Raw genomic sequence first — 72,089 nt, forward strand, 5'->3', positions numbered from 1 at the left:
ATGGTTCCCAAGGTTAGATGGGGAAAATTGGCTTGGAATCCCACTCCTTACTGCTGTTCAGCAACACCTACTGGAATTAGTGCTGTCAGAATTCAGCTCAGTTACAAAAACCCTCAGCTGTGATGCCACTGTAGTTGACTAGCCTGCTGGCACTGACATCAGTCTAAAATAGATAGCTGTAGTAAATGAAGTGCAGACCCTCTTTCAATTTTCACGCTCTTTTCACCAGCAGGATTTGGATCTATTGGTGAAATGTAAGATACATCTCTCAAGCAGACAAGAGACAGACAAAACTGGGAATGATCTTTGAGCCCACTTCGAACACCAGTTTGTTCAACTGGATATGGGCACTGGGCTGGTAATGTCACCGGAGTCAGAAAGACTTCTTTGCTGAGCGAGGTTTTGCGTATAATATGTGTTGCTTCAGGTGGATAATCTGCTTGCGGAATGGGAAAAAGGACAGAGGATCCAAAAGCTAAGGAATTTGGCAAAGGTGCTTAAAAACCACGGGTGTCTGACTTTGAGTATCTGTGTCAAGCCACACTAAGCCATCATTCACATAGCAGCTGCTTCACTTGGTCCATGCGGTGTAAGTACACCCACAGTGCTGTTCGGAAGGGAGTTCCAGGATTTTGACCCAGCGACAGTGAAGGAACGGCGATATAGTTCCAAGTCAGGATGGTGAGTGACTTGGAGAGGAACTTCCAAGTGGTATTGTTCCCATGTATCTGCTGCCCTTGCCCTTCTAGATGGTAGCAGTCGTGGGTTTGGAGAGCGCTGTCTAAGAAGCCTACCAGGATGTTGATGGTGGAGGATTCATCGATGCTAATGTGATTGAATGTCAAGGGCGATTGTTAGGTTCTTTCTTGTTGGAGATGGTCATTGCCTGACACTTGTGTGGCACGAATTACTTGCCTTTGTCAGCCCAAACCTGGATATTGTCCAGGTCTTGCTGCATTTGGACATGGACTGCTTCAGTATCTGAGGAATCGCGAATGGTGCTGAACATTGTGCAATCATCAGTGAACATCCCCACTTGTGGCCTTATGATGGAAGGAAGGTCATTGATGAAGCTTCTGAAGATGGTTGGGCCTAGGGCATGTACATCACTTCTGTATTATATACATTCTGCAAACAGGTTAAATTTCAATACTCCTTATCATACAGCAGCCAGTTGGTGATATAGTTTGTAACTCAAGTAGATACAAGAGTTCTTTAATTACCATAGATCTTGTGTGCAAATGATGGATGGCTAGTTTGCATATTATATCAAACACTTAGAAAACATTGGTGTCCTTTTCACCTGGGGTTGAGATTAAAATCACGCATGCTGTCCGTCACCAACACCACCAATTGAATCTTTAAAACATTGTGATCCTGTTCTGTGGTTCCCTTGGCTCAGTGTCTCTGGATCAGAAGGTTGGGGGTCATGTTCCAATCCAGAGTCTTGAGTACAAGTTTGAAGCTGACACTCAAGTGCAATACTGATGGAGTGATACACCGTGGGAGGTGTCATCTTTCAGATGAGACATTAAAGGGAGGCCCAATCTGCCCTCTCAGTGGACATTAAAAGATCCCATTGTAATATCTGAAGAAGAGCAAGCGAGTTCCTCCTGGTATCCCAGCTAAAATTTATCCCTCAGTCCACAACCCTAAAAAACTGATTATGCTGTTCAGGGGAGCTTGCTGTGTGCACATTGGCTGCTGTATTTCCTACATTATAACAATGACCACACATTAAAAGTGCTTCATTGGCTGTTTTTTGATGTTCTGAGGTTATGGAAGGCTCTATATAAATGTAAGTCCTTTCTTCTACCTCACCCCCAACAAGGGCTCAAATCCTCATCCACACTTTCTTCATCAAACTCTCCAGCTGTCTCCCAACCTCCACAATAGATAAACGACCACATCCAAAACCCCACTTTAGCCACATCATGCTGCTCACTATGGGCGGGATTTTCTGGCCCCATCCACTGTCAGGGTCACCCGGTCCCGCCGAAAGTCAATGGACTTTTGGCGGGGCCACCGAATCCCCTCCAGCCGGTCCCACCATGACAGGGCCGGAAAGTCCCGGCCTACGTCTTACTCACCCACTGCTCGACATCCTGACTGATCTCCATTGTGTCCCCGTTCTGCGTCACATTGAGTTCAAAACCTCAACCCTCATTTAGAAACGGTCTCACCCCACCCAACCTGCAAAATCGCTTCCATCTCTCTAGCTTTTGCACCACTCCCCGACCTTCTAATTCCTGCCTCCTCTGTACACTCCACTCCGATCTATCCAGTTCACTAGCAGAGCATTTGAAACAATCCGACTCCCACTCAGTAACCCCCTCCTTCAATCACTCCATCTTTCTACCACTCTCCCCAGCTTTAAACACTTCCGTAGGCCAGATTTCTGGCTAGGGTATCCTGTTAGACCTCATAAATCTTGCTGCATGTCCATTTTTGTCAGCTTTTATTGCATTAAAGATATTCAATCAGTGCAAAACTTTGTTGAGTGATGCATATTTTACGATCTCTGCGCATGTTGAGTGCTATAGGCTATGCTAGCTTAAATATTCAATGCATGGTACATGGACGAGAACCCTCAGCCAGAGATTGAAGATCTGATTTACATTTTGGCTAATAGATTTCCTAAGCAATCAGCAGACTGGCTAATAAAATAGGATTTTTTGATCGAATGCAAAGCCTCTGCTCCCGGGGTCCATTTGTACAAATCCTGTTGATTTGGCAGGTTATAGAAATCCCTCTCGCACTTTTGAAAGAGAACACTCAGGGCTGGGAGGAACATGTTGATTTCAAAAGTATTCGCTGAGGAAGATCTGTGAGTGACTCTCAGATTTAGATAATGTTTAAAGAATTGCTGAGATTTTCATGAACTGTCTCTTATTGTGAAATATTATATTCTATACGTGTTTGAGATATATATAATGTATATATTATATATATATAATATATATAATGCAACAGAGGTGCAATTGAAATGAAAGACTGCCAAAAATGGCAGGAATAGTTTTCTACAGGGCACCATCGCTCTAGATGGATGAAAGCACTGAATTGTATATTTAACATGGCTCTGTCAATTGGAACCTTTAATTATAAGTCTTCAATATCAGTTACAGCAGGCTAGCACAGATGCTAAAATCTTCCAAAGCTTGGCTAGTCTACCTTACTTAATCTCAAAAGAGTAATGCACAAGTCATGTATCAAGAAACATCAATGAAATTGGTTGCTCCAAGAACAGAGACCGGTCATTGGCTGATAAAACGTCACGTGACCCAACCATTTCTTTCGTATTCCCCCCACAACCCCCACCCCCCCCTCCTCCGCCCCCAACACACATATTTATTTTTTATTTAGTAGGTTTATTTTTCAGGATCTAGTTCAGCATATACATGAGACTGAGAGTGCTATAAAATTGCTGGGGTATAAAATCGAGAGTACTCAAACTGTCCATATAGAAATATCTCACTAGCAGGGCTGCAGTGTAGCGATCACACTTCAATCCACCTAGTAAATCAGCTTGTGTTTAACTTGTTTGTTTGCAGCTTCAGGCCTCTGCACTGTGTATGTGTGCGAGAGACTTTTGATGCAAGCTACTGTAAGGGACCATAAAACTGAGGGAAATAATGGCAGCCTCCTCCTGTCTCTTTACCATCGTCAGGTAATGATTACTAGCTCATACCTAGATGACACAGTGGTAGGAACCCTGTATATTATAAACACGGCAAGAAGCATCAGCCATCAAAATGGTTTCCAGCAATTCAATTAAACTTACTCGATTCTTTTGGAACCATTTCCGCAAAATGAAAAAACAAAACACAAGGATGCCTTTTTCTCCCCCCACCCACAATCCCTTTAATTTTAAACTCCAATTTCGGCACCCAGCTTATTTCCTTGGATTTATGAACTGCTTAAATGCAGAATTTATGCGCCAGCTGTGAAAATAGATCATTTTAAAGCTATTTCATCTCTTTGTAGAAGCTGTGATACTGCGAGTCAGGTCAATAAATGAATAATCAATCAGCTAGTTACTTATATTTAAGGAGGCTTATAAATGGACTGATCAGTAACTAGAATCAGTAACATTTAATCAAATTATCCACCGCACGTGCTATTCTGCTGTAAAACAAGGACCTGGTTGCGTTGTTCCGGTCGGTGTAACCAAATGCTTGCAGAATTTTAAGTGCAAACAGTCTTCAGTCCTTGTGCTGGTTTTAAAAACATCTAGGACAGAAATTTCCCGTTGGTGTGGGATGGGGTGTGGGCCCCGCATGTCTGCGTGTAAAATGAGGTGCGATGATGTCCGCCATTAATTAACGGGCCACTTAAGGCCCTTGGGTCTTCAATCAGCGCTGATTTTTCAGCACCCGTGCAATCCTCAGGTTGCCACACAGGCACAATGGGCAGGCGGGTAGGAGACATTTGTATTAAGCTCATCCACGGGCAGGATGTTTGGGGTCACTGGGGTCACAAGTGTGCACAATCAAGCATTTACTTATGAAAGTGTTTGAAACGTGTTTGCGTGATCTACAGTACTTCAAAACGCATCCCAGCTGCTTTTTTCTGGTCTCTTAACATTCAGGTCAGCACACTGCAGTGAGGAATATTTTCTGGGCCTGCAGGTTTCAGGAAGCTTTCCCTTAGCCTGGGAATGGGAGCTGAACTGTCCACCGGAGGCTCCTCCTCTGAGGAGGAAATGTCCCTTTAACGCCTTGTGTCCTTACAACCAAGAACAAATAATGGGCCAGATTCTGCCTCCAAATTAACAGCAAGGTTTATTGCATCAACTGTTATTTATGTGCAAATGTTACAGCAACTTCAGGTGATGCGTGGTCGAATGTCAATGTCAAAACGTTCCTGCCCAAGTTGCACCATTTTGCTATTAGCTTAAGAGAAATGGCAATGGCCACCATCAGGGTCACACAAGGGCATAAGAAATAGGAGCAGGAAATTAGCATGTGGCCCTCGAATCTGCTCTATCATTCAATACCACTATGGCTGATCTTGGGCTTCAGCTCCACTCTCCTCCTGCCTCCCAAATCCCTTGATTCCTTGACAGACCAAAAATCTGCATCAAACGCATTTCATGAGGAAATGATGGTGTTGGGTAACTGGTTGTCTGGAGGCCCAGGCCAATGCTCTGGGGACATGGGTTCAAAACCCATCTCGGCCGCTGGTGGAATTTCAATTCAGTTAATAAAATCTGGAACATAAAGCTGGCCTCAGTAACAGTGACCATAAGTTTCATCAATTGTCATAATAGCCCATCTCGCTCGCTAATGTCCTTTAGAGAAGGAAATCTGCCATCCTTAACTGGTCTGGCCTACATGTGACTCCAGACCCACAGCAATGTGCCTCTTAACTGCCCCTCTGAAATGGCCCAGCAAGTCACTCAGTTCAAGGGCAATTGGGGATGGGCAGCAAATGCAACGTTCACATCCCATGTGAAAGATGATGGAGCATCTACAATCCCCTGGGTTAGAGAATACCCAAAATTCACAATCCTTTGAGTGGAGTAATATCTCCTCCTCTCAATCCTAAATGATTGGCCCCTTATTGTGAGACTGTGCCCAATGCTTTAGACTCCCCAAACAGTGGAAAGAATCTCTCAGCATCTCTACTGTCAAGCTGCTTCAGAACCTTCTATGTCCCCATGAGATCACCTCTCATTCTTCTAAACTCCGGAGAATATAGGCCCAGTTTACCCAGCCTCTCGTCATAGGACATCCCTCTCATCCAGGGGCCAATCTAGTGAAGGTTCGCTGTACTGCTCTCAATGCAAGTATATCTTCCTTGTTCCAGAAAAGAGGAGGCGGCAAAACTGAACTCCTTTATTGTTTTGCTGCCTGTCCATGAGCAGATGTGCTTTCATTTTTGAAATAGACTTTGGCGTGTTTCCCCAAACCCTCTGTGATGTCATGTTTTAGTTACTTGCGGCAAACTCTCTTTAGGGTTAAATCAGAAGTATAGTTTATTCACACATTCAAACCCGGGGAACGGTCACAACCTGACATACACACACGTTAGCACACCATAAGATAGGAAAGAGAAGTTTTTACAACAATGAATAACTTAAAGAGAAAGCATCACTGATCTGGATATCAGCTCACGTGATGGCCAGAGTCCAGAAAGCCAGTGTCCAGTGAGGGTTCCATCACGGAGGAGCTACGGTTCAGCGAGCTGAAGCAGGATTTTGCAGAATTCCTTTAAAGTTGATCGTGATGCAGTGAGATGAGGTTGGCAGACAGAGACTTGGTCTGCTTGACAAATGATGGCAAGAATATTCCAGAGAAACAGGGTTTGAGGAGGCTTAACTTGATGCAGACTGTTGGTCAGCCTGGAGTCCTGCTTTGACGTTTGCAGGCTAGGGTTTAAACAGCAGACTGAATTGCGATTCTGGAAATGTAATGTTAAACCTTTCCAAAGGCCAGGAGCTTCAGTCATGTGATGTTACCCATTAGTCAGTTGCAGGCTAACAAGTAGTTTCTATGCCTCTAGTCAAAATCCATTGTTCATCTTAGGAGATAAATGGTCTCACCTGCTGATTCTCCAAAGCCTGTCCACCATCTGTAAGGCGCAAGTCAGGAACGTGATGAAATGCTCTCTGTTTGCCTGGATGAGTGCAGCTCCAACAACACTCAATAAGCTTGACACCATCCAGGCCAAAGCAACCCACTTGATTGATACCACATCTACAAACATTCATTCCTCCACCAAAGCACAGTGACAGCAATATTTACTATCTACAAGATACACTGCAGGGACTCACCAAGGCTCCTTAGACAGCACATTCCAAACCAACGACCATTACCATCTAGAAAGACAAGGGCAGCAGTGACATGGGAACACGATCACCTGGAATCTCTCCTCCAAGCCACACACCATCCTTACTTGGAAATATATCACCGTTCCTTCACTGTTGCTGGGTCATATTCCTGGAATTTCCTCCCTAACAGCACTGTGGGTGTACCTACACCACATGGACCACAGCGGTTCAAGAAGACAGCTCACCACCACCTTCTCAAGAGCAATTAGAGATGGACAATAAATGCCGGTCTCGCCAGCAAATTGCACATCCCATAAAAAGAAAATTAACCCATTGGAGTGAGAATACATTAGAGTGAGCATTATCAGCTCTGAGTTCTGAAGACCACTTAACATCAAAGAGTCATAGAGTCATTATGGCATAGAATGAGTCCATTCAGCCCATCATGTTAATGTCAGCAACCTGTGGAGGAATCCGATCAGTCCCATTCCCCTGCTGTATGCCCTTAGCCCTGCACGGTTATTTCCCTCATGTGCTCATCCAAGTTTCTTTTGAAATCTTTCATTATCTCTGCTGCTACTACCATTACAGTAACAAGGTCCAAGCCAGCTGGTGAAGCCGAAACTAAGACCCTCTTTATTAAGAGGGTTTATTGGCTTGTTCAATCTCACAGGTCTGACACGAACATGCAAACATACGCCCAGTGTCCCAGCTGTCCCCTTTTGGTATGTGTTCAAAGACAGTTAATATCTATCACCTGTTTCCCTTAACCTAACAATGTAATTGGCACGACATTAACAAACTTTAACAATGTAATTTACAGGAACAAATTTTAACAATATAACTGATAAGACATTGACACATCGAAGGCAGGGCATTCCAGGTCATGACAACTTGCTGCAGAGAAACGTCTTCCTCCCATGGCCCTGTATCTCTTACCCAAAACCTTCAAATCTGTGTATCCTCATCCATGTACCATCAGCTAAAGGGAACAACTTTTCTTTGCCTGCCTTATCTAAACCTATGATAATCTTGTACACCTTGATCAAAGCTCTCACTCTCCTTTGCCCCAAGAGGAACAGCCCCAGCTTCTCTAACTATAGCTAAAATCCCTCATCCCTGAAGCTTGCTTTGTTAGTTTCACATTCCTTCAATGTGATTGGTTAAGGATTGAGTTACACGTTGTTTTCTCACAGCCCAAATGCCTAGTTTCCCCTCTCGCTGCTCCATTATCAGCCCAGATGTTTTGAGATGAATAGTGCAGGGGACAGTCTAACTGACACCAGATCCTGTTAGATGCTCTGCTCCAGCATACTCCAGCCCAAGGTTTTGAGCTATTCTCCTCATGTGATGTGTGTATACACAGTTAAGAGAAAACCAGAGCTGATGCCTGAACTTAGACACAAGTAGTAACCATCTGACTCCAAGGTGGACGGAGAATGTGGGGATAGTAAAACAACAGGAACTTATATTTCTATAGTGCCTTTAAAGGTAGAGGAACATCCTCAAGGCACTTCACAAGAGTATTATAAAACTAAGTCTGACACTGGGCCACATATGGAGATAATAGGTCAGCTAACCGATGAACGGCCTGACACTGGGAAGTTCTGAGGAACAAAGGGACCTTGGTGTGTGTCCATAGATCCCTGAAGGCGGAGGGGCATGTTAGTGTGGTTAGTGAAAAAGGCATATAGGACACTTGCTTTTACCAATCGAGGCATAGATTACAAAAGTAAGGAGGTCATGTTGGAGTTGCATAGAACCTTGGTGAGGCCACAGCTGGAGTACTGTGTGCAGTTCTGGTCGCCACATTATCGGAAGGATGTTATTACACTGGAGGGGGTGCAGAGGAGATTCACCAGGATGTTGCCTGGGATGAAAGATTTAAGTTATGAAGAGAGGTTGGATAGACTTGGGTTATTTTTGTTGGAGCAGAGAAGACTGAGGGGCGACCTGATCGAGGTGTACAAGGTTATGAGGGGCATGGACAGGGTGGATAGGGAGCAGCTGCTCCCCTTAGTTGAAGGGTCAGTCACGAGGGGGCATAAGTTCAAGATGAGGGGCAGGAGGTTTAGGGGGGATGTGAGGAAAAGCTTTTTTACCCAGAGGGTGGTGACGGTCTGGAATGCACTGCCTGGGAGGGTGGTGGAGGCGGGTTGCCTCACATCCTTTAAAAAATACCTGGATGAGCACTTGGCACATCATAATATTCAAGGCTATGGGCCAAGTGCTGGTAAATGGGATTAGGTAGGTAGGTCAGGTATTTCTCACATGTCCGTGCAGACTCGATGGGCCGAAGGGCCTCTTCTGCTCTGTGATTCTGAAAACTTGGATAATGGGGTAGTTTTAAGGAGCATCTTAAAGATTGAAAGTGGTGTAGAGAGGCAGAGAGGTGTTGGGGGGAAATTCCAGAGCTTACAGCCTAAGCAACTGAAAGCATGTCCACCAATGGAGGAACCATTATAGTTGAGAAAGCACAAGAAGTCAAAATTAGAGGAGCGCAGATATCTCAGATGATTGATTACAGAGATACGGAGGGGCAGGTAAGCTCATGGGGGGATTTGGAAACAAGGAAGAGAATTTTAAAATCAAGACATTGCTTGAAAAGGAGCCAATGTAGGTCAGTAGGAAAAGGGGTGATGCGAGAATGGGACTTGTTGCAAATTAAGACACAGGCACCAGAGTGTTGGATGACTTGAAATTTATGGAGGGCAGGATGGAGACCAGCCAGGCATGTGTTGGAATAGTCAAGCCATTACCAGCAGCACTACAAAGCCCAATTTCAAAGCTAAGGTTTTTGCTTTTGCAATGTTAAACACATCTGGTCTCACAAATAATTAAATTTCACCCTGCCTTTACAGGACAGAAAAGAGCATGACACATGTAAAATCAAGTACCAGTGAAACTAGTTTATTCTGGTTTGACCATATGTACATATATACACAAATGACCACAAGAGGGTGTTATTGCACTCCTCCCTCCTTAATGAAAAAGTAACGCAGTAGTTCAAATTCCATACAACTTATATATATTTCTTGTTTTTCATTTATTTACAAATTCAACTTAACCACTGCTTTCCTATTCCTGAGAGGATAGCTCCTTTTTTGACAACTTCCAGAGCTCAGGGAAGGATCTGGACCCATTTTGGCCTGAGTCCGAAGGAGAAGTTTTCTGTAACAAAGACTGATATAGACCTTGACTTGCAATTGAATTTTCCACTTCATCAGACATGCCTGTCTCGCTCTGACTCAGTTTCAGGCACAAGTTGTTTTGGAGTACCTATTGGTATTCTACTCGTATCCCAACCATCCAATTCATCAGACTCATTTGATTCTTCCCAACTCCCTTCTTCTCCGAAAAACTCTGACGGTAAGACATGATGTACAAACCTAACCTTTCCATCACCAAACATCTTGGCCAAATATGTGTGAGGGCCATATATTTTCACAAGTCTCCTAGGTAACCACTTCAACCACTTATGATGATGTTTTTTTCTACCTAACCTTAGAACTATAGAACCATAAAAAGGTTACAGCACAGAAAGAGACCATTCAGTCCATCATGTCTGCGCTGGCCAAAAAGGCAAAAATAAAAAAAAACTCGCTGCCTATTTTAATCCCACCTTCCAGCACCTGGTTTTGCAGGTTACTGCACTTTAGGTGCAGATCCAGGTATCTTTTAAATGAGTTGAGGGCTTCTGCCTCCAACACCAAACCAGGCAGCGAATTCTAAACACCCACCACCCTCTGGGTGAAGGAGTTTTTCCTCATGTCCCCTCTAATCCTTCTACCAATCACCTTAAACCTGTGCCCCCTGGTAATTGACCCCTCTGCTAGGGGAAGCAGGACATCCCTGTCTACTCTATCTATGCCCCTCATAATCTTGTACGCCTCAATCAGGTCACCCATCAGCCTCCTCTGTTCCAAGGGAAACAACCCCAGCCTATCCAATCTTTCCTCATAGCTACAATTTTCAAGTCCTGGCAACATTCCTGTAAATCTGCGTGCTAACTTTTTGTGTTTCACGCACAAGAACACCCAGATCCCTCTGTGCTGCACTTTTTCGGAGTCTCTCTTCATTTAAATAATAGTCTGCCTTTTGATTTTTCCTACCAAATTTCATGACCTCACACTTTCCTATGTTAAACTCCATCTGCCAAGTCTTTGCCCATTCACTCAACCTGTCTATATCCCCTTGCAGATTCCTTACGTCCTCATTACAACATGTCCTCCCACCTATTTTTGTATCATCAGCACACGTGGACACATTACACTCTGCCCCCTCCTCCAAGTCATTAATCGCGAGCAAATCCGTCAGTAAATAATTAAGACCCTAGGACTGATCCTTGTGGCACTCCACTAGCTACATCTTTCCAACCTGAAAACGACCCATTAATCCCGACTCCCCGTCTCCTGTGTGTTAAATTTGATAATTATTTAATATAATTATATTTAAGATAATTATTTAATAAAAATACTTTTTAAAATTTAAATAAGGTCTGTACCTAAAGTTCTGGAACCTGCAAGGCCTTGGACGAGGTGCTGGAAGGTGGGATTTAAGTTAATTTAATTTACATCGCTGCTTTTGTATTCTATACCTTGTTCAATAAAGGAAAACATTCCATATGCTTTCCTTACCACCTTATCCACCTGTCTTTCCACCTTCAGGAACCTGTGGACATGTACTCCAAAGTCTCTCAGTTCCTCTACTCCTCACCTTATCCTCCCATTTATTGGGTCTTCCCCAGCTTTGTTTGCCCTCCCCAAATGCATCACCTCACACTTCTCTGGGTTGAATTCCATTTGCCACTTTTCCACCCATTCAACCAAACCATTGATATTATTCTGGAGATAACAGATACCTTCTCCACCATCAACTATGCAGTCAATTTTTGTGCCAATTGTAAATTTCCCAATCATGCCACCCACATTTAAGTACAAATCATTAATACATACAACAAACAGCAAGTGACCCAACACTGAGGCCTTGGAGCGTCACTGGAAACCATTTTCCATTCGCAAAAACATTCATCAACCATTACCCTTTGTTTCCTGTCACTGTGCCAATTTTGGATCTAACCTGCCACCCCTGTATCCCAAGGACTTTTACTTTCCAGATCATTCTGCCTTGTGGGACCTTGCCAAGTGCCTTCGTAAGATCCATATAGACAACATCCATTGCACTACCCTAATCAATCCTCTTGTTACTTCCTCAAAAAATTTGATTAAATTAGTAAGGCATGACCTTCCCCTCGCGAAACCATGCTGTCTATGCCTGATTAATCCGTTCTTTTCTAAATGACAGTTTATCCTGTCTCTCAGAATTGATTCCAATAATTTGCCCACCAGCGAAGTCAGACTGACCGGCCTATAATTATCTGGCCTATCCCCTTGCACCTTTTTAAAATAACGATACAATGTTCACAGACTCCTCTGGGACTTTGCCTGTACCTAGTGAGGATTGGAAAATGATTTTCAGAGTATCCATTATTTCCTCCCTGGCTTCCTGATGTCCCCTTCCATCACTTTACTGATGACCGAGAGTAGACTGATGGGGCGGTAATTGGCCGGGTTGGATTTGTCCTGCTTTTTGTGTACAGGACATACCTGGGCAATTTTCCACATTGCTGGGTAGATGCCAGTGTTGTAGCTGCACAGGAATAGCTTGGCTAGGGGCGCGGCAAGTTCTGGAGCACAAGTCGTCAGTACTATTGCCGGAATATTGTCAGGGCCCAAAGCCTTTGCAGTATGCAGTGCTTCAGCTGTTTCTTTATATTACGTGGAGTGCATCAAATTGGCTGAAGACTGGCATCTGTGATGATGGGGACCTCTGGAGGAGGCTGAGATGGGTCATCCACTCAGCACTTCTGGTTGAAGATTGTAGCAAATGCTTCAACCTTATCTTTTGCACTGATGGTGGGGTATTTGTGGAGCCTCCACCTCCAGTGAGTTGATTAATTGTCCACCACCATTCACAACTGGATGTGGCAGGACTGCAGAGCTTAGATCTGATCCGTTGGTTGTGGGATCACTTAGCTCTGTCTATCACTTGTTGCTTATGCTGTTTGGAATGTAAGTAATCTTGTGTTATAGCTTCACCAGGTTGACACCTCATTTTTAGGTATGCCTGGTGCTGTTCCTGACATGTCCTCCTGCACTCTTCATTGAACCAAGGTTGATCCCCTGGCTTGATGGTAATGGTAGAGTGGGGGATATGCCGGGCAGATTGTACAGATTGTGTTTGAGTACCATTCTGCTGCTGCTGATGGCCCACAGTGCCTCATGGATGCTCAGTCTTCAGTTGCTGGATCTGTTTGAAATCTACCCTATTTGGCACAGTGGTAGTGCCATGGAACATGATGGAGGGAATCCTCTATGCAAAGAAGCACTTCGTCTCCAAAAGGACTATACGGTTCTCACCCCTACCGATACTGTCATGGACAGATGCATCTGTGGCAGGCAGGTTGGTGAAGATGAGGTCAAGTATGTTTTTCCCTCTTGTTGGTTCCCTCACCACCTGCTGCAGACCCAGTCTAGCAGCTATGTCATTTAGGACTCGGCCAGCTCGGTCAGTAGTGGTGCTACCAAGTCACTCTCGGTGATGAACATTGAAGTCCCCCACCCTGAGCACATTCTGTGTCCTTGCCACCCTCAGTGCTTCCTCCAACAGATGTTCAACATGGAGGAGCACTGATTCCTCAGCTGAGGGAGGGCGGTACGTGGTAATCAGCAGGAGGTTTCCTTGCCCATGTTTTACCTAAGGCCATGAGACTTCATGGGGTCCGGAGTTGATGTTGAGGACCCCCCAGGGCAACTCCCTCCCGACTGTATACCACTGTGTCACCACCTCTGCTGGGCATGTCCTGCTGGTGGGACAGGACATACCCAGGGATAGTGATGTCTGGGGCATTACCTGTAAGATATGTTTCTGTCAGGCTGCTACGTGAGACAGCTCTCCAAATTTTGGCACAAGCCTCCAGATGTTAGTAAGGAGGACTTTGCAGGGTCAACAGGGCTGAGTTTGCTGTTGTCGTTTCCGGTGCCTTGGTCGATGCTGTTGTCCGTCTGGTTTCAATCCTTATTGACTTGATTTTAGCAGTTCGATACAACTTCCTAGGCCATTTCAGAGGGCAGTTAAGAATTAGTCACATTGCTGAGGGTCTGGAGTCACATGTAGGCCAGACCCAGGTAAGGACAGCAACTTTCCTTCCCTAAAGGGCATTAATGAACCAGATGGGTTTTTAATGACAATAGAGATGGTTCCATGGTCATCATTAGGCTTCTAATTCCAGATATTTGTATTGAATTCAAATCCCACTACCTGCCATGGTGGGATTTGAACCCTGGTCCCCTGAGTATTACCCTGTGTCTCTGAATTGCTTGTCTAGTAACATGCTTTACATGTTCTACAGTGTTTCAGTCTGTCGTCAATGTCCTTTGTCATGACCTGGTAGATGATGTGTGCCAGATGGACTAAATCCATCAGGGAAACTTGACCACGTGATCACAACAGTGATTTGCAATTTGTATTTATTACGAGAAGATGTATGTCCTGAATTCAGAAGTAACGAGTCCACTTTAGAGATTTTTTAAAATAAAATTAAAATATTTAATAACAAAAAAAAAGACTTCAAGCATATACATAAGACTACAATTACATAATACTATAACGAATCCTGAAATCTCTAATAAACCTGACTCTAAATTACACACCCCCTTTAAGGCAACAATCCAAAATAGGCTTTAAATTTAAAAAAGCAAGGCAGCAAGTTACCACAGTGCCCACTTGACAGCGGAATTCCAAAAGCTTGTCTCCAACTTTAGTTACTGGACACAGCAGACTTATGCACAAATGGCCGGAGGCTTCCGGAAGGCTGTTTCACACACTCCTGCTAGATCTTACATAGCCCCCAACATTGCCTTTATACACGCTGCTCTCTCTTTAATCTGTAAATTCCATTGTTCCATATGTCTTTGGAAATGCACTTTTCCTATAATATAAAAACTTTCATGTTGCCAATATTGTCGGTGAAACACACTGCTCGGCCTTGCTTAAAAGCAAAATACAGCAGATGCTGGAAATCCAAAACATAAACAGAAAATTCTGGAAGAACTCAGCTGGTATAGCAGCACCTGTGGAGAGAGAGAAACAGAGTTAACCTGGGCTCGAAATGTTAACTCTGTTTTTCTCTCCACAGATGCTGTTAGGCCTGCTGAGTTTTTCCAGCATTTTCCGTGTTTGCTTGGCCTCGCTTACCTGATTAGTTATAAACATCCTAACACCCCTTTGAAATCCAAACAACTCCTTCGCTTATCTAAAAATGCAAAGTTCCTTCCCACCTTCCATGCTGAGACAGCATCCATGTTTACCAGGGGTCACAGTTTGAGGATACAGGGTAGACAATTTAGAACAGAGATGAGGAGAAATTTCTTCACCCAGAGAGTGGTGAGCCTATGGAATTCGCTACTTCGGAAAGTAGTTGAGGCCAAAACATTCTATGTTTTCAAGAAAAAGTTAGGTGAAAGGGATCAAAGGGTATGGGGAGAAAGCGGGAGCAGGCTATTGAGTTGGATGATCAGCGCTGATCATGATAAATGGTGGAGCAGGCTCGAAGGGCCGAATGGCCTCCTCCTGCTCCTAGTTTCTATGTTTCTATTAGCATTTCAAGTACATTTCTACACCTTCTTCTTTTGATAATTTCAAGCTTGCAGTCTACCTGACTCCAAATATAATTAAACCACACAGACAGAACCATTTACACTCACCCCCATAAACCTACTTGACAATAAACCAGAATAATATGATGAAAATGATTGTATTTTCATAACACATTATCTCACCATAGCCACCAAAAACACTTTCTTGCTTGGCTCTTTGTCAAAGCTCATCCCTAAGTGTTGAACATGAAGCTCACACAGCAGTTGCGTTCTGTACCTTTCAGGGGTTAAAACTCTGGTTCCCCACATAACACAACCCTTATCAACTGGCAACTCATTCTTATGCCCAAGAAATGGCCTGTTTTCTAAGTCCAATCTGTGTTGGCCACCTATTGGCGATATAGTCATATACCCTTGCCAATACAGGGTCTCTGTGAGTTCTATCGATGCCATCTGCTGTGACTGGCAACTTATCTATGTGTGAAAAGAAAAATACATCTTCCCTGTTAGGCTGTGCCCCAGGTGGGGATGAAAATCTAGACACTGCATTGGCATCACAACGATCTTCCGATTGTCTGTTCTTAATGCCGTATTTATGAGCAGCCCACCTCTGCATTCAGGCTGCAGCTAAAGGGGCTACTGGAGACTTGGAATTCAAAATAGCCATTAGTGGCTTATAGTCGGCTTTGATCATGAAACTATGGCCATATAAGTGTTTATGAAACCTTCTTACTCCAAAAGTCAGAGACGATCAGCAGGATTTTCTGCCTCTGGCATCTCTCGGTCCCGCCGCAGGTCAATGGGCTTCTGGCTGCAGTGCCGCCTCACCCATAGTGGGTCCCACCCAGGACAGGGCTGGAAAATCCCGGCCAATGCTTCACGTTCCATCTGAGCATAATTTTTCCCACTGACACCAGTGGCATGTGAGGCAAATGCTATTGGACTCTCTTTACCATAATCCAACAAATGAGAGATCACAGCACCCACTCCACATGGAGAAGTGTCACATGCTGGCTTAAACTTTTTGGACACATTGTAATGCACAAGCATTGCATCATCTACCAATCTACTTTCACAAACCTTGTCACACACTCTCGTCCAATTCCATGGAAAACCCTGCTTCAAGAGTTCGTTCAATGGATGCAATAAGGTATGAATTAATTTGGTATGAACTTACCATAGTAATTCACTAGGCCCAAAGAAGATCTGAGCTCAGAGATATTCTGAAGGTATGGGTGCATTTCTTATTGCTTGGACCTTACTCTTGGTAGGATGTAACCCATCTTTGTCCACCCTGTGACCCAACTACTCTACAGAGTTTTGAAACATTTCACATTCGAGTGCCTTCGCCCGAACTCCATTCTCTTCCAAACATTAGAGCCCCTTATTCAGTCTGTCGTCATGGGTCTGCCAGTTTGGAGCTGGAATAGGTATGTCATTGAAGTAGCACAGTACTCCTGGAATTCCTTGCATAATTTGGTTCATTACCCCTTGGAAATTCCAGAGGCTGAAGAAACACCAAATGGCAGCCTACGAGACTGAAGTAGACCCATGTGTGTATTAATAGTCAAACATGACTTAGACTCATCAGCTTACTCAAGTTGCAGATGGACATTTGTCAGATCTAATGTTAAAAAAAATCTGACATCCTGACCACATTGTGCACAGATCCTCCATGTTTGACAAAGTATCGGGTGGATTATATTCCAGTACCTGATTCAGGATTATTTTACAATCCCCACATATTCTTACACTACCATCTGACTTTGGTAGCACCAGTTTGGGAGTAGCCCAATTACACTCTTCTACTTTAAAGATAATGTTCTTGGTCTCAAGCCTCTTCAGTTCTTTCTCTACTTTCTCCATTGAGTTTAGAGTACTGCACAAAGCCTGCAAGAAACTGGTCTTGCATTTCTCTGGACCCGTACATTGGCCTTATATCCTTCAGTTGGTTTGCTGGTTTCACTAAACACCTGAGAGTACTTTGCGATCACAATGTCTTACATTGTGAATTTTGCTTCAATGTGAAGAAGCTTGTTCCAGTTTAACTTAATTGCTGGTAATCCATTTCTTCCAACAAGGCTGATTTCTCACCCTTCACCACAATGATGGGCAATTTTGCACATTGCTCCTTGTATGTGACTGGGACCGACACATGTCCCATTTTGGGGATTTTCCCTCCTCCATTGTAGTTCTATGCGTGATTTCTCCAGCTGATGCTGACTCAAAATTTGACAGTATAGTGATTCAGGAATCACACTGACTGATGCACCGGTGTCAACCTCCATGTTTACCAGAGCTCCACCCAATGCTACTTGGACCACAATGACCTGCGAATTTCCATTGGACGTCCTTGTGCTTCGAATGGTATGGGTCACAACTGACCCCTCATTGACCTGAGGCTGCTCAACAGCTGTATGCAGACTGCTGATCCCTTGAGCCAGTGTTTTCTCTGTTTATAACCTTTCGACATGTCTTGGCAAGATGACCCTCCTTCTTGCAGCTCTAGCACCCTTCCTTCACCAATGGACAATTCTGTGTCCAGTGTTGGCCTATGCACCGGTAACAGGACTTTGTCGTACCTCTGTTATTACTAACTGCCTTTGTTGGGGCCTTTAACTTACTCAGCCACAGCTTATTAACTTCAACAGAATGGCTGGCGGTTGTTAACTCCGACATCTCTCAAGTCATGTTCTGCCATGTCCATGCTGTTTGGTGAGCTACATTGAAAGTTAACTTTGGCAATGTCAGCAACTTACTGCTAACACATTCACTTTCTAAACTACACACAAATCTATCCTGCAGTGCACCCTCTTGAAATTTTCTAAAATTACAATGAACAGGCAGCTTTATCAAAGCCACAATAAACTCTCCAATGTTCTCACTGGGCAACTGAGTCCTGGTTCCGAACCGATAGCTTTCTGCAAATCTCCAACGGCTTGGGACTTTAGCACAGCTCACGCTTACACAAAATGCCTGACAGCAACTTTACAGGGGCGAGCAAATTCTTGAGCATATCATACACTTCTGGGCCCGCTTCTGTCAGAAATATCATCCTTTTTCTTTCCTCCGCTGCCTGATTAACAGCCAGATTATCAGGGACATCAAGGCTATTATTAGCAATGAAATAAAGGTGAAATGACTACACTCTGCCAGTCCCCAGTAATACCCGATGATGCAGCCATCTTCAAAGGTCAGTCCACCCACATGTACAAACAACCTTTTCATGAAGACTGGATTTTTAAAATTATTTTTCAGCAAAAAAAAACCTCACAATTCCTTTATTAGTTTTCTAAAAGCTTCTCCAACCAAATTTATATGGCTAGGGACATCCCCAATCCCACCTTGTTGCCAGACTGTGATATACTTGCAGGACAGAAAAGAGACAGTGTGCCACATGTAAAGTGAAGTACAAACTGAAACTAGTTTACCCCGGTTTGACTATATATACATACAGACATAAAAGACCGCAGGAGGATGCTATTACATTGGACCCTTATGCACTCCCATTTATATTGACACTAACATTCAAAGGCACTTAAAGTTCACACTCTCATTCACAAATTATGAAACCTCATACTCCCATTCATACAAACACTCAAACCACACATTCCCATTAATATAGATGCTCAAATGGATTGCTCCCATTAACAAAAGTGCTTGAACTGCACCCTTGCATATATTGACACCCAAACTTCTACCCCCATCTCCACATGCGTGAATTTTGCAATTCCATTCACATACACTCACACTACATATTTCCATTAACAGGCACTCAAACTTCATAACCACATTCATACTGACGCTCAAACTTCACACTCCCATTCCGTGACCATTGAACCTTACAGTTCTTTTCACACAGACACTCAAACATCACAACTCCACCAGGCTCCTCCATCATAACACTCCCATTAACTTGGAGAGACAGACCTTCAGCAGGATTTGTACTTCTTTGAGGGGTCATGTACAGAAACAGGTGAGTGTGAAAATATGCATCGCCCAAGTGGAGGTGCCCTTTCTCTCTCGCTCTCTCTCCTTTTCTTATGTGAACTACAGGCTCATCTCCTTCCCAGATGGAACTACTATTGGTCCTCCAGCTTTGAGAGCTTACCAACTACTTTTAATTGGACAGCAAGCACGCCATCTGACCAATAGTTGGCCAATTTGGGGAAAACCACTGCCAGGTGACTAGTTCCCCATAGTGCAGAGTAGTGACCTCCTTTTGGCTCTATTGTCAGTATCATAAAAGGCAAAACCCTGCCCTTCCAATCCCCATTCACACCCTCAAACTTCATCTTCCCAGTCACAGATTCTTAAATGTTACACTCCCACACAGATAGTCAGGTTTCACACTCTCGTCCCCAGAAACTCAAATGTTCTCATTCACAAATAGTCAAGCCGGTCACATTCGCTCTTATGAACGTCAGAACATTAGAATTAGGAGCAGGAATGGGCCTCTCAGGGCAATTGTAAACTAGCTCACTGGGTGGAAAACCATGGCCTCACCTTCAGTCCAATTTTGACTTCAATGGAGATGATATCTGTTAAGGAATCTGTATCAGGGTAGGTGTTGGTGTGCGCAACACTGACTAACTGACAGAACATCAATGTTTTATCATTGCAAACCTACAAGTTGAGGATTGGAGGAGTGGAGGTTTCAAAGAGGTGACTTTAATCAGGGAGCTCTTTCTACTCTAGGCTTTGATTCCAGGGGAGACTAAGACAGGCAGTGACCATGCCCTGAAGGCGAACTGGACTGCAGCGGTTCAAGAAGGCAGCTCGCCACCATCTTCTCAAGGGCAACTAGGGATGGGCAATAAATGCTGGCCCAGCCAATGAAGCCCACATTCCATGAATGAATCAAAAAAAAACCCAAAGCAGGACTAAACTATATAGAGCAGAGGTCGCAAGTTCAATCTCCCAATGGCATCATGTTAGGAGATGTGAACTGAGAGTGGAGGTGAAGTGTGGACAAGGGTGTAAGGAAATCAGTCAGTGATCCGATTCATAACTGTTAATTGGACATCCCTGATACGATGCACTTTTACATAGAATTTATAGTACAGAGATAAACCATTTGACCCAACAGGTTTACGCTGGTCTTTCTATTCCACCTGAGCCTCCCCCCACCTTACCTCATCTCACCCTATCAAAATTTCCATCTGTTTCCTTCTATAGGTTTCTGCCTCATGTGTCTCCCTGGCTCTCCCTGAAACACATCTATGGCATTCACCTCAACTACTCCCCATGGTAGCGAGTTCCACATTCTGACCAGGCTCTGTGTAAGGAATTCTCCCCTAAATTCCTCTTTGGATTTATGAATCTATACCCTTCAATCCCTTTGTTCCACTGCCCCATTTAGATCCCTCATTTGGATTGCTTGTGTGGACAGGGCCCCGAATGTCTAGAAGCCATTTCCTGCATTTTTACTCTCACCACTTCCCTTCCCGCCCAGAACCATAACAGGGTTTCCCTTGTCCTCGGTATTCCATCCCACCAGTTTCCACATTTACCGGATCATTTCCCACCATCTCATAAGGACATGGGAATATAATAGGAGCAGGAATAGGCCATTCAGCCCCTCGAGCCTGCTCTGTCATTTAATAACATCGTAGCTGATCTGATTATGTCCTTAACCCCACTTACTTCCCTGTCCACCATAAGCCTTGACTCCCTTGTAGATGAAAAATCTGCCTAACTCAACCTTGAATATAAGAACACATGTATTAATAGTCTTCTGGTGGTACAGAACTTGAGTATTGCTGAGAAAGGAGACTTTTTTGTTGAAGTTTTTTGTGTTGCACTCATCAGGACAATTTGCAAGAAAATACCAATTTCAGGGGAAGTAACATATTTATACAGTATGAGAAGAGAGTGCTGATTGGTTAGCAAGTGGACTCTGATTGGTATAGGCAGTGCCATGGAGTCAAGCTTTGACAAAAAAGTATTTTTTTCAGCAACATATATATTTTTGTTATCTCCAAAGAGATGCTTCCAGCAAAAAAACATCTTCCTCTCCCCTATCAGCCTTCCATTCCTCCGTGATAACCTGCTCCACTCCTTAGTTACTCCCATCCCCCTCTTCCCTTCCCACAGCACCTTCTCGTGCAAGCACAGAAGAGGCAACACCTGCCCTTATGTCTCGGCCTCCAGCAACCACCGTCCAAGGCCCCAAACATTCCTTCCAAGCGAAACAGTCATTTACTTGGACTTTTTCCAATTTGGCAGACCATATTTGCTGCTCAGAACTCACTGTCCTCCAGATTGGAGAGGCCAAATGCAGATTTGAGGCTTGCTTTGAGGAACGTCTCCAGTCACTCCACAAGCCTGACCCTGAGCTCCCGGATTCCTGTTATTTTAATTCTCTGCCCCAATCTCACCCTGTTCTCAGCCTCCTATACTGCTCTAATGCAGCTCAACACAAGCTCGACGAATAGCACCTCATCTTTCGAATCAACACTTCACAGTCTTCCAGACTCAACATTCAATCCAACAATTTTGGTGATGATTCTGTTATTCCCATTTACACCTCGTCGAGACCCATCTTTTGATTCTTCACTTATCCCATTCATCTTCTTTTTGACTTCACTTCCCAAAGGCAGGTTCTTGACAATTATTTGCCTATTCATGGTGGAGTGCAGTGATCTTTTCACTACAGGTAGGGTGAGGAGACCAGGTCCCCAACCTGCTTCAGCCGGAATGGGGATCAAACCCCATTCTGTTGGCATTAATCTGATCCACATGCTAGCCATCTAGCCAACAGAACTAACCAGCTCTAACAACACTCAAGAAGCTCAACACCATCCAGGACAAAGCAGTCCACTTGATTGGCACCCCAACCATTATCTTCAACATTCATTTCCTCTACCACCGACGCACAATAGCAAGTGTGTGCCATTTACAAGATGCACTGCAGGAATTCACCAAGGCTCCTCTGACAGCACCTTCCAAACCCATGACCACTACCATCTAGAAGGACAAGGGCAGCAGATACATGGGAACACCACTGCCTGGAAGTTCCCCTCCAAGCCATTCACCATCCTGACTTGGAAATATATCGGCCGTTCCTTCACTGTCGTTGGGTCAAAATCCTGGAACTCCCTTTCTAACAGCACTGTGAGTGTTCCTACACCACATGGACTGCAGCGGTTCAAGAAGGCAGCTCACAACCACCTTCTCAAGGGCAATTATAGATGGGCAATAAATGCTGGCCCAGCCAGCGAAGTCCACATCCTATGAAAAAATAAAAAATCTTTCCCAATAACCTTTTCCATTTTCCCATCATCCCTTTTGGCAGCTAATCTCTCCTGCTTCCAACCCTATCACAGGCTGTCCATTTTGTTCTCCCCATCCTCCTCCCCTTTCCCTGCCTCTGCACTTCCTTAAAACCTATTCCATCTCTAACTATTTCCAGCTCTGATGAAAGATCCTTGACCCGAAACGTTAACTCTGTTTCTCCCTCCACAGATGCTGGCTGACCAGCTGAGCATTTCCAGCATTTTCTTGATTTTACAGAAGTCGGCTTTGACTCAATTTAATTTCAAGGAAACCTTGACTCGGAGAAGGGAGCAGTAATATTTTTATTCAGTAACTTTAGACTTTATAATATATTTTCAATAATTGCCCTCTTTGTGCCATCTTGCAGTAACTGATGAGACAGACATCGACATTGGCTCAGATAACAACTATGTATCAGGTAAACATGATTGCTAATCGCTGTTGCTTTCATACAATATTATTGTCAGACAAAGTCAATATTTGTGCATTATCCACACAAGCTGAATCTCAAGTAGCACAGTGTACAACCTGGTCCTCCTGGAGTCACATTTGTAGCTCAACAATTATTCCCAAATATATTATTCCGATTGTGTTATTCCACTTAGTTTTGTGGTCAACTGACAAGAGTACCTTCGCACAAGTTTCCAATCTGGGGCTTGAGAAGCTTTAGGAATCACTGGGAAGAAATCCTTTCGAAGGTTGTGAATACAGTGATCCACTTACCAATGTAAAGGAGCAAATATCTATGCTGTTGGTGAATCCCTTTACAACACACACAGCTCAGGACGCTGCCTTTGTTCCAATATATTATAGCAACACTTCTTGCAGGAGCCTAATAATCCTTCGTATGTTGTGTATACATCACGCAGAACTCCATCAAACTCCATCTCACTCCCCACAGGACTCTTAATAGAACATTATAGGATATTAGCAGATCACCTATGGTGTTATCCATAGTCAGTCAGTGGATGTGCTGGTTCATAACCAATAGGGGTGTTCATGCCATGTCAGAGATAACATCAGAGCCAGTGATTTACAACGGCTGAATTAATCAAATTCTATTTTCGTAAGAGTGCCTTTTTATATAAATATCTCTGTTATTGGTGTGGGGGCACATTGAGGGGAAAAGGTGGGGGGAGAGGGAAAGAAGGGGACTTGGAGGAAATGGGAGGGGGACAGGAGGGTGATGGGTGGGGGAGGGGAAGGGAATGAGATGTGAATGGGGAGGATAAAAGGGGATAGGGAGGTTGGGTGGTCGGGGAAGGGGTGTGGAGGGGGAGTGGATGGGGGGAGCGATGGAGAGCGAGAGGACCTGGGGAGATGAATGGGGAAGAAGACAGGTGGGGGACATGAAGGGAGTGGGGGGGTGGGGGGAAAGGGGGAGGACCGGGAATGATGTGAGTGACAGGAAGGGTAGAGGGAAGGGGATAGTGAATAGAACAAGGAGGGGATGGGGGAGAGGAGAAAGGGATATGGACGGGGATGGAGAGGGCACGAGAGGGGGGGAGGGGTACAAGGAGAGGGAGGGAAACTTCAAGGGGGAGTCTATTGACAAAGTTTTCTGCTCTCGCTGGTGGCAGGCTTGAAGTTGGGAAGGGCATTAATTAGGTAGGAAGGTGGCATACCAGAACCCCACCATCTTCCTACCGCCACCAGAATTAACCTCTGGATGGGAAGATCCATGGTTGACCATACTGCATTGCCATCAATTAAGGGTCTTAGGTGGCTTATTAATGGCCATTTAAGGGCCTGATTCCTCTGCTGCTGACAGTAACCCCGTTGCCAGCAGGTCTGTTGGCAGATAAAGCAGTGTGACCAGCTTGTCACCTCCAGGGATGAGGTGAGGTGGGGGTGGATCCCTCCATCAAAGGCACTCAGAGCCTGATCAAGGGAGCCAACATTGAGCTGGCTGTACCTGCTGTCAGTCACCCCACTGTCCCCACTGCCCTTGCTGCCAATAGAAACATCGAAACTAGGAGCAGGTGTAGGCCACTCGGCCCCTCGAGCCTGCTCTGCCATTCAATATAATCATGGCTGATCCTCTTTCTCAGCACCATACTCCCGCTCTCTCCCCTTACCCCTTGATGCCTTTAGAGTCTAGAAATCTATCTCTATCCTTCTTAAATATATTCAGTGACTTGGCCTCCACAGCCTCCTGTGGTAGAGAATTCCACAGGTTCACCATCTACTGACTGAAGAAGTTTCTCCTCATCTCAGTCCTAAATGGCTGACCCCATATCCTGAAACTGTGACCCCTCGTCCTAGACAGCCTAGCCAGGGGAAACATCTTTCCTGCATCCAGTCTGTCCATCCCTGTCAGAATTTTATGTTTCAATGAGATCCCCTCTCAATCTTCTAAACTCCAGTGAATACAGGCCCAATCTCTCCTCATATGACAATCCTGCCATCTCAGGAATGAGTCTGGTGAACAATTGCTGCACTCCCTCTATATATAGAGTATATCCTTTCTTAGGTAGGGAGACCAAAACTGCACACAATACTCCACGTGTGGTCTCACCAAGGTCCTGTACAGCTTCAGTAAGACATCCTTGCTACTATGTTCAAGCCCTCTCACAATGAAGGCTCTCACCAGTTCTCCATTTACCTCCTTAACTGCTTGCTGCACCTGCATACTTCCTTTCAGTGACTGGGGGACAAGGACAGCCAGGTCCATTTGTCCATCAACCTTTCCCAATCTATCACCATTTAAATAATACTCTGCCATTCTGTTTTTCCTACCAAAGTGGATAACTTCACACTTATCTATGTTATACTGCATCTGCCATGTATTTGCCCACTCACTCAACTTGTCTAAATCACCCTGAAGCCTCTTAACACCCTCCTCACCGCTCACATTCCCACTTAGTTTTGTGTCGTCAGTAAACTTGAAAATATTACATTTGGTTCCCTCATCCAAGTCATTGATATATATTGTGAATAGCTGGGGCCCAAGCACTGATCGCTGTGGTACCCCATTAGTCATCACCTGCCACTCCGAAAAAGACCCATTTATTCCTACTCTCCGTTTCCTGTCTGCTAACCAATTCTCAATCCATCCCACTACATTACCTCCAATCCCCATATGCTCTACTTTGCGCACTAACCTCTTATTGTGGGGCTTAATCAAAAGCTCAAATGCCCATGCACCACCGCACCCCCCCCACCTCTCTGTGACCCCCACCTCAAGAAAACAACCCCACCCAATTACTTATCTGCAGCCTGGGACCCTGATAGATGTTTTTCCTGCAGCAGCCCACCACCTCCATTGTGGCGCTGCTGAGCACAAGAGCAGCCGGCCTCTGATTGGTCAGCAGCTCTCGGGGTGGGCGGATCTTGATTCCAGGGGAAGGCCCATAGGTGACCTCACCACTGCCTGCTTGACTTGTGACTTGACAGGCCTTCCTTAAAAGATGCAGCATGGGCCTCTCACCAGTTTCCCGGCTGACAGGCAAAACCCCTGATGCCTCAGCAAATGCCCCTGTGTCCAACTTCACTGACTGCTGGAGGCTGGAGAGTTCACAATGGTGCTGATTGCAACATCCTGCTAGATCCCTGCCAGTATGAAATTTGATGTTTTGTGATTGGTTCATTGAATGCGTCTCTGCATGTGTCTCTCGGTTAGGTTTAAGGCAGAATCTTACAGCACAGAAAGACCAATTTCATCCTTCAAAGGATGAATCTCTTTCTCAAAAAGAGCAAAAAAAAGCAAAAGCTGCTGGGAATCAGAATAAAAAACAGAAAATGCTGGAAACATCCAGCAGGTCAGGTAGAATGAGGAATGTAAGCCTAACTGCTCTGAACTGTTGTTTACAACTCGCACAGGTCTTAGCCTATCGGAATAACCTCCTGCATCCACCCCTTTGTCTCTCCATTCACTTCTTCCCTTAATGTGAGATTAAAGCCTCATCTCAGCTGCCCATGCCCCCCATTTGCCAATGTGCATCTGTCTGTTTCTGACTGTCACTGTCCCGGCCTCTCCTTCAGAATGATAATTAAATTGTGCACACTTGGTAATTATTAACAAAATGCATGACAATCAGGTGATAATATCAGAGACTTTGAAGGATGAAATTGGTCTTTGCCAACTACATGAAACAGTTGATTTCACACTTATCACCCCAGCCAGTATCCATGGAGATATCGCACCCCCTACCCCAGCCAGTATCCATGGAGATATCAAACCCCATACCCCAGCCGGTATCCACGGTGATATCAAACTCCGTAACCCAGCCGGTATCCATGGAGATATCAAACCCCACACCCCCAGCCAGTATCCATGGATATATCAAACCCCGTACCCCAGCCAGTATCCATGGAGATATCACACCCCACACCCCCAGCCAGTATCCATGGAGATATCAAACCCCACACCCCCAGCCAGTATCCATGGAGATATCGCACCCCCTACCCCAGCCAGTATCCATGGAGATATCACAACCCACACCCCCAGCCAGTATCAATGGAGATATCGCACCCCCTACCCCCAGCCAGTATCGATGGAGATATCACACCCCACACCTCCAGCCAGTATCCATGGAGATATCACACCCCACACCCCCAGCCAGTATCCATGGAGATATCAAACCCCACACCCCCAGCCAGTATCCATGGAGATATCGCACCCCCTACCCCAGCCAGTATCCATGGAGATATCACAACCCACACCCCCAGCCAGTATCAATGGAGATATCGCACCCCCTACCCCAGCCAGTATCGATGGAGATATCACACCCCACACCTCCAGCCAGTATCCATGGAGATATCACACCCCACACCCCCAGTCAGTATCCATGGAGATATCACACCCCCTACCCCAGCCAGTATCCATGGAGATATCACACCCCCTACCCCAGCCAATATCTATGAAGATATCACACCCCCTACCCCAGCCAGTATCCATGGAGATATCACACCCCCTACCCCAGCCAATATCTATGAAGATATCACACCCCCTACCCCAGCCAGTATCCATGGAGATATCAAATCCCCTACCCCCAGCCAGTATCCATGGAGATATCACATCCCCACACCCCCAGACAGTATCCATGGAGATATCACACCCCACACCCCCAGACAGTATCCATGGAGATATTACATCCCCACACCCCCAGACAGTATCCATGGAGATATCACACCCCACACCCCCAGCCAGTATCCATGGAGATATCAAACCCCACACCCCCAGCCAATATCTATGAAGATATCACACCCCCTATCCCTGGCCAGTATCCATGGAGATATCACATCCCCACACCCCCGGCCAGTATCCATGGAGATATCACATCCCACACCCCCAGCCACTATCCATGGAGATATCACATCCCCACACCCCCGGCCAGTATCTATGGAGATATCACATCCCCACACCCCTGGCCAGTATCCGTGGAGATATCACACCCCCTGACCCCCAGCCAGTATCCATGGAGATATAAAACCCCACACCCCCAGCCAGTATCCATGGAGATATCAAACCCCACACCCCCAGCCAGTATCTGTGGAGATACCACACCCCCTGACCCCCAGCCAGTATCCATGGAGATATCAAACCCCCTACCCCCAGCCAGTATCCATGGAGATATCAAACCCCCTACCCCCAGCCAGTATCCATGCAGATATCACAACTTCTACCCCAGCCAGTATCCGTGGAGATATCACACCCCCTGACCCCCAGCCAGTATCCATGGAGATATCAAACCCCCTACCCCAGCCGGTATCCATGCAGATATCACACCCTCTACCCCAGCCAGTATCCATGCAGATATCACACCCTCTACCCCAGCCAGTATCCGTGGAGATACCACATCCCCTGACCCATGGTCAGTATCCATGGAGATATCACAGTTCCACACCCCCAGCCAGTATCCATGGAGATATCAACCCCTACCCAAACCAGAGTGCACAGCGATATCAACAGTTTCAATGTGTGCAAGAGATATTATACTGTGTATTTGGTCTGATTTTCATGAGTGTTGGACAAAGTCCCTGAGCAGATATGAAAGAATAAAAGAAAGTTCAGAAGATATCTGTCATATTGGTATCAATAAGATAGAGAGAGAACCACCTGTTATAAAAGGTCACAGCAAAATATATGCTATTTGCTGGCTTTATGATCTATGCCAACTGGTGGCAACAAGATCTATGCTAATTGGTGGCAGTAAGATCTATACTAATTGGTGGCAGTAAGATCTATGCTAAATGGTGGCAGTAAGATCTATGCTAATTGGCAATAACATGATCTATGCTAATTGACAACAGTAAGACCTATGCTAATTGGTAGCAGTAAGATCTATGCTAATTGGTGGCAGTAAGATCTATGCTAATTGGTGGCAATAAGATCTATGCTAATTGACAACAGTAACATCTATCCTAATTGGTAGCAGTAAGGTCCAAGCTAATTGTAACAGAAAGATCTATGCTAATTGGTAGCAGTAAGATCTATGTTAATTGGCAACAGAAAGATCTATGCTAATTGGTGGCAATAAGATCTATGCTAATTGCAGCAGTAATATCTATCCTAATTGGTAGCAGTAAGATCTATGCTAATTGACAACAGAAAGATCTATGCTAATTGGTGGCAGTGAATGGCAGATATGGAGTGTGATGCTGAATGCACTGACAACCATGTTTTTCAGAACCTAAGCCTGTTATTGTAGCGGAGTAACTCTTCAAACAAGAAGATCTGTTTGATATAAAATTTCCTCTTCTAAACCATGGAAAGGTACCGGAAATAAAAACAAAAAAATGCTGGAGAAACTCAACAGGTCTGGCAGCATCTGGTGGATAGATTCTTGTTAAGCAAGGGGGTGATTGGTTATCGGGGTAGGTGGGATGCAGATTTGAGGTTACTACCAGATCAGAGTTAACGTTTTGAGTCCGTATGACTCTCCTTCAGCAATTTTTGTTTTTATTTCAGGTTTCCAGCATGCGCAATATTTTGTTTTCAAAGGTACAGGAAACCTTGTAAAATAATTGCAAATAAAGCTGCAAAGGTTCCAACAAAGTGCTTCGGGAGTGCTTCAAATGTGCTCATTTCCCGAGGGAAATATCACAAATGAAGTAAAAACAGAAAATCCTGGGAATACTCCACGGGTCTGGCGGCAGCTGTGGGGAGAGAAACAGAGTGAACATTTCAGGTTGATGACCTTTCATCAGAAAATTTAATTGTCAAAAACGAAAGTTGATTTCAGCAACAGGAGTTCACAAAGCAACAAAGAAGTCTCACAACGTCTGAAATTAAACTCTCGCCCTGGCTTGAGTGGAAAATTGCCAAGTTTTCGAGCTTACTTAAATTCAGAATAATCCCACAAAGGCAAAACACAGAATTTGTTCTTCAGTTCCCCATCCGGTACAGGCAGTGTAGGGTCAGTAATCCTAACATCGCCTTTTATCTGATAAATAATATCTGTGGACCAAAACTCCCTTTGAAAAAACGTTGCTGTTCAGCAGCATAAATCATTATTTGGCTGCCTGATATCAAGGGTAGTCCTTCACTTGCACATGTAGAGGAACCTTTGACTCCATCAGAGGCCCATTGAAAAGGAGCCTAACGCACAGGACACTGTTGAATGCTTTGCTGAGGAGCTGCTATGACCAGGCACTGGAAATATATAACTCAGAGTCGAGAGCCACATGGCCTGTTAAGCAGCAGGAACTTCAGAAAGCAGAGGAGGCCATTCAGCCCTTTGACCTCTGCTTGGTCATTCGATTGAAGAATGGATGATCTGCACTTCAATCCCATGTGCAAACACTTGCTTCATATATGAACTTATGAACATGGAACAGGAGTAGGCCATTCAGCCCTTCGAGCCTGCTCCACCATTCAATAAGATCATGGCTGATCTGATAGTGACCTCAAATCTGCATCCTGCCTACCCCGATAACCTATCACCCTCTTGCTTAACAAGAATCTGTCCACTTCTGCCTTAAAAATATTCAAAGACTCGACTTCCACAGACTTTTCAGGAACAGAGTTCCAAAGAATTCACGACCCTCTGAGAGAAAAAATTTCACCTCATCTCCATTTTAAATGGGGGACCCCTTTTTTTTTTTCCTAATCCCCCTGAATCCATAATCTCTTGTGGAGAAGGTTCCAGATATCTGCTTCCTGATTTCACTCTTGAATGGCATTAGCTCTAGTTTTAAGATTATGTCCATTCTGGTTGTCCCCAGTGGAAATAGATTCAGTGTAATTATCCAATCAAATCTTCTTGACATTATGAACATCTCAGTTAGGTTACATCTCAATCTTCTAACTCCAAGTTAAAGCTTATGCAACCTGTTCTCAAAATTTAGCTCTCTAAGTCCGATTCACACAGCAGGTCAGGAGACTCCCATTTATTAGAGCTGCTCCCTGCTCTCATGCCCACATGTCTGTCGTTGGCCTGCTGCAAGTTCCAGTGAAGCTCAACGCAAACTGGAGGAACAGCACCTCATCTTCCGACTGGGCACTTTACAGCCTTCTGGACTTAACATTGAGTTCAACAACTTCAGACCATGAATTCTCTCCTCCAGCCTCACCCCCTTTTTTCAATATTCATTTTTATTTTTTAATTTTTATTTTTTTATCCACTTATTTTTATTTATTTTCCTTTTTATTCATTTTTAAAATTCATTGTTTTATCCCCATCTTTTATCCTATTTTCGATCCTTTTTCCCCACCACTGACCCTTCCCCCACCCCACCCCCACTAGGGGATCTGTCCCTTGTTCATATTGTTCTTTCCAGAGTGCTTACCCTTGTCCTGCTATTATCACATTCTGCTTTCTATCCTTAATGCCACCATCAACACCTCATTTAGCCAGTCCCATTCCCATTAACACCCCTTTGTCCTTTCGTTCATGGCATCTTTGTCAATCTCTCCTTAGCCCCCACCTAACGCTGTCCTTCTATCCAGCTTCACTTGCTCCACCCTCCTTAAACAGTATAAATTTCATCACATTTTTACTTCTCTTTAGCTCTGAAAAAGAGTCACAATGACTCGAAACGTTAACTCTGTTTCTCTCTCCACAGATGCTGTCAGACCTACTGAGTTTTTCCAGCATTTTCTGTTTTTGTTTCAGATTTCCAGCATTCGCGGTATTTTGCTTTTACCCATTTATTAGGTTCTGGTGTAAGAAATATTCCCCAAACTGGAAGACCGACAACAGCAGGTTCCACGTGCACCCTGGGACATTTTGCAGTGCACAACAAGCTGCTTCAGGAATACTTCCAATGCGTTAGGGAGGTAAGTGTCAGACATGAAGTAAAAATAGAAAATTTTGGAAATACTTAGCAGATCTGGTAGTATCTGTAGGGAGAGGAACAGAGTTAACGTTTCAGTTTGATGACATTTCATCAGAAAATTTCATCGTCACAAATGAAACACAAGAACACAAGAAATAGGAGCAGAAGTAGGCCACTCAGCCTATTGAGCCTGCTCCACCATTCACTACGATCATGGCTGATCTTAGGCTTCAACTCTATTTTCCCGCCTGCTCCCCATATCCTTACTCCCTGAGAGAGCAAAAATCTGTCTATCTCAGCCTTAAATGCATTCAACAGTGTTCATTTCAACGACAAGGGTTCACAATAGAAGCATAACATTTATTGAGTCAGGAGGCCGTGGGTTCAAGTCTTACTCCTTAGACTAAAGCACATAACATAAGCTGGTATTCCAGTGCAGCATTGAGGGAATATTGCGCTGTCAGGGGCCTCACCTTTGTGTTGAGATATTACATTAAGGCCCTGTTCAATTTTCATAGACTCATAGATACCTACAGCACAGAAGGAGGCCATTCGGCCCATCGTGTCTGCACAGGTCAACAAAGATCTGACTGCACTAATCCCATTTTCCAGCGCTTGGCTCATAGCCCTGGAGGCTATGGCAACGCAAGTGAATATCTAAATACTCCTTAAATGTTACAAAAATTTCTGACTCAACTACCCTTTCAGGCAGAGAGTTCCTGAATCCCATCACCCTCTGAGTGAAAAAAATTCTTCTCAACTCCCCTCTTAGCCTTCTACCTCTTACCTTAAATGTATGCTTCCTAGTTATTGACCCTTCTACTAATGGAAAAGGTGTCTTCCTATTTACCTTATATATGCCCCTCATAATCTTATACCCCTCTATCAGGTCCCCTGTCAGCCTTCATTGCTCGAAAGAAAACCCCAGCCTATCCAATATTTCCTCATAGCTCAGGCCCTTCAGCCCAGGCAGCATCCTGGTAAATCTCCTCTGCACCCCCTCCAGTGCAATCACATCCTTCCTATAATGTGGTGACCAGAACTGCACACAGTACTCCAGTTGTGGCCTAACCAGCGTTTTATATATTTCCAGCATAACCTGCCTGCTCTTGTATTCTATTCCTTAACTAATAAAGGCAAGTATCCCATATGCCCTCTTAACCACCTTATCCACTGCTACCTTCAGGGATCTATGGATATGCACACCAGTATCCTCAGTACTTTCCAGGGTCCTACCATTCATAGTGTAATCCCTTGTCTTGTTAGCCCTCCCCAAGTGCTTTTTTGGGCTGAATTCCATTTGCCACGGCTCTGCCCACCTGACCAGTCCACTGATATCCTCCTGCAGTTTACGGCTATCCTCCTCACTATCTACCACCCTACCAATTTTCATGTCATCCGCAAACTTGATCATACCCCCTACGTTTAAGTCCAAATCATTTATGTATGCCACAAACAGCAAGGACCCCAGCACCGAGCTCTGGGGAACCCCACTGAATACAGACTTCCAGTCACAGAATAATCCCTGTACCATCACCCTCTGCTTCCTGCCTCTCAGCCAATTTTGGATCCAATGTGCCACTTTTCCTTGGATCCCATGGGCACTTACTTTCTTGACCAGTCTGCCATGAGGGACCTTATCAAAAGCCTTACTAAAGTCCATGTCAAACACATCAAATGCATTACCCTTATCAACACTCCAGATTACCTCCTCAAAAAATTCAATCAAATTTGTCAAACACGATCTTCCCTTAACAAATCCATGCTGACTATCCCCGATTAATCCATGTCTCTCCAAGTGCAGATATATTTGGTCCCTCAAAATTCTTTCTAGTAACTTCCCCACCACCGAGGTTAGACTGACTGGCCTGTAATTTCCTGGTCTAACCCTTCCTCCCTTTTTTCACGTCAATGTAAAGCATCCATCCCTCAACCAATATGCCTAAAGCTATTATCTGGTTACTATCTGTTTGTTGGTTATAGGATCTTGCTGTGCACAATTTGGCTATTGCTCTTCCTGCATTATAATAACGTGTTACATTGCTTCTAAAAGCTTGAAGAGATTTGGAACATCCTGGGTCATGAGAGGAACATTCTAGATTTCTTTGTTGATCATGAATAGCCCAGAACCAGCTGCTGGTAGGCATACCTTATTTCTCAGGCAGTCTGTGTACCTGTTTGTGGTTCACTTTGCACTAATTACCAGAGAGAAATTAATTATGATGCAATACGTTCATTTCCAAAGTGTGAATTGAGAATAACCCAACAAAAACGACACAATTCAAAGAGGGGAGCACTTAGTGAGTGATGGGACAATATTGGAACAAAGCATCAATATTGATACATAGGTGGAATTTATACCCCCCCCCCCCCCACAAAACAGGGTAGCTGGAGGTAAAAATATAAAAGATCTCAAACACAAACCCAATGCATCTCAAACTTTCCATTCCAGTTTTAAGAGAGACAGGACTGTAGATGGGCACTGACCCGCTCCCAGTACAGGCTGGCTGCACACTTAAATACTTTAATGAGGGTGAATGAGTGCCTAGAAAATGTATCTGTATTTCAGGCTTAATGCTGGTTGTCTCTGTTTCCTGATTCTTGGGAAGCCCGGCAGCTAAAGGGAGGTGAGAACCACTGCATGTAATGGATGAGTGACTTTGCAGCATGTCTTGTGGGCCAGACCGAACAGGAGTGCTTACCCCAGCTTGCCCAGGCAAACCTGTTAATGTATCCAGTGTTTGGCCCACATCCCCTGTGTTTGCCAACACCACCGACCCCCACACCAACCCCCACCTTGATCACGATAGCATATCACTGCCCTGATCTTCCCCGGACCCCTGCACTCAATCTACTGAACCCCCAAACCACACTCTACCCACCTTGTGATTGCTACCCTGTACAGCATGAACACGCCTGCCCCTCTTTTGGCTCACTCCCCATCTGATGGGGAATGAGACAACAAAGCTGTCAGTCCAGGCTCTGGCTGCGGAACCCTTCAGAAAGAACACACCTCCTATGGAGTCAAAGCCTCACAGCATTTTGGAGCGAGAACTCTTGCCCATCCCTACCTCTCCCGGCTTGGAAATCCTGTCCCAATAAATATCTGAGCCATAATGCCTGCGCATACAAGAATGCAAAAAGAAATTGCATTTATGAAGTATTTTTTATGACCACTAGATATGTCAAAGCACTTTACAGCCAGTGAAGCACTTGGTGTAGTCGCTGTTGTAACGTAGAAAATGTAGCAACCAATTTGTGCGCAGCATTCCCCAATGAACAGAATGGGATAATGCCCAGGTAATGTGTTTTAGTGATGTTGACAGGGGCCAGGGGGTTGGGGGGGTGGGGGGGTGGGGGTTGTGGTAGAATAAGTATTGGCCAGGATACCAGGGAGACCTTCCCAGCCCTTCTTCGAAATAGTGCCATGGGATATTTATGCTCTGAAAGGGTAGACATGCGAGATAAGGCCTGGATTTTTGAGGGATGTCGAAACTGTCAGCATTCGCCATCACTCCTCTCAACTTGGCAGTGACCTCTGTAGTCCGCACATGCTCAGACAAACATTACATTCCAGAAGCTGCTGCCAGTGATTCAATGCTTCGCCACAGGGTGCGCGGTTGCCCCCAGACTGACAAGAACTTCCCCCTTTTGCTGTAAAATTCCTGGGGAAAAAAATACACCTTGTTGAACAAGGTGTAATTGTATTTTTAATGTCATACTAACCTCATAATTACTCATAAACAGCCTCACTGGCCCTGAAAGGATAATCTTGTATTTGTTGAATGTCAAATTTCTCCATTATGATAAGAATGTCCACATATTTTAAAATAACGTCTCCTCCTAAAGTCTGTTTATGATATTTCAACTGTTATCTAAATTCCGCTAGTGTGTCCCAATCATTTATTTGGCCCTCTGTAAAACTTTAAAATGAAAAGTAAAGTTGTGCAATAGCTTTTGCTCCCTGGTTTACTATCCATGAGGATACTTCAATGTGATTGGTTACTTACCCTGTTTGATGATGTAACTGTTGCTGCATGCCTGGAGGTCCCCTTGACTTGACACCAGGTTCAAATTAACGTCAGCAAAGGTGAGCGCCACGCCGCAGAGATCTTCGTCGGCAGCTTTCTTCGAGATGCGTTGGCGAGTGCCATTGCTTCGCTGTTGGCCACAAAACCTGGGCCAGTGCCTCTGAAGAATCATCGATACCCACAACATTCTGTTCTGCCCCCACAGTAGCTGTCTGACCTGCTGAGTATTTCCGCATGCTTCAGGATTGCAGCCTCCCTGCAGTGTGCCTGGTTTTTCATTAGGCTTGTTCTCTCAACCACCACCCACCACCCCGCCCCCCCCAACCCCCCACCGCCTCCCAACTTTGGAATGGAGAAGCAATTGCAGGAATAAGGGGAAAGAAAGAGCTGGTACAGACAGAATAGCCTCCTTCTCTGTTGCATCATTCTGGTGTTCAAAATGTGCTACTAGAGGTAAGAAACTACGTCAGGAGCTGCTTCTGCTTTTTTATATGTGCCTAAAGCATTATAACTATAAACACTTCCTAACCCTCCTCTAGCCCCACCCCCACTGCCATGGAACCTAGACCTTAAATGACTCCGTGGTTCACTGGCTAAATTTGCTGAGCCATCGCAAAAGCTTTGTTGCTCTTATTATTACTTATTTCTACTCAAATTATGTCAGCCATCTCTCCAGGAAGGCTAATCCTGTCTTTTTAAAAAGTGATTTTGTCACCTTCTGTCTACCTGTAACACAACTCCATTTGGTGACACAGTTGTACCTTTAATGTCATTTCTTTATTTATTAGTAAATTGCCCTGCCATTGCTCACTGTCTTTTGATTAATATAATTGCTGTATAAATGATGGAGACTGGAGAGCGACATCAGAAATTGAATCCATAGCACTATCTAGAGGCTGCTGTCTACAACTACATCATTACAGGCACTTGTTTACATGCAGAGGACTGGAATTTCGTGTCCTTCTGGAGTGGGGAATGATGTCAGGAATCATGGCAAATATACATTTCCCAAAAATGGGGAGACAGCAGAGTAGTGTTAATGTCACTGGACTAGTAATCCAGAGGCCCAGGCTAATGTTGTGGGGACACGGGTTCAAATCCCATCATGGCAGCTGGTGGAATTTAAATTCAATTAATAAAACCTGGCATTGCCAAGCTAGTCTCAGCAATGGTGGCCAGGAAACTATCTTCAATTGTTGTAAAAACCCATCTGGTTTGCTAATGCTCTTTAGGGAAGGAAATTTGCCATCTTGGCCTATATGTAACTCCAGACCCACAGCAATTTGGTTGCCTGTGAACTGCCCTCGGAAGTGGTCCAGATAGCCACTCAGTTCAAGGACAATTAGGGATGGGCAACAAATGGGCAGTGACACTCACAAACCATAAAAGAATTTTAAAAATGGAAAATGGGCCCACACAATCTTTATGGAAGAGTCTTGGGGGTTAGGATCAGGTCATAACCCTACATGCACATCCTCTGACATTGGGGGAAGCCATTGACAGGCACAGGGGAAATTTGTTTGTCCACTCCCCCCGGTATTTTTATCTGGTTGGACGGGCTTTGGAGGGTTTCTGAAAACCCACCTGTCTGAGTGCTCAGGAACCTTAGGGGAAGCCTGTGAGGAGTCAGGAACATTCAGTCAGGTGAGTGTTAAATGCTTTGACAACATCAGATGCCATTACTAGATACTGTTTTGTAAGTTAGATGTGTTTTTACTGTAGAGCTTGATCATTGGGCTCTGTCCTGCAAGAGTATGTTGACCATTACATTGACCAGCAATGTGTCATGAGATGCATTAGAGTACTTTTCCCACGGGGATAAGAAAACATTGCTTGGAAACTCTAGTATTGTAATCTGATGTGATTGAAATTTCCTTTAAATTTGAAACAAAAGGCCTTTAAATTTGAAATAAAAGGCCTGTAGCTTTCACTTATCCCAAGGTACAAGCAAGGAAGATTCCTGCCTTAGTGTGGGGACAAATCTCTTGACCAAGTCTTTCCTTCATTCCTTCAGAATGGCAGAAAGTCACTTCTAAATTAGGAGCTGTTTTGCTTCTTAGCCAATGATGGAACTTTAGCTTCGACTCCATAAACATGTCCAATGCAGGATACTTGCTGTGTTATGCCTTACTGCAAATATTAACATTTAATGCTGATTACAGAGGAAAACCTATCGCTCAGAGATCACGTTCAGGCAGACAGAAGCTTCCTCTCAGAAGCACCTGCAGCTGAAGACCCTGAGAATAGACAGAGATGGCTGTTCCTATCTAACAACAAGCAAAGACAGTTTTTTAATAGCGTGACCTCTTAGCCAGCCAAAACTCTGTATCCTGTCGGGGTCAATGACAATGCTGTCGCGGCACATTCCTGAGTTTGTTACAAGCTTTGTTATAAAATGCATTAGCACATAGCCCCTGGAAACAACTGAGGTACTGCAGACAGAGAGAGAGAGAGAGAAGGAGAGAGAGAGATACAGGGAGAGAGAGAGAGAGAGGGACAGGGAAATCAATTGTAACTGGCCATCCCTATGCAGGAAAAGTAAATCCTCACCTTTATGGCAGCTATCAAAAAGTCAAATCTTAACTTCTTTGTCCTTTGTTTTTCTGTCGGAATAGAAACCCATTTCCTGACATTTCAAAAATCTTTCATCAAGGACGACCCTCTTCCCCAATGACTTAGCTCCTGCCCAGTGACTCTCCCCCTAGTGACTCTCCCCCTAGTGACTCTCATCCAGTGATTCTCCCCCTAGTGACTCTCCCCCTAGTGACTCTCATCCACAGTGACTCTCCCCCTAGTGACTCTCCCCCTAGTGACTCTCATCCAGTGATTCTCCCCCTAGTGACTCTCCCCCTAGTGACTCTCATCCACAGTGACTCTCCTCCTAGTGACTCTCCCCCTAGTGACTCTCATCCAGTGATTCTCCCCCTAGTGACTCTCATCCAGTGATTCTCCCCCTAGTGACTCTCCCCCTAGTGATTCTCATCCAGTGATTCTCCCCCTAGTGACTCTCCCCCTAGTGACTCTCATCCAGAGTGACTCTTCCCCTAGTGACTCTTATTTGCAGTAACTCTCCCCCTAGTAACTCTCCCCCTAATGACTCTCCCCCTAGTGATTCTCATCCAGTGATTCTCCCCCTAGTGACTCTCCCCCTAGTGACTCTCATCCAGAGTGACTCTTCCCCTAGTGACTCTTATTTGCAGTAACTCTCCCCCTAGTAACTCTCCCCCTAATGACTCTCCCCCTAGTGAATCTCATCTGCAGCAACTCTCCCCCTATTGACTCTTCCCCTCGTGACTCTCCCCCTCGTGACTTTCCCCCCAGTGACTCTCCCCCCGGTGACTCTACCCCCAGTGACTGTCCCCCTGGTGACTCTCCCCCCAGTGACTCTCTCCCAGTGACTCTCCCTTCAGCGCTTCCCCTCCACCAGTGACTCTCCCCCCAAGTGACACTTCCGTAGCGATTATCTCCCTGTCACTCTCTTCCCTTGTATCGGAACTCTAGACACTCTAATCCCCATTGAATCTCCTCGTTCCCACTGAATCTCCTCCCCAGTCATTATCCTCCCTGGTGACTGTCTCCCCTGGTGACACTCCTCCTCAGTGACTCTCTTCCCTTGTGTCTCTCTTTCATCATCCTGGCCAATTGATCCACCACAGACCTAATCTACGTTCGGACCGGAGTCAAGAAAGTGGGAGAGTCTCTAGGGGGAGAGTCACTGGTGGAGGGGAGGCACTGGAGGGACAGTCACCGGGAGAGAGTCACTGGGGGTAGAGTCACCAAGGGGACAGTCACTAGGGGGGGAAATCAATGTGTTATCGCACCAACGCTCTTCTCAATCTTGCTTGCCGCGGTGCTCCATCTCACCCTCAGCAAGCTCCCCACTGGAGTGGAGTCAAGCCACAGAACAAGCGGGAAACCGTTCGACCTCCACCGCCTGCAGGCCAGATCCAAGATCGCCCCATCCTCTGTCATTGAACTAGAGAATGCAGATGATGCTTGCGTCTGCGCACACTCGGAGAGCGAGCTCCAAGCCATCGTCAACACCTTCATCGAAGCCTGTGTGAGCTTGGGCCTTACACTAAACACCCATAAGACAAAGGTCCTCTACAAACCTTCCCCTCCACACCGCACTGTCTCCTGGTTATCAAAATTCACAACGAGGCCTTGGACAATGTGGACCACTTTCCATATCTTAAAAGTGGACTGTCAACAAAGGCTGACCTTGTTGACGAGGTTCATACCGCCTTCAGTGTGCCAGTTCAGCCTTCAACCTGTCAACAAAGGCTGACCTTGTTGACGAGGTTCATACCGCCTTCAGTGTGCCAGTTCAGCCTTCAACCTGTCAACAAAGGCTGACCTTGTTGACAAGGTTCATACCGCCTTCAGTGTGCCAGTTCAGCCTTCAACCTGTCAACAAAGGCTGACCTTGTTGACGAGGTTCATACCGCCTTCAGTGTGCCAGTTCAGCCTTCAACCTGTCAACAAAGGCTGACCTTGTTGACGAGGTTCATACCGCCTTCAGTGTGCCAGTTCAGCCTTCAACCTGTCAACAAAGGCTGACATTGTTGACGAGGTTCATACCGCCTTCAGTGTGCCAGTTCAGCCTTCAACCTGTCAACAAAGGCTGACCTTGTTGACGAGGTTCATACCGCCTTCAGTGTGCCAGTTCAGCCTTCAACCTGTCAACAAAGGCTGACATTGTTGACGAGGTTCATACCGCCTTCAGTGTGCCAGTTCAGCCTTCAACCTGTCAACAAAGGCTGACCTTGTTGACGAGGTTCATACCGCCTTCAGTGTGCCAGTTCAGCCTTCAACCTGTCAACAAAGGCTGACCTTGTTGACGAGGTTCATACCGCCTTCAGTGTGCCAGTTCAGCCTTCAACCTGTCAACAAAGGCTGACATTGTTGACGAGGTTCACACCGCCTTCAGTGTGCCAGTTCAGCCTTCAACCGCCTGAGGAAGAGAGCGTTTGAAGACCAGGACCTCAAACCCAGCACCGAACTCATGGTCTAGAGAGCAGTAGTGATACCCGCCCTCCTACGTGGCTCAGAGACATAGACTATGTACAGCGGGCACCTCAAAACTCTGGAGAATAACCACCAGCGCTGCCTCCGCAAGATCCTGCTAATCCATCGGCAGGATAGATGCACCAATGTCAGTGTTCTCACTCAGGCCAACATCCCCAGCATTGAAGCGTTGACCACACTAGATCAGCTCCGCTGGGTGGGTCACATCGTCTACACACCTGACACGAGACTCCCGAAACACTTCAGCACAGCAAGCGAGCCCCAGGAGGGCAGAGGAAACGCTTCAAGGAAACCCTCAAAGCCTCCTTGAAAAAGTGCAACATGCCCACCGACATCTGGGAATCCCTGGCCCAAGAACACCCGAAGTGGAGGGAAAGCATCCAGGAAGGAGCTGGACACCTGGAGTCTCATCGCCAAGGGTCAGCTGAAGCCAAGCGTCGAATGCAAAAGGAGCGTGTGGCAACCCGGGCACCTCACCCACCCGTTACCCCTACCACCGTCTGCCCACCTGTGACAGAGACTGTAGGTCACCCATTGGGCTCTTCAGTCGCCTGAGAACTCATTTGTAGTGCGGAAGCAAGTCACCCTCCACCCTGAGGGACTGCTTTAGAAGAAAAAGATTCTCCTTTTCAGTGACTCTCTCCCCAATGACTCTTCTCCCCAGTGACTGCCCCAGTGACTCTATTGACAGTGACTTGCCACCCAGTGACACTCTTCACAGTCACTCTCACCCCAGTGACTCTCCTCCTCACTGACACTCCACCCATTGATTCTCACTCTAGTGACTCCCTTCATAGTGACTCCCCCCACCGCCATAAGTCTCCCAGCAGAGACTCTCCTCCCCAGTGACTCTCCCCTCAGTGACTGTCCCCCCAGAGACTCTCCTCCCCAGTGACTCCCCTCCCCAGTGACTGTCCCCCCAGTGATTCCCCTCCCCAGTGACTCTCCCCACTGACTCTCCCCCACTGACTCTCCCCCACTGACTCTCCTACCCAATGAATCTCCCCCAGTGAATCTCTTCATCAGTGGCTGTCTCTCCCAGTGACTCTCCCTCCAGTGACTCCTCCCTCAGTCACCCTCCTCGCAGTGACTCTCTTCCTTAGCAACTCTCTCTCAGCAATTCTCCACCCCAGTGGCTCTCCCCCCTTCGACTCTCTCGCAATGACTCTCTCCCAATGCCTCTCTTCACAGGGGCTCTGCCCCCAGTGACTCTCACTCAGTGATTCCCCACTCCAGAGACTACCCACAGTGAAATTCCTCCTCAATAACTCCCCTCCCCAGTGACTCTCCTCCCCAATGACTCTCTACCCCAGTGACTCTCTTCAAAGTGCCTCTCCCCCATCCAGTAATTCCCCTTCCTGTGATTCTGCTCCCAGTAACTCACCTCCCCAGTGACTTCCCTCTCCAGTGACTCACCTCCCCAGTGACTCCCCTCTCCAGTGACTCCCCTCTCCAGTGACTTTCCTCCCTGTGACTTGCCTCCCCGGTGACTCCCCTCCCTAGTGACTCCCCTCCCCAATGATTGTCCCCCACAGTGACTCTCCCCACAGTGACTCTCCCCACAGTGACTCCCCTCCCAAATGACTCTCCTCCCCAATGACTCTCCCCACAGTGACTCCCCTCCCAAACGACTCTCCTCCCCAATGACTCTCCCCACAGTGACTCCCCTCCCCAATGACTGTCCCCCGCAGTGACTCTCCCCACAGTGACTCTCCCCACAGTGACTCCCCTCCCAAATGACTCTCCTCCCCAATGACTCTCCCCACAGTGACTCCCCTCCCAAATGACTCTCCTCCCCAATGACTCTCCCCACAGTGACTCCCCTCCCCAATGACTCTCCTCCCCAATGACATTCCCCACAATGACTCCCCTCCCCAATGACTCTCTTCCCCAATGACTCTCCCCACAGTGACTCTCCCCAGAGACTTCACCCCAGTAACTCTCCTCCTCAATGACACTCTGCCCATTGATTCTCCCTCCAGTGACTCCCTTCATAGTTACCTCCCCTCGCCACCGTGAGACTCCCCGCAGAGATTCTCCTCCCTAGTGACTCTCCCCTCAGTGACTCTCCCCCCAGTGACTCTCCCCCCAGTGACTCTCCCCACAGTGACTCTCCCCCCAGTGACTCTCCCCCCAGTGACTCTCCCCACAGTGACTCTCCCTGCAGTGAATTGCCTCCCCAGTGACTCCCCTCCACAGTGATTCACCTCCGAGTGACCCTCCACCCCAGTGACTCTCCACCCCAGTGACTCTCCCCACAGTGACTCTCCCCACAGTGACTCTCCCTGCAGTGACTCTCCCCACAGTGACTCTCCCTGCAGTGAATTTCCACCCCAGTGACTCCCGAGTCAGCGACCCTCCACCCAAGTGACCCTCCTCCCCAGTGACCCTCCTCCCCAGTGACTCTCCCACAGTGACCAATGTGACTCTCCTCCCCTCAGTGACACAAAGAATAGACAGTAGGAAAGGAGCCAAGCCTGAAGCATGGCAATAGAGGTTTTACGACACATTTGCGATGCTCGAGATAATGGACGATACAATAATAAGTTTTCTGATACATGATGCATTGCTTCTGCATTCCTGGCTGATCATGAACGCCACAGGAACGTAGGAATTACTGGACAAAAAAAAATACCAATGTCTACCTAGTTCAACCACCTGCTAGTCACAACAATAATGGGGCAATCTGTTAGCCTGCAAGAGACCCAGACACTGGGTGAGCAATGCCCCTCTCCCCAGTGGTTTGGGAAACATAGATCCCAAGTTACCTGTTCTTCCTAAGCTTGTTAAACCTATCCCTGCCCTCAGAGGCTGCATCCTAAAATGATATTTTCTGATAGATATCCATCTATATTTTCATCGGAATGAAATAACACTCTTTGCCCCCACTGTCACCCTCAAGAGGCTTGTTCCACAGATTGACCGCTCACTCCCTGTGATGATTATTTCCACAGATTCCACAAATTTCACCCCTCGTCAAGCCTCAGGGGGCTACAGTTCTGGACAAGGTGAAGAAGACATAAGATTATTCTGGAAAGAATCAAGCGAGTTCTGATCGAAGGCATTGCTTGTGGATCCTTGAAAATGAAGTCACAAAGCTGCCAGACTTTCATTGGAAGACCAAGGAAAGACAGTAATGCCACAACATGAAACCAAGTTTAAAACACCAGCTCTTGAGATCTATCGTAAAACAAAATTAAACTTTTAAAAATAAATTCGCAAGAAAAACAACATTCACCTCCTTCACACCGGTTCGAGAAATATTATTGGACTGTCTGAAAATTCCTTTCTGCTGCTGAAGGATATATTTTTTTACCCAGATGTATTTTGATTTTGTTTTGTGCGTGAACTATGGAAAGATGATTCTAAAGGACAATAAAAGCTATGGCGAGCGGATAACCATAGCAACAGGGGTTTACTGATCAGGGGTAATTCCCCCCGAACCTGAAATCTTGCACGAGAAACATACAGTTAAGAAAAGACAGGGAAGGGAGCAGATTGTTTTCTAACTGAAAGTGTAATCTTTATGCATCTCCCGGTGATAAAGATTCTAATGCAGCAAATTAAAATAAAGCAGGAAAATTGGGGGTGGGGGGGGGGATAAAAATTCAAATTTTCCCTTCCCCGTGTTTGAACCCTTCTTGAGTTCAGTTTTAATTTAACATCTAGGCAATGCTGAGGCCGATTCAAAAAACAATCATTCCCCTTAACTGCAAGTACATCGGCAAATGCGCTGATGTTCGAGTTTGACAGTTTATACATTAAAATGAATTACCTAACCTTTCCAACTTCCAGTGACAAAACAGAAAAAATGAAAGATAATGGGTTATTATTCACTGAAGGATCCTATACATAATAATGATATCATTAATAATCACTGTGATACTCAGGAGTTCCTGCAGCTTTTAAAAAACATTTAATGGAATTACTTTTTGAATCATCAGTCCTAGTCCAGTCCTAGCTATTCAGCTGGAAAGCAGTGAGAAAAATGTATTGTATTACATTTCTCGCAGTCTCATGAGTCAATTTGGCAAATAATGCAAGCAGAACTGGTGAAGAAAGCACATCAGTACCTGCTTAAAGTGGGAGACAGTAAGCATACGATAGATTTACAAGCTGTCGTAACATGCATCTGACAAAAGCAATAACCAGAATTAGCGTACAGAAGCTTGGCTGATACATTTTATTTACCAGCCCCAGTGCTGAAGCAAGGCAGGTCAAGCACTTTGGATCCCCTCACGCTGGCTGGTTTGAGACAGAGGGACGGCGGTGGACGAGACAGGGAGGCAGTGGGGTGGGTGGACTGCCTGACGGGACTTCGAAACAAAGACTTTTTTTTTCAGTTGCTCAGCGCACTTGGTTTTGAGAAGGATGAATAATAGTTAATAATAAAAAAGAAACCTGGCGCTGGTGAGGGAGCAAAAGCCTTCAAAATGTTCTGCCGCGCTGCTGCAGATGCTAGGACATTGCTCACGCTTTTCACACAGGTTTATATAAACCCTACTGGGTCCGAGGCCAGTGTCACCCCTGTCTGGTTGTTCTTTAATCCACCTCCCACCCTGCGGTTTAGCGCCTACAATGAATCCCCTCATGGTGAGTGAACACTAGTGACTGAGAGGGAAAAGAGCAGAGATATCAGACAGAACAGATCACTTGTTGTTTCTTGACAGATCTCCTTACATCATTTACCAGGCTACACTTTGTACTTCAATTCACAGAGCAAAGCAATGGTTTCGAACAGCTCTGATCTTGTAGCCTTTGCCATGGGGGAGGGTGGGGGGGGGGGATCCCATCCCCGTGCCCCATGCTGGCCACAAGGTGGGGTGTGTGAGCTTGCGCAGCCTCGTCTCTCTGCGCGGCTTCCCTTGTACCTGGTGGGATTCAGCCCGGCTCCCAGTTGAATGCTTCGAGCACAAGATGGCGGGTAGGTTGGGGGTGGCTGCTGGGTCGCCCTGCCTGAATCGGGCGCTCGCCTCCCCTTTTCCTGCTCAGGGCTGCGGAGAGGGTACGCCGGGATCGCTAACAGGCTTCGTTCAGTCCACCAACGAGGCAGTCTAATCCTCCGCCTGGCTCCAAACCTGACCTCTCTGTCCTTGGTCTGCTCCAGCGTTTCAATCAAATTCAATGCAAGCTCGAGAGCAGCACCTCATCTTATGACCGGGCCCGTAACAGCCTTCTGGACTCACCACTGGGTTCAACAATTTTCGATCATGACCTCTGACCCCGTTTTGTTTTCTGCTTCTCTGTCGGTTTGTGTTTCACTCTTGCTGCTCCCTTGTTTCCTTCACTATGAGTTCGGATGGCAGCTATCCTGCCACTCACACCTCATTTCGCCACATCCTTTGTTCCTTTACTTGCCCCATTACCAGCCCTTTGGTGCAGCATCCTGAAACCTCTAGTCATTTAATCTTACCTGCCCTCAGTGCTATCACAGGCCTTCCCCCGTGTGCCTCTTCCCCCGCTAACTTGTGTAAAACCCGTTACAATCCTAACTTTTTCCAGCCCCGATGGGAGGCCACAGGCCTGAACCCTTAACTCCGGCCGGAATTTTCCGTGCCCGCTGGCTGCGGGCGTGTTTGGCGGAGTGAACGGACAATATGGCGTGAAGGCCAGAAACCGGTTTCACGATGTGGTTTGTAATCACCCCTCTCTGCCCGTAAATGGTGGGCCACGTTTCCCACCATCAGACGTCAGGATCCTCATTGCAAATCATCTTCATGTCATGCGGCGGCCTCAGACTGCAGCAGAGTGACGGTATAACGGGGCTCCTGCTGCAACTCGCAACTTGGTGGAGCAAACCATCGGGATGCTGAAGATGAGGTTCCGGTGTCTGGGCCAGGCTGGTGGAGCCCTGCAATACAGTCCGCAGAGGGTGTCACACCACATCGTCTGCTGAGCCCTTTATAACCTGCAGTGGGGAGAGGAGCTGGCTGAGGAGATGGAGGAGCTGGAGATCTCCTCCGATGAGGGGGATATCAAGAAGGATGAGGGTGAGGAGGTCCTCGAAGAGCGACGATGATGGGGATGAGGCCCTCGCACTGGCCAGATGAGGCAGGCGCTTGGGAGGCCCTCACAGCTGTTAGATTTGTGGGGGATGATGATGACATGCAGTGAGGAGACACTATAGATCCTCACATTGCATCTTCACAGTGCACATACCCTCCGCGAGAATTATCCTGTCATGGAGATGAGGTGGAGGCCCTAATAGTCACTCAATTCCAGAAGGATAATGACGACATGCAGTGAGGACACTCCATAGATCTTCACATAGCCTCAGTCAATGTCTGACTCCTGCCTAGCCGAAGGCAGTTTGCTTGCACTCTGTGATCAGGGTCATATCATAAAGACGCAGCCATGAAACTTTAAATGCTTTGTCCTGGATGGTGTCAAGCTCCTTGAGTGTTGTTGGAGCTGCACTCACCCAGGCGAGTGGAGAGTATTCCATCACACTCCTGACTTGTGCCTTGTAGACGGTGGACAGGCTTTGGGGAGTCAGGAGATGAGTTACTCTCCGCAGGATTCCTAGCCTCTGACCTACTCTTGTAGCCACAGTATTTATATGGCTGGGTCCAGTTCAGTTTCTGGTCAATGGTAACACCTAGGATGCTGATGGTCGGAGATAGTGATGGTAATGCTATTGAATATTAAGGGGCGATGGTTAGATTCAATGAGGGCAATGAAGGTGTGTGTGAGAGAGTGAATAGTGATGTCCTCTGAACTAACACTGAGTGGGTCCCTGTGGACGTGTGATGGGTTTGTGAGTGTGTGAGTTGAGAGCGATGAGAAGAGCGAATTACCCTGGCGGAATGAGAGAGATCATTTATTCTCTTGCAACACTGGGTGGCTGCCCGCTTTGGCAGGGCGTTGGCACTGTCCACCACTGCCACTGCCCCCGCCAAGCCGGCTTGGTGAAGCTGCTGCCCCTCCTGTGGCCAGAGCATGGGTAGAAGACATGACAGTGGGCCTGCACAGTGTCCAAAAGACGCTCGAGGGACCCATCACTAAACCGGGGGGGGGGGGCTGCAATCTTCTTGCCCTTCAGCTCCATGTCTTCCTTGCAGCAGTCCCTGTGCTGGAAGCACCGAGAGGTGCGTGGGCGGCTGCGCTTTCAATATGGTGCCCGGCGTGAGGAAGTGGTGAGGCGATGGCGTGTGAGAGCCCGCCTGCCGGTGGAGCGGCGTGTTTCCCGGGATTGGGACGATACGGCGTCAAAACCCGCCATGCCAACCGGCGGCAAAAAACCTTCTTCTTCCCGCCCTCTACCTACCGCACTTGGTGCAAATCCTGGATGATTCTGCCCTCAGTTCGGTTTCTCTCTCTCCACAGATTCTGCCAGACCGGCTGAGTATTTCCAGCGTTTTCTGTTTTGCGCTCAGATTTCTAGCGCCCGAGGTATTCTGCTTTTGCGCTCATGCTGGTGAAAATTCATTGCCAGATCGTAGACGGTTCTGGATCAGAATCAATACTCTTGTGCAACGAGCAAGGGATCCCGACATCTCCTTAATTTGCTTCCTGATGTAGTCTGAATTTCCACTCCTGCTGCCTCGCTCCTGAATCCTCGGAATTACCTACATACGATGACGGCCAGACAAAGGCTCTCTTGCCCTTCAAGCCTATCCCGTACAGCCTCGCAGGTCACAGTCTCCCCACCTCGGCTGTGCATCATTTTGAGGCCCCCGCGCTCATTAGCATCAAGCTGGTCAGGTACAGGCACCAAAAAGGACACCCCATGGCCTCTCAGTGTGGGGGGGGCGCAGACATGATCCACTGATGGGGGGGTGGGCTGTTCAAGTGTGAAGCAACTCAGGTTGCTATTGCAGGGCCTGGAAGAGCATTCCCTACAGATATAATCTCTAATTCCCTCTTTATAGATTATAAATGGACTGGCCGGATAATCAGCGGCTGGCGTGTTTGGAGAGAAGGGTTGTTTGGATGGGTCACTGGTGCCTTGGAGAAAATGCCAAGTACGATTAGAGAAGGCAACAGAGAGAAAAGAGGGTATGCGACTTGGTGGGGTGAATTTTACAGAGGCGACAGGTAGTCTCCATCGCTGGCTGAAGAGTCAATGAACGACCCGCAGAATCCTGTCCTTTGGGGAAGGGCTGCCCAAGCAAATCAGGCACTTGACGGGGCACCAGTGGGGCCTTCCACGGGATCAGGACCCCTGAGGACAGGAGGCCCCATCTTCTGAGAGCTTCCAGCCAATCAGAGGGTCTTTTGCTCAGCAGCGGCAAAGGGGAATGACACCCACCAGAGGCCCAGGATCACGTAGGCACCCCGGGGCAGGGGTAATTAATGGAGGGAGGGGTTTCTCGAGGTGGGGGCCGTGGTGGGGTGGGGGGCGGGGGGGGGATTTGGCAGCTAGGGCAGAGGTGCAGCTTTCAGCAGACCCTCCCTCCCTGAAGCCTGGCCCCCTCGATCAGGCACTGAGTGCCTTTGAACGCCGGGGCCTCGCTGGGAGACCACAAGCAGAGGTTTGCATGTCATTCTCCCAGCATGGTAACAGATCCGCCCACCGCTGGGCTAATAGGGTGGGAAGACGCCCTTAATTGGGCATTTATTGCCATTTAAGGGCCTCAATTGATGGTGGGGCAGAAAGGCCATCCATCGGCCTTTCCGCTACAGACTTATTCGGTGTGGAGGGGAGAAGGTGGCAGAGTCCTCTCACCCGGTTAAATGCCCTGCCTGCCTCCAAACTCACCATGGTCGAGAGCAAAAAGAGCTTCCCAATGAGAGTATAATAGAGGGGGAGCACCGGAGGTAACCTGGCTGGCGATATTGTGAGTGGGATAATTTTGGCTCAAATCTCTCGCCACTTTCATTTTCATCGATGATCAGTCTATAATGGGTGGCCAGTTTTCTGCCTGATTAACAAGCTGAAAATCTATTCCAGGGTAAAGAGTAATTCAAAAAGAGCACCCGGGCAGAGAGTAATAGAGAGAAACAGCAAGGGAAAGAGACAGAAAATAATGTATTATATCGTACTTTTCATGGCCACTTGGTGTCTCAAAGCATCTTGCAGCCATGAAGTATTTTTGAAGTGTAGTCGCTGTTAGAATGTAGGAAACACAGGAGCCAATTTGCACACAGCAAGGTCCCCCAAACACTATATATTAATAATCAGATCATCTGTTTTTATAATGTTGATTGAGGGGTAGATATTGGCCAGGACACCAGTGATAACTCCCCTGCTCTTTTTTTAAAATTCATTCACAGGATGTGAGTGTCGCTGGCTGGGCCAGTATTTATTATCCATCCCCAGTTGCCCTTGAGAAGGTGGTGGTGAGCTGCCTTCTTGAACCGCTGCAGTCCATGTGGTGTAGGTACACCCACAGTGCTGTTAGGGAGGTCATCCAGTTCGATACAACTGAGATTTTTGCTCGGCTATTCCAGAGGGTATTTAAGAGTCGACTACATTGCTGTGGGTCTGCAGTCACATGTAGGCCACAGCAGGTAAGGATGACAGATTTCCTTCCCTAAAGGGCATTAGGGAACCGGGTGGGGGTTTTTACGACAATCGGTTTAATGGTCATCATTAGACTTTTGATTCCAGATTTTTTTATTGAATTCAAATTTCACCATCTGTCATCTGTCTGTGGTGAGATTACAAACCCAGGGCCCCAGAGCATTGCCCTGGGTCTCTGGATGACAAGCCTAGTGAAAATGCCACTACACTATAAGAGTGCCATGGGAACCTTTTACATCCACCCATCATGGGGACTCGTTTTAACATCTCATTCAAAAGACAGCACTGCTAACAGTGCAGCACTCCCCCAGTACTCCACTGGGGTGTCAGGCTTGGTTTTTGTGCTGAGGCCCTGGGGCAGGGACTTGAAACCAGAACCTTGTGACTCAGTGGAAAGAGCACAACCGACCGAGCTGCAACCGGCACTGGAACATAAGAAATAGGAACAGGAGTAGGCCATTCAGCCCCTCAAGCCTCCTCTGCCATTCAATAAGATCATGGCTGATCTTCTTGTGTTTCGATTTCCACATTCCCATCTACCCCCGATAACCTTTGATTCCCTACGTACCTCCGCCTTAAACATATTCAATGACCCCGCCTCCACTGACCTTCGGAGGCAGAGAGTTCTAAAGTCGCACAAGCCTCCGAGAGAAAAAAAATTCCTCTCATCTCTGTCCTAAAAATGTGACCCCTAATTTTAAAACAGTCCCCCTCAGTTCTGGACTCACCCACAGGAGGAAACATCCTTTCGACGAGGGAATCAGAGAGAAAAATCAAGGGGAGGAGTGAGGAATGGAGACTCGGGAAGCAGCTGAAATTTCCAGCAGGTTCTCCCAATATTCTTGGCTAAAATTTAACCTTGGAGGGAAAGTGAGAAGAAGGAGGGAGAGTAAGAAACAAAAGGGGAGGGGGAGAGTAACCGAGGTACAGTAGATACATTTCCACTCACCAGGGATAGGGAAACTCTCCAGATTGCACCATTTCCCATGGGGAAGCAGACGCTTTGGCTGGAATTTTCCACCCCTCCCCCCATGTGGCAGGGCTGGTGAGTCATTGAAATCTCCACTCACATTGGCGTGGTTCTTGCAGTCTGCAGGCCCCAGAATAAAACAAATACTGGGTAATAAGAATACTGGTCCAAACTGTTTTTACCTCCTGGGTTGGGGTGGGGGGGTGGGGGGCACCTTAATCTCTTGGGTGTTATTTAGGGGTCAATTAACTTGTGGTCTCACCTCCAACCTTACTGTCCCTCCAAGATGTTGGCAGTACCTGTGAGCATTGCCATGTGAAGAGATAAATTCCTTCCCATCCTAAATTTTTTAGATGGATGGTTGAGGAAGGTCTCATTTTCACAAGTGTAATTTACTTCCTTTAGGCTATGTCCGTCCAGTGAGTGGACGGGTGAGGGAACTAAGAATCTCATCAAAGACAATTGAAGTTTAGGTGCCGATGATAAGGACTCTAAAGAGCGAATCTGAAGAGGTTAGCACCAATGCTTGTGGCTGGATTTACAAAGACAGAGATTCTCAAAAGAAGACACTATCATTTTCACACATTGAGGTCGATCAGGGAGTTGTGTCGATGGACATACTGGATTAGAGGGAGATATGCAAGGAACCACATGAGCCAGTGTGTGGGGAATTGCAAGAACAGACACACAAGCATTATCACAATTGGATATACAAGGCTTCACATTGCGCGTACAAAGGTGTATTGACAGGGCCAGGAAATTACACAGGCTGGTACACAAGATCTCACGTATGGAGATTTATATGAATGGACAATGCAGGGGATAGACAGCCAGAATTCTAATGAACAGAATCAAAGAGACTTGAGTGAGTAGGTGCACAGGATTTCACATGAGCGATAGATACACTGCATGCTGATAGGAGGCGATGTATAGATCGGTCCCACTGATTCTTAATAAAAACCAAATTTACAGGAAAATCCTTATCATCGAGATCCTTTGTGAATAACACAAGAAGGAATTTACACAGTAATAATAACACAGAAACAGGCCATGCAGCCCACCTGATCTATGCTGATGTTTAATGTTCCAGGCAAGCCTCTTCCTGTCCTTCATCTCACGCCATCAGCATACCCTCGTAATCCTTTGTCCCTCAAGTAGCTATCTAGCTTCCCCTTAAGTGGATCTGTGCTATTCACGTTCTTACGTTAGCGAGTTCCACATTCTAATTTCACTCTGGGTAAAAAAGTTACACCTGAATTTCTTATTGGATTTTTTTTAGTGACTAATATTTGGGACACCTGGTTTTGGATTCAATTGCAAGTGGAAGCACTTTCTCCAAGATTGCCCTCTAAAACCTCCTTCGTAATTTTTAAGGCAACAACGTTAACCAGGCAAAAGTAACAAAAGTTCACAAAGGTCAGGTCCCTTGTATCCAACAACCCAGCTGAAGGTGGGTGAAAGCCATATCTCTGCTGCTGGGAATAGGTTGGGCTGAACATTTCCCTTCATGGGCAACATTGGCAGGGCCAGCATTTGTTGCCCATCCCTAACTGCCCCTGAATTGAGTGGCTTGCTAGGTGATTTCACAGGGTAGTTAAGAGTCAATCACACTGCTCTGGCCTGGAGTCACATATAGGCCAGGCTGGGTAAGGATGGCAGATTCCCTTCCCCTAAAGGGCATTAGTGAACCAGATGGGTTTTTACAATAATTGATGATAGTTTCAGGGTTTTTACAATAATCGATGATAGTTTCATGGTCACCTTTACTGAAACTAGCTTTCAACTCCAGATTTATTAATTGAATTCACACTTCACCAGTTGCCACGGTGGGATTTGAACCCAGATTATTAGCCTGGCACTTCTGGATTATAAATCCAGTGACATTACAACTATACCACCATCTCCCCTAACATATAACACCAAACCAATTGGGACATTTTATAAATACCATGCAATCAAATAAGTCCAGGAACCCACGTGGATGTATGAAACTCTTCAAAGCTAGTTTGTTTAATAGTTGGCCTTGAGTTAACCATTGGCACAGCCTGCCAATAACGTCAGCCAAACACAAACACATCAGACACCAGGGATAGGAAGAGACCATTCACTCAATCCAGCCCCCATCATCTAAATCTTTATACAGGATCCCAGAATTCCACTTTCCTTTTACACCTTCCTTGGAGCCCAGTCATTGCTTTGATTTCTTTTCATTTATTCAATCATGGGACGTGGGTAGCATAGGCAGGACCAGCCTTCAATGCCCATCCCTAATTACCCTTGAAAGAAGGGTAGACTGTTGTTCATCTGTTGTAGGTACACCCACAGTGCTGTTAGGGAGTGAGCTCCATGATTTTGATCCAGTGACAGTGAAGGAGCGGGAATATATTTCCAAGTCAGGATGGTGAGTGACTTGGAGGGGAACATCCAGGTGGTGGTGTTCCCCCATACGCCTACTGCCCTTGTCCTTCCAAGTGTTCGAGATTGGGGTTTGGGATCTGCTGTTGAAGGAGCCTTGTCAAGGTACTAACTATAACAACGCCTCCCTAAATGACACTAAAAATACTTGAACTTTGTCTAAGAATGACACACTGGTCCCTGGCTTGGATGTGAAAGCCATTGGGTCAATTTTAATTCATTGAGAATGGTGTGGGAGCAGCTTTAAAATAACAGTGCTGATCATGTTGCCAATCTGATCCAGTTTTCTGCCAATTTATTTGGGGCTTTCAGGAATAATCCAGGCTAATACCTAAAGCAGTCAGAAGCTTCATTGCAGTATATAAATCGGACTCCCCTGTTGTGCTTGTAATTTTGAGGTATAAGTGTACTTTTTCCACCCATCTGCATCAGACAGTGAGCAGCCTAACCCAATGGTCCTCAAAACAGAGGCCACTGGAAACAGCTCATAAAATGGCCCAGCCATTTCTTCGTGCAGTAACAGGAGTGGCCCCCTGGGTCATTGTCCCATTGCACCCCCCACCCCCCAAAACCCAAACTGTTCCCTGTCCAACAAAGCCCTACATGCTCCCCTCACCACACAGGGATGCTTACCCACCTCCCCAAGATCTGGCTGTCAGACTCATTTCCTGTACTTGTCGATTGTGGGATAATATTGTTCAGAGTATCACTGAAGCCAAACGTGCGAGATGTAGGGAGAATGTCCAATGAGTTAATGAAGGGGGGGAAATCAAACTGTCAGATTGCAAGCAGAATGGGGTGAGATTTGAGGGACAAAAATGTGGAGGAACGGAAGCAGGAAACAAAACTATTGTGTCAGTCGTGTCATTTGCCTAGAGTGTCAAGTGTTCAAGTCCCCCTGCAGAAACATAAGCATATATAACTAGGCTGACAACCCTGTGCAGTACTGAGGGAGTTCTGCACTGCTGGTGATGCTGTCTTCTGGATGAGCCACATCTGCTACATTCAGTAGGTGTAAAAGATCCTGTTTGCACTACCTCAAGGAAAATAGGAAAGCCTCCTGAATGTCTTGACCAATATTGTTATCTAAACCAACATCACTAAAATGGATAATCTGGTCCTAATAACATTGCTATTTGTGGGATCTTGCTGTGCACAAATGGGTAGCCACATCTCCTACATTGCAACAGGAATAGTCACCAACTGGCTTTCGTTGTTATGTGGGGATAGCCAAGTGTTACTCAGGCTCATGTTTATATCTGAGGCTATTTTAGCTTTTGGCAGTCTCATTCCTGAGCAGGTATATAGCCGAGCTATAGGAAGCTAAAAACAGTGAGTGGATTTTATTTAAACTACACTGGCTGGACAGGCCCTCAGTCTTTGCGAAATGTAGAGGAGCAAATGGTTACTGCTCACAAGGTGGTAAAAAGAAAATACGTTAAAGAGGGAGGCAAGTCAATATAATAAAAAGTTCAAATAGAAACAGGAATGTGCTGAACAATGATCTTGTTTTATGACCGAAGAATGAAGCATTTGGGGTGAATGGCAGAAATTAGTGGCGGACACAGGCAGTGAGAATTAGTGTCACAACAGGAACATGCTGTGAGCAGGAGACGGAGCTAAACACACTGCACAAAGACCTAAGTGAGGTGGAGGTGTGGCGCTATTGGTAAGGGATGGTATAACAGCAGAAGCAATTTGAGTGGAAATTAGTAATGATAAGGGAACAAAGTAATAATTGGCAACTGCTATCGACTGGCAGCTCAAGGTGAAAAGGTAAAGAGCGAGCTGGTAGGCAAAGTAGGGAGGCTGTAATTATTGTAATCTGATAATCACAGGGGATTTTCAATAACTCAGAGAGGTAATGTGGGCAGATCGGGGACTATTGAAAGGCAGAGATAAAGGCAAGCAATTTCAGAGAAGTAGTGAGCAATTGTCTCTCTGCACAACACAAGAAGCAGATACTAGGACAGATTTTATATTAGATTTAATATTTAACTGAAGGGATAGGTAAATTGAAAGTAAGTGAATGCTTAGATTGTAGCGATTATTTCTACAGTTAGATTTACAAGAAAGGGGTCAGGTCCACTATAAATGATACGCTTGGAGCTCTCGCAAAGCAGTGCTCATAAGGCCTGAAATGTGTTGTCTAATGTTCTGCGCCGTATACCAGTGTATAACGCAGTCAAGTCTAGACTGTCGTACTGGCTTTCCCATTTCTCCCCGCAGAAAATTTACTGAAAGCGGAGGGGGGGAGGGGTGGGGGGTGTCGCATGAGAGACTCGAAGTATATATCACCTTAGCCATGTCAGCATTGTGGTAGCATACTCACTTCTGAGTCAGTAGGTTGTGACTTCAAGCCCCACTCCAGCACCTAAATTGGCACTTCCGAGGGAATGCGACTCTGTTAGAGTCATTTTGGCTGAGGCATTAGTCTGAGGTCCAGCCCGCCGCTTCATTGATCCCATGGCACTATTTAACATTGAAAACAAAAGCAATTCTGCATTTATATAGCACCTTTCATACGGAACAGTAATGCAGCACTTCCAGTGTGCCACTTACGGGCCCAATAAAAGCCAGGCAGTAGAGGAAGGCAGAAGAGGGATGATCAAAAGCTTGGTCGAAAAGATGGGTTTTAAAGAGGGTCTTCAAGGCAGCGAGAGAGAGAGAGAGAGAGGTAGATTTGAAGAGATGTTTTTGCAGAATTTTTAGACGCTGGTGGTTACCCGGCCCGATCGGATGTGAAATTGTGTGTGATGATGTTGGGCGAGCAATGCTATTTCGCCAAGCGGGCGTGCACGAAATTCAGAAGCACGCCCACCGACAATTAAGAGGCCTATCAAGGTCATTAAAGTTGTCATTGTCTCTGATGTTCCACGGTCTGTCCAACCTCAGGTTACAGACGGACAAACGGGACAGACAAACTTTGCATTTCTCATGAAAGCTCATCAACAGGATGGGATGAGGTTTCCGTCATTAAATGAAAAAATAAAAATCTATGGACAGCATTTTTATCCAGTATTTATTCGGGTGACTGTCTGTGATGCTTGGACACTTTTCTCATGATTTTAAAAGCTTTATTTATTGGGTTTTTAAGTCTCCAGCTCCCCGAGGCAGCTCTCTGCCTTCAGGGAGTTTTCATTCTGCGCTGGCCTGTGCCCATGCTTATGGCAGCGCAACACCCCCCGCCCCCTCCTCCTGCCCCCCACCCCAGCGACGCTGAGCATTCCGGCACGCACTTCATACAGATTGGCCGTTAATTGGCCAAACCAGCGTGAAATCATAGTCGGGGGGCCGATCGCAGTTGGCTGTCCATTGCCCAGCTGTTCCTGGGCCCCAGGGCTTGGGGCCTAGGAAGCTGAAGGCAGGGCCACCGCTGGGAGGGTGGAGGGAGAATGCACAAGTGACCAGAGTCACAGGGAAAACTAGGCAGTGAGGACAGAAACTAGAAAACGAACAGGAAGATGAAAATCAGAATTGTCTTCAAATCAGCTTTCAGGTGAATAAGAAAGGATTCTTGGTTGGCCAATAATAAGACCAGAATTCGAAATGGCGAGAACAATTCGATTAAAAACTGAGAACGTATTTAATGTTGCAAATGAATCAAAAAGATATTGGGCACTGGGAATCAATGGAAAGTCTTTGAGTTAACTAAAGAGAACTTTGAATATTGAAGAGGACAGTTTGAAGGATGGTGGTTAATAACATCAAGGGTAGGGAGGCAAAAGGTGTTTTAATCGATTCAATGAATCACTTCAACAATTCCGTGATCCCAGTGGGAAGCTACACTTGAAGGGACCGAGGTTCGGATGGGATGCTGCACACCTCTGGCTGGTGCACCGTTCAAATAGAACTCCCCACTTGGTGCACAGGACCACTGAATTCACCTAAAACCATGAAATGGATGGAAGGGTAGATTATTGTCTTTACTATCACACATCGATCATCGGATGGATGGATCACAGAGAGGAAAGTGGAGAAGAAGGGATGAATGGCATAGTCACAATGGGGTCCGTGGATTTTCATCGAGCCTTAGACGGTGATAGCACAGAAGGCGGCCATTCAGTTCATCCTGCCTGTGCTGGATCTTTGAAAGAGCTATCCAGTCCGTATCAATTCTCTGCTCCTTCCTCATACATAGCAAATTCTACTTTTCAAGCAGTTATCCAATTCCCAATGAAAAATGGGATTGAACCTGCTTCCAACACCCTTTCAGGTCATAACATGGGAACATAAGAGGAGGAGTAGGCCATTCAGCCCATCTAGCTGCATCAAGAGAAATTTTCCTCAACTCCTGGCCGGTTATTTTGCTAATTATCTCAAATCTCCGCCCTTTGATTATCAGCTCTCCTGGCATTAGAAACAATTTATTCTTATATACTCTGTCAAAATGCCTCATAATTTTAAACACTCCTATTAAATCTTCTCTGCACTGAGGAGAACAAAGCATTTATACTTTCACCACACACTGAAGTCCCTCACCCCTGCTACTATCCTGCTCATTCCATTCCATACCCTCTCCAAAGCCTTGGCATTTTCCCATTTTAAGCCACTGGAAGGAAAATTGGATGGGTTTTGTAACAGGTATCCGATCGTTCCCATGGGATTCCTTTCTCTGGCTCCCTGACAGGGAATGTCTGAAACCTAGGCATTAAAGACAATAACCTAACTTGATGTTTTGAAAACCCAATCAGCCTTTAAGGGGTCAACTGGACAACTATCCTGGGATAGTCAGGAAAGGGTAGAACTGTTAAATCAGGTCTTCAAAAAATGGAGATTGAAGACAAATGCAAGTAAAAATGTATGCAGAGTGAAGTTCAGTGTCCCTGGGTGAGACCCATCCACCACAGAATCTCAAAGCAAATGAATCAGACAAAAAAGTCTTGATGAATATTCCTGGGAGCTGTATAAATGCAAAGGAGGACAGGAGAGTGGTTCACATAATCCCCAAATCTAAATAAAGGAGAGAGACATGAAGTATACACCAACCCTTCTTCTGCCAGCAGTTGGTGAATGCTCAAGAGCATTTTAAATGTTCATTTAAGGGACACAAAGACCATTAAGGGTAGTCAGCTCCGTTTTATAAGCAATCGGGGGTCACGCTTCATGAATCAACTAGAATTCTTTAGGTGAAGTGACCGGATTGGAAAGCAAAGGTCGCTCAGAGCTTACTTTGTTTTTTGCGGGTGGAGTTCAGTAAAATCCAACATCTAAAGTTTTTAAAGGTGATAAAATTATATGCAACTTATCGAATGGACCAAGCCCTAACTCAAGTGACTCATGAGGAGATTAACACCAGCCACAATTATCCAGGTATATGAAATGAATGGGATGCTCAACCTCATGTAGCTCCTGAGTTTTTGTCAGTCCAACCCCGCCCCCCACCCAAAAGCTAAACTGCACCCCCATTTCTTGCTTGCTGGTTTATCACCCCCCCACCCCCACCACCCTGGGTATAAACCCCTGCTCCACTGAGACTTATACAAAGGAAATGGCCAAGCTCAAGCTGAGATCACTGACTGGCCTCTGGTCACCCTATTCCCATTCAGAGATTTAGCCTGAATTCTCGTCAAGACAGAGACCCTCTCCAGCTTAGCCAAAATGGTGCTGGAGCCATTTGAGTTGGGGTGGGGAGGGTGTGTGAGGGGCGAGGGCTGGAGGGCTGATTTTTTGTTTTATTAACAAAGTGCCGGAGCACTGAGCAGGGGGGCCCTCCCCGCCCTGCAGCACCCCCCTGCCTGCCCCCAAACCCTTTCGAGAGGCAGACAGCCCGACTCCTGTTCACACCCCCACCCCACCCACGGAACGAAATTCCGACTGCCTCGGGAACCTGCTCCAGGCTCGGCTTCCCGCAGCTCGGGATTTTCCCGTATCTGTGCTCCGACTCAGAGGTGAAGGTTCAGGCCCAGGGTTAAATTTGGCCAGGACACCTGCTGCCGGGAAGGTGGGACACCTTTCGATTCAAACGCTGTGACCTGATGATGTCATCGGTACTACAAGGTGATTTTTCGCAATGAGTCAGGAAGGTCCATCCAGTGTCAAATCCATCTAGTGTCAAACCCACCCAGTGTCAAACCCACCCAGTGTCAAACCTGCCCAGTGTCAAACCCGCCCAGTGTCAAACCCGCCCAGTGTCAAACCTGCCCAGTGTCAAACCCGCCCAGTGTCAAACCCGCCCAGTGTCAAACCCGCCCAGTGTCAAACCCACCCAGTGCCAAATCCACCCAGTATTAAACCCACCCAGTGTCAAACCCACCCAGTGTCAAACCCACCCAGTGCCAAATCCACCCAGTATTAAACCCACCCAGTGTCAAACCCACCCAGTGTCAAATCCACCCAGTGTCAAATCCACCCAGTGTCAAATCCACCCAGTGTCAAATTCACCCAGTGTCAAATCCACTCTGTGTCAAACCCACCCAGTGTCAAATCCACCCAGTATCAAATCCAACCAGTGTCAAACCCGCCCAGTGTCAAATCCACCCAGTGTCAAATTCACCCAGTGTTAAGCCTGCCCAGTGTAAAAACTTGTCCAGTGTCAAACCCGCCCAGTGTTAAACTAGCCCAGTCATGTTGGGGTGGGGAGCGAGGGTGTTGAGGAGGTTGGGGTGGAAGGGAAGATTGGGGGTAGTAGGTGGAGGATGGGGGTGGGTGGGAGGTTTTGGAGGGAGGGGTGAGAAAGAGATTGGTGGCAGTGGGGCACCAATATTTTTTACTTAAAAAGCATCATTTTACTGACTTTTGGGGACCCAAATGATTAAGAAAACAACATAATGTTAGATTTAGAAATGATATGGCCAACAGATTTTCTTAGAGCTCTGGCACCTCAAAATTTGGCACTGCGCCCATCTATATCACCCTTAAATATATTCAATGATGGAGCCTTCACAAGTCACTGGGGTGAAGGATTCCAAAGATTTGCTTGAGTGACAAAATTTCTCCTCATCTCAGTCCTAAATGATCGACCCCTTATCCTGAGAACATTCCCCCATAAAACAACCTTTCAGTGTCCAGCCTGTCTAGACATTTTGGGGAAAAGAGGGAAAAAGGATGATAAAATGTGCTACAAATCTTTCTTTAAATGCAGGTGGTATTTTGTATAATAGGAAAGAAGGTTCTTATAATAGAATTGTGATAACTGAAGGTGAGTTCAAGGCGACCATGCATCAGTAGTTGTTGAGTGTCAGTGATTAACAGTTGTGGGGAAGCGATGGTATTGATATTTTCACTGGACTAGTAACCCAGAGATCCAGCTTAATGCTTTGGGGACCTGAGTTCATATCGCGCCTTGGCAACAAAAACCTGGAGTTAAAAGTCTGATGACAATCATGAAACTATTGCTGATGGTCATAAAAACCCATCTGGTTCACTAATGTCCTTTAGGGAAGGAAACTTCATCTTCAGCTGGTCTGGCCTACATGTGACTCCAGACCCACAACAATGTGGTTGACTCTTAAATGCCTCTGAACAAGGCCAATTATGGATGGACAATAAATGCTGGCCTAGCCAGCAACGCCCACACCCCATGAATAAATAAAAATTGAAAAAATTTTCCCTTGTTTTGGTGCTGGTCACTTTTTGAAAAATAAATTCTGTAACCTACAGAGCAGCTCTTATGCAAACTCTGCACAAGTTTGTGGTTTCAGGAGCAGTGGTGAATGCAAGAACTGGCTTCAACACCAGATGTGAATTGTTGAACAGGATGCAGAGCGGGCCTGGGAGTGTCAGATAAACTGTGCATCATATTAAATATGGATTCACTTCGTCTACTGCTAGCTTTATTTACAGAGTGGTTAATGACTAGATAACTTCCTGAGCATCAAGTAAATGTTAAAATGTTGAGCCATGGTGCTCACCATTTGTAGAGTTGAGGATTGAAGAGGGGATTTAGCAAAGTAGAAATTGTTCCATTTATAGAATTGAGGACTCAAGGATCTAGCTATGTTTTGAGTGACGATATAAATCCTGCATCAATGTATTACATAATTCCATATTTTCACTGAGTCATTATTTGGATAGATGATGCTGTGTGGAGAATTCTGATCATGTTTTATAAACAGAAGTTCAGATGAACAAACAACTGTGTGTGCGTGTGTGCCTGCACTGTATGTGTATGTATGTTTGTGTGTGTGTGCGCACTGTATATATGTGTGTGTGCTGTATGTGTACATGTATGTGGTTGCAGTTGTGTCCATGTGTGAGTACATGTGTGTGCCCAGTTTGGCACCTTTTATTGATGACAGTGAGGTCTAAGTAGTTCCACTTGTTGCCTCTGATCTGAGCCATGGGTTGTAACTGATGGCTCTGCACAGGTCTCCACCTTTAAATGTAAACAGCTTATGTATTCCCTCCCTCAAGAGGTGAACAGTCAGCATCATTCAGAATTGTTAATCCACAGAAATGGGAGCGTGAGTGGGAGTGGGTGACACACTTGGTCAAGACAAGTTGGGAAGTGAGTTTCAGCTTCATACAGATGGAAAGGTGACAGGATCAAAATTCTTGAAGTTCCACAAACAGACAAATTGTGGGGCAGGGGTATATGAATCTGGGGTAGATCTTGGGTTTATATATAAAACCACAGGCTGAAGACCCTCCTGCCAGCCTTTGTTAAGTTCACTGCCATGCCTTGGGGCATGCTGGAGCGGGGAGGGAAGGGGAGGCGGAGGGCTGAGGGGTGGCAGTCCAAGAAATTGTACCTGAAATGAAGTCCTCCTAGGGCCCAGCAGAGAGCATGTCAGCTGAGAGCAACCTTCGTTGCTGCACTTAGGAAAACCAGTCATCTAAATGAGGGAAGCTAAATATCAGAGTAGGCCGGTTGCCTTGCAACGAAAGCTGTGGTTTCCCTTTGGAGAAACATCTTAAATATTCACATCACCTCTTCATCCCATTCTGGGCCTCAGTCACAACAGCAGGGTGTACTCAGTATAAAAACAAAAAAACTGCAGATGCTGGAAATCCAAAACAAAAACAGAATTACCTGGAAAAACAGAATTGTCGAAGGGTCATGAGGACTCGAAACGTCAACTTTTTTCTTCTCCGCCGATGCTGCCAGACCTGCTGAGTTTTTCCAGGTAATTCTGTTTTTGTACTCAGAGTATGCCAGTCTGTCGTGACTCATGGGTTATCTGCTCTGACTTTTCAAATGACCCCATCCCCCTGACTTGGAACCGAGGCAAAGCTCCTTCAAAGTGAAATGAATAAGTCAGTTGAACTAAAGCAATTAAGATAACTAAATGGTGTTTAAGAAAATTAAAGGATGGTTAAGACAATAAAGGGATGTGACAGACTATTTTATCTGGCCGGGGTCTCTGAAACAAAGAGACACACCCTTAAACTTGATTATCAGTAGTTGAAAGGGTGATGCCAGCAAGCATTTCTTCACACAAAAAGTAGTAGAAATTTGTAACATTCTCTCATGGAGTTGTTGAGCCTAGCGGTCAAATAAAACTTTCAAAACTAAGATAGATTTTTGTTTTTCAATTCAAGTTTTTCAAGTCTTCGGCTCAACCATCTTCAGCTAATACATCAATGACCTTCCCTCCGTTATAAGGTCAGAAATGGGGATGTTCGCTGATAATCGCACAATGTTCAGCACCATTCTCAACTCCTCAAATCCTGAAGCAGTCCATGTCCAATTGTAGCAAGCCCTGCACAATATCCATGCTTGGGCTGGCAAGTGGCAAGTAACATTCTTGCCACACAAGTGCCAGGCAATGGCCATCTCCAACAAGAGAGAATCCAACCGTCGTCCCTTGACATTCAATGGCATTACCATCGCTGATTCCTCCACTATCAACATCCTGGGGGGTTACCATTGACCGGAAAATGAACTCAGCCATATAAATACTGTGACTACAAGAGCAGGTCAGAGGCTGGGAATTCTGCAGTGAGTAACTCATCTCCTGACTCCCCAAAGCTTGTCCACCATCTACAAGATACAAGTCAGGAGTGTGATGGAATACTCCCCACTTGCCTGGACGAGTGCAGCTCCAACAACACTCAAGAAGTTTGACACCATCCAGGACAAAGCAGCCCGCTTGATTGGCACCCCTTCCATAAACGTTCACTCCCTCCACCACTGACGCAGCAGTGTGTACCATCTACGAAATGCACTGCAGCAACTCACCAAAGCTCCTTTGACAGCACCTTCCAAACCCATGACCTCTACCACCTAGAAGAACAAGGGCAACAGACACATGGGCACACCACCACCTCTAAGCCACTCACTATCCTGACTTGGAACAATATCAACATTCCCTCATCGTCGCTGGGTCAAATTCTTGGTTCTCCTTTCCTAATCGCTCAGTGGGAGCTTCTACAATACATGGACTGCAGCTCACCATCACCTTCCCAAGCACAGTTAGGGTTGGGCAATAAATGCTGGCCTAGCCAGCGACACTCACATGCCATGAATGAATAAATACAAAAAAAGTGAAACAAGTGTTATGGAACCAAGGTGAAGAGATGGGATGAAGATATAGATCAGCCATGTCCTAATTGAATGGTAGAACAAGGGCAATTAGGGATGGGTAATAAATACTGGCCTAGCCAGTAATGTCCACATCCTGTGAACGATTAAAAAAAAAACAAGATTAGATGTAATAAAAGCCAAAAGCAACCTTCACAAGTTTAATATCAAGGAAGTTATTGGACCAACGCCATAGATATTGATAATTTCATTAAGGGGTAGTTCGCTTATGACAATTAGTTGGTTAACTAGCTACATCCTCAGAGGACACATATCCTGGGTCATGATCAGTGGCAGTCTGTCTTTGAAGTTGGTGTCATCAACTTACTGGACTCTTGTGATGGGACTGTTAAAATATTCAACAGGAGGTGTGGCTCACAAGAGTGAAATGTGTAGTGATAAATGAATGTTTGCCCTCATTCTCTCCCGATTGTGGTGTGAGAAACTGCACTCTCCATTGACATGTTGGTGTGACATTCCTCCACCAGCCCCCTCAACGTATCTAACTTGAGCGGATTAGACATTTCGTGTACGAGCAAAGGATCCCTTGGCACTGTTCGAAAAAGAAGAGGGATATTCATGCACTGGGGGAGTCCTGGCCAATATTTATCCCTCAGCTAACGTCACTATAAAGAGATATTCTGGTCATTATTTCAGTGCTGTTTGCTGGACTTTGCTGCCACATTGTCCACAACACAACAGTGGTCATCCTTCAGTAGTACTTCATCGACCGTAAAGTGCTTTAGCACTTCCTGAGCTAGTGAAAGATGCTATATAAATGCAAGTTCTTTCTTTCTATTCAAATTGCAAACAAAAAGGAATTTCCTTAAAAATATGGTAAGGAGTTCTCATTACCACTGCACTTTGCAAATGTAGCCTCTTGTCTTTTTCCCAAGTGCAGCTCCCAGAAATTCAAATATTGAGTTAACCATCACAAAGTGAATTAATCTGACAGACATTTTGGACGCTGAGAAAGGTTCTGTTGGTTCCTTAGCAACCCCACAAACTCTTGAGATACTTTCATGCTCTTATGCAACCTCGGTTTGGCCTTCATAAACCAGCTAATCCCACAATCAGTGCTTCCTGCCCAAAGGAACCCCAGTAGAACTTGGGAATGGCTATGCTGCTCTCAACTGCTCTTGTCTACCTCAAATTGGAACTCCAGTTTGTACCAGTACCAGCCATTTCCCAAGTTTTACTGATTTTTCAATCTGGCACTCAGACAGGAACAGAGGGGCATAGGAAGAGGAGTAAGCCATTCAACCCTTTGTTCCTGCTGGCCATTCAATTAGATTGTAGTAGACCTGTACCTTAGCTTCGCCTTCCTTTGTCCTGGTTTTTGCCCCTCCAATTTCCCAAACATCCAATTCCCTTTGGGAAGAGAATTCCAGATTTCAGATAATTTGGAATAACTTGATTGTACAATTTCTGATCCTGGTGCGTTTAACATCACAATACATATTTATCATTAATTCACCACTAATTTGGGTTAATAAGGAATCTTACTTTGAAGGACCATGAAAATATTTGGAATCAGGATACAATTGTCCCAGTGGAGTGAGGCTGAGCAATGCTCTGAGACTGGTCTTAAACAAATTGAGGGCATTTTAATCTGACTCATTGGGCAGAAATCAGGTAATATGCCAATTGTATGCTCTGCCCAATATTGATTTTCAAGCTAAGCATAATGGGGCACCTTAAAGTATTCACAAAAGCATCCCCCTTCAGTGGTGAGAAAGGTGACAAGTGCCGTGAGGGGCCTCAAGGTGGAGGGTTGACCCCCTCCAGTAGAGTGGCTGCTCTTGGACACCTTGTGAACACTACAGCTGTCAATTAACCCAGGCACCCATGTCCCGCCAACCCCCTGGCAAGAGGCCGTCTTCAAAGCATTGCCAGATGTCGGACACATGCGACGCTGGGAAAGTTGCAGCGCTCAGTGGAATTGGCCTTGGTCGGGGCTTTATTTGGCTTCGCTGCTTGCCTGTCTCCATGGAGCGAGCTGCCGATTCACTTGGTGGCCCTGGGAAAGGTGCCAGAGGGAGCCATCCCACTCCTTATCTGGCACCCCCCACCCTTCAAACTCACCTCCATGGGTTGGGGTTCAGCCAGTCTTGTTGGCACAATGAAAGGAGAAAAGGCTATGGGTGTATTTTGTTTTGGCTGCACTGTTTCAGGTATTTTTCAGGAAACTGCTTTTATTGAGCAATATAAACTAAATGGTATAATTTTAAAGGGGATGCAGGGACTGGGGCCTGGGGGTGTATGTACACAAATCTTTGCAGATGGCAGGAAGTTGTTTAAAAAAATGCATACAGGATCCTTGATTTTATCAATAGAGGAAGAGGTTACACGAAATCTTTGGAAAAAACAAAGATTCAGCCTAAGTGGAGTATTCAATTTTGGGCACCACATTTTAGGAAGGGTGTCAACGTCTTGGAGAGGGTGATGGAGGGATTTACCAGGGATTAAAGATTTCAGTTAACTGGAGCAAGTAGAGAAACTAACGTTCTTCTATTTGGAGCTGAGAACGTTAAGAGGTAAATTAGCAGGAGTGTTCAAAAGCACGAATGGTCTTGATAGATTAAATAAGGACAAAGTATCTCTGATAGCTGGTGGGCACAGGTTTGAGGTGATTCTGTAAAGAAGCAGAGACGAGTTGAGGAAACATTTGGTTACACAGTGAGGTGTTGTGAATCGGACCCTCTGCCTAAAAGGGCAGTGGAAACAGATTCAACAGCAACATTCAAAAGGGAATCGGATAAGTTTTAGCACTGTGGGTGTACCTACACCACAGGGACTGCAGCGGTTCAAGAAGGCGGCTCACCACCACCTTCTCAAGGGCAGTTAGGGATGGGCAATAAATGCTGGCCCAGCCAGCGACACCCACATCCTACGAAAGAATAAAAAAACACTGGAAAGGAATAAAATTAGTGTCTGGAATTCGCTGCCAGAGGAGGTGGTGGAAGCAGGTACGATAGTGGTGTTTAAAAGGCAGCTTGACAAATACATGAATAGGATGGGAATAGAGGGATACGGACCCCGGAAGTGCAAAATGTTTTAGTTGACGGGCAATATGATCAGTGCAGGCTTGGAGGGCCAAAGGGCCTGTTCCTGTGCTGTACTTTTCTTTGTTCTTTGTTCTTTGTTCTATTACAGAGTTATGGGGAAAGAGGGATTGGGATGAATTGGATAGCTGTATCAAAGAGCCAGCAGAAGCACGATGGGCCAAAAAAAGCCTCATTGTGTGCTGTATCATTTAATCATTCTGTGATTCATGATTAGAGATTTTTCAGTAGCCCTGGAATTTCTCCCTTTTGATATTTTTTTTCAGTTTTTTTTTTACACACGACCATGTCTTTTATCTGCAGTATCACCATCACTTCAAATTAACCCATGATTTCTCCCTGCCTCACTGTAAAGTTCACCATAAGTGAAGCATTTAAAGGACCTCAGCAGCCAGAAACAGGTGGGGAGGAAAAGACACGTGAGCAAAAGGAATTTTTCCACTGCCAACTTTCACATGGGCCCAGGCAGCCAAAAGACAGACAGCTGCACGCAGCAGAGTTAAGTGGCGAGCGCAAAGCGAAGGCAAGATTTACAACAAGAGCTGTTCTAGCAAGCGCCTCAAGTATGGTGTGTCATGGTTGAAGTGGTACAAGATGAAAGAGAGCGTGCCAAGGTGATCAGCTGGGGCCTGAGCCACATTGGCCACACCTGCCATTACACCAACTACTCTACCTACTGGCCTTGGCACCTCTGTCTGCCAATGGCAAAGGATAACTGTCTCCGCAGGTGTTGCAGAGATTTGCCATCTGCTACAGAGGCACTTGCAGCCAACGTACACTGTAAGCGTGTCTCAGCCAGTGGCTCTGAAGGTTATTTCAATCCTTGGACTTTGCGTTTCAGACTTATTTGAAGCATTGTGCGCTCATGGGAAGGGCACCCTGGGAACATTAAACTTCCAACCTCATCCAGCATGATGCGCATCATCCAAATGGTGAAGCAGGGAGTTAGGTATCCTATAAATCTGGTCCACATCCCAGGCTTCATATTGGATCTCCGCATTTGGTCCCCTTTCACTCTACGTTTCCTTCATGTATCCTCTCCCTCCATCTTGGCAAAGGCTTTAGTGGAAATACTATTTTCAGTTTTTGTAGGGGCAGAAATAATATTTTGCCCTCCCTTTGAAGTGGCCACATGAATATCAGGTCCACAAGGTCTCTCTGCCTCTCCACCATCTGCCCCTCTCACGTTGGGTTGTCTTCCTTTCAACAGCACCAGACTGAGCAAAGAATGAGCAAAACTCTTAGCCCTTTCCAAGTGAAACTGGGTGCTTTACTCTCTAGGGTTTTGGCCTGAGGTCTCCAGGAATTGAAGATCAATCTCCAGGGTACTGCTGTGTGCAACCCTGGAGAAAAATCATGCCAAAAAGATCTTTGTAAAACTTTCTTTGAAGGTACCTCTTTACCAGGTATAGAAATATTGAAAGCGGGGGAAAGAGAGGCTGTTTGGGTAATTGTCGAGCTTCATCCAATTGGCTAATGAGTCTTATTGCTTTCCAACTGGTGTAGGAAGGCAGTGCCTCACAAGGATGGATGTGTTGGTCAACTAATGGCTGGAGTGTGGGGGCAGGTCATGTGATGAAACCTCCAGGACTGCATTTAATCACAGTTGGCAACCCTACTATTGACAGGGATGGGATTAAGCTCCTCAGCACAAGATTCAGTCCTGTCTGGGTGCTGGATGTATGAATGAAGTCCAGGCCTAGAGTGATTGTGCTTTTATTGCACCCTGTTGAGAAGGCTAAATGTTTAAATGCGGTTGGCTCCATGCTCCAAGCTCATGATTTTAATGTCCCTGCACTAAATCACATTTTGTTGGTTAATATTTTCAGGACACAGGAGCTACATTTGCGAGTCTCTTAGCTCGTCCTTAAAGTTTATGACAATAGCGTTATCACTCACAGAAGTAACATTTACTTCCGAATGTGGCATTGTTTTTATTGTTTCACCATGATATTTTTGAGGTAATTTTCATTCCTATTGGTCACTATTATACATGACCCTGTCTCTTGCAGATGGATAGTCATTACCAATTAATGTTGAAGGTGAGTGATCACAGCTGAGCCCACCCACTCCAGCTGGTCTATTGAACATCAGGGTTTTCAAGAACATTTTTCCTTCGGCTCAAACCTAAACAACTCAATAAGGATGAGAACCAGCGGCAAAATAAAGGAGCAGGAAAGGGAAGGGGAGATTGAAAAGAGTTAAAAACCGAGAAGCTGTGTTGAATGTCAAGACTCTAAACTCCGGGGAGATCATGAGAGGCTGTGGCACGAGTTTAGATATGGGTAAGGAGAGAGGGCCAATCTTACACTTTTTTAATGGAGTTTTTAAACAATTCGTGTCCATCGAACATCTGTGAAGAAATCCCGTTGTCAGGAATAGCAGCGGCTGACCTCAGTGCGACCCCTCACCGAGGATAATGGGGTTGAGTTACATATATAGGCACCCCAGCCCCCGAAAATCTCTTATTCCAACTAAATTAAGTGAAAAAAAAATGCACACAGGAAAGAAATAGCTTGCGGGTCGAGAGTGGTGATTCCCCGCCACCCCCTTCCAACCCCCGTGCCCCCGTCTAATAATCTTATAGCTTTTTGCAAGGGAAGGGGTGTAGGATCTTATTTTTGTGCAACACAAAGAAATGTTTCACTGGGGAATGAAAGGAGAATTTTTCTCATCCAAATGGATTGCAATTTCCCTCCATTTAGCACCTGAAGGTAATTAGCTCGAAGAGATTGTGGAGTGAGAAACACGTTCATGGAACATTAACTCTCATACATTCTCCAGTTGCAGTGAATTAATAGGAAAGATTAAAAGTTTAAAGAGAGCAAAATGGCACTACCTCGCATCCACCTCTCTGCAGTACTTACTATTATCCACTAACCTAAACTCGCAATCACTTTTTCTTCCAAACTCACCTAACCCCATTCTCTCTCTCAACCCCACACAGGTGACACATTTTATGTTTTTTAACCCATCTTATCTATCCAGAATATTCAGCTGCAGATGAGATAATTCTTTTTTTTGCATGTTTCTTTAGTAATATTTCCACCAAGACTTCCCTTCAATCTGCCCTACGACGCGTAATATGCTAATTGCTACCCTGACACCCGTTAGTTACGACAGCATGCTAAGGAAATGTAAATGCAAAATGCAATTTCATAAAGGTCTTAATGGTAAATTATCACGCTAAATAACACAGATCTTGTTAATTACACTCCTTTGCATCTCGAGTGTTCAGCCCAAATTCCCTCAGGTGCATCTTAGAAAAATCCGCATGCATTTGCTTAGCAAGATTTTGTTAAGTTTCAAGAGCGCGTGCTTCAGATAATCAAATGTGGCCGAGTCTTTCAGGGGGAAAAAAATGAAATTGAGACATGGGAGAATTTATTGTCCAGAAAATTCCATTCTGCTATCTACTTCAAAGTCCAGTCCTCCCAGCTTCACAAAATCTATTTCCCACATTTTAATACCCCACATAACAGTCTTCATAATTCATTCGAGTGTGCTAAGCACAGTTTTATTAGATCTGAAACAAATTTTGGTGGGAGATCCTATAGGTCATTAACCATGGAGTAATTTTATCCTTGTTTCCCTAATGATGCCATAATGGCGAGTGAATTTCTTAACTAAAGACCAAAGAACATTCTGAAGGTCAGCTTCATCTGCAAGCTCCTTCAAGCGGTTCTTGGAGAGATTGGAAAGTCGGGCATTTTTGAAGAGTCATTAATAATGTTAAAGCTGAAAGGCTGCCTATTTGCCTTCTCGCTTTGCACCTTTAATTTCATACTTTTTTCTGTGCCTCTCCTGCGGTTGTCCTCATGCAGAAAGATTGGAATATGGAGTGAGGGGCAAAATGGCAGCGCAGTGACACACCGCGATCCCAGATGTGATGCCATGATAATTTAAATTTTATGCCTTTGTTATCACTTTAATCATTTTCTTTATTCGTTTTGTCTCAATGATCAGAGAGACACCTGATAGGCAAAATATCAGGGGAACAATTTTTATTTTGAATGTGGTGAGGACTCTAATTAGAATTTGAATTTTGCTGAGCCTTGAAATGGTTGGTACTTTATCCTGATCGCCTTAGATATTGTTCAGAGTCAATCATTTGTCATAGTGCGGCATGCCGGGAAGGTTCCTGTTAATCTGATTTCTTTTTTTCTGCTGTCGTTGCAGTTTGGTCAGAGGTACAGAGGCTAAGAAGCAGGAAGGAGTGTGTGGTAGCGATCGCAGCAACGTTGTCCTCTTTTTATCTTTTTATCCCAGAAGAAAGAAATTTAAAAAAAAAACAAATGCCTCTCTCTTTTCCTCCTGCCCCAGCTGCACTTTGGGGACCCTGATGATTGCCCGCTTTCAATAAAAGTTGTCCCCGGTGACAGAGTGTTCCCTCCCACGCAGCGTCTGCTGCTCGGTGAGGGGACTCTGTCATAGCCGGTTACAGATAAATGTGTCGTTGGGAGGAAAAGCAATCACAGAGCATCATGCCAGTGTTTTATCTGCAAAGCTGAGAGCATGGAGGCCTTGCAGACAAATTGGAGCTGACAACCATTAACATTTAGAAATGCAACAATCGGATGGCTTTTTACACCGAGGTGCCATCCTGTGTGTGTCCTATCTGGTCAAAAGAGTAATAATGGCTTAGTTTTGTGAAACGTCTTAAATTTGACTCCGGGCTTATTGTTTCCTCCCCTTTCTCTGTCTCCCTCTAAGCAACAAG

This window comes from Carcharodon carcharias, chromosome 28 (genome assembly GCF_017639515.1).
Source record: "Carcharodon carcharias isolate sCarCar2 chromosome 28, sCarCar2.pri, whole genome shotgun sequence".
Taxonomy (NCBI): Eukaryota; Metazoa; Chordata; class Chondrichthyes; order Lamniformes; family Lamnidae; genus Carcharodon; species Carcharodon carcharias.